Consider the following 72,089-nt stretch of genomic DNA (forward strand, 5'->3'; position numbering starts at 1 on the left):
TACTTGATTGATTGTTTTTCGATTATAGGTTGCATGTTAGGGTTGTTTACTGTGTGTTTGCAACTTGTTTATGGTTTATTGAGCTCATTTACCATAGAAACTGATTTTTGGCATATTATTAGAAGTTTATATTCTTACTAGCTTAAATATCCGACGGGTGATAAGTTGTCGGGTTTGTCTGCGTTGTTAGGGTTTTAGGTTAAATTATCTAATAGGAGGTTTGCCTATTTTTGCCTTAATTTCATTGTTTACCCGTGTCCTTTAAACTGTTGAAAACCACCCATGTACTTAGGTGCATTGAGATAGTGAAACGACGGGTTAGCTGTTTTCTAGGGTAATTAATCATAGTTGGTGAACTGACAAGTGAACCAATAAGCCGGTGTTTTTACATGATCTCTAAGATTTCTTTTTAGGTGACACCTTGAGAGTGATTAAGGATCCATTAAGTTTCCTAGAGATTCATACCTTTATATTCCCGGTTCCCGTAACATTTTCCCGTAACCGATAAAAGCCTGTGTCGTCACAATTCGGATTCATTGCCTAGGTAACTCTTGCTCCCATATTTGAATTTGCTAAAATCTAATTCGGTAATTTAATTTTTTTTGTTTACTTTTATTTAATTAAGTAGTTAGTTTAATTAATTATTAGTTTTTAAAATAAAATAAATAAAAATCCAAAAATAATATTTTCTAAACTATTAATTTAGTTAGCTTTTAGATCTAGTTTCGTTAATCTAATAAGTGTCCCTAGGGTTCGATATACCCGGTCTTCCCATAGCTATTCTACACCCGATAGGTTCACTTGCTTATTGCTAGTGGTTTGGTTTAGAGTATTCTAGGTTTTTATTACTTGTTGTGCTTGATCATTATTTGCTAAAATTTTATATACCACTTTACGCACATCATTGTTGTATTTGTATATATTAACTTGAAATTGACCCAATTGTTTTATTTGAGATGTTTTAGATTAATCAGAAGATGAGCAAGGTGAAATTACCTTATTGCCCATTGTATCTTAAACTCTCTCAGTATGGTAGCCCTGAATTAACAATCTGAATATTATTACTGTTGGTTTACCATATGTATAAGTTGCTAGAGAGAAAAATGGAATTTCGTATCTAAAGATAGACATCTTCTTGAAGAATATGATAAAATGATAAATTTCCATGAACTTGCATTTAACATGATTGAAATTATTATCTGCCTTTTTATTGAAATTTTAGTGTTTTTTTAGCAACTTAATCCAGGCAATGGTTGAAAAAATTGAGTGCATGGACCAAATTATGAATATGTGGTTCAGTCAACTCTCCGGTGTTGAATCTATACCCTACCGGAAACATATGCTCGTCGGGTAAAATCTTGAAATCGAATATGAATACTCGGAACCTGGCGACCCGACCCGACAAATCAGGGTTAGGAATGGGAACTGAGAATTATGGTCATGTGAGGATGATTAAAGGTGGGGTGAAGTCAACGGTGTCAACTATGGAATTTGGGATAATAATTAAGAAAGCAATGATTAGTCATGATGTGGAAAAGGTTACAAATGCTAGGAATGAGTTGTATAAAAGATGGAATTTTGTTGAGGCTTTGTCGTTGCACGATCGGGTGATTTTGATCTCTCCGGAGAATGCGGCTTGCCGGAGTAATAGGGCGGATGCGTTGACCATATTGGGGCGGTTGGGGGAGGATGTTAGGGAGTGAGAGGAGGCAATGAGGTTGAACCCTGGGTTTCTAAGAGCTCACTAGAGATTAGCATCTCTTTATCTCCGGTAAATTTATGAAACCGTGATTTAATCGTTTAAATGTTTTCGATTTCGTGTAAGAATGATGAACTTGATGTTGAAATTATTTAGATCCTGATTTGTGAAAGTGTAAAGATTTGTCGGTTTAGGGGAGCGTATAGACTTGGTTTTATATGTGTGATGCGCTCTGATGTGTATGATCATATATAGCCGATGCATGATGCGCACGCAGCATAAAAAGTAAGAAATTGAAATAAATAAATTCAAAAACAAGCTATGGTACTACCAAAGAAATTTCATGTATAACCAAAATAAGTCTTGTAATTCTATGTGTACAAGTAGTCTATGCAATCAGAACAAGTAATCTATGCAAGAAATCACGAAGTCAGAAATGCGCGCATCAGACTGCGTTGTGCGATTTAGAGCGTCGCATCGTGGAATCTCAGCGCATCACACATTATGCGATCCTGATTCACACATTTTAAAATATCAAGCAAATAGGTACGTGATTGAGGTTAGTGCTTGTTTTCCTATCTTTTTGATATTTTATTTCTGGTTTAAATATCAATGTAGGTTAGCAGTAGTTTACAACTTCTATTATTAGTATATAATTATTAGTATTAGTTACTGGATACAGGAGATAGATCTCTCAAACTACTTAATGAGGTACTTCTTTTGTTAGAACTTAGAACAAAATCGTTTTGTATACATGCAGTTCTCAACATATTTGAACAAAATCGTGTATGAACTTCATTCTGGTTACTCTTGTCAAGCATGCAAAAAAAAAAAAACAAAACTGTAGCTCGAGGTTTGTGAAACTATGACAATTTTGAAGTTTATTAATTATGGTTTTTGAATAACTGATGTGTTAACTTTGATTACAAAAAAAACAATATTATTACGAACATTTTAATTTTTGAATAAAATCTATCCGTTCATATCATAGGTAAACCGATTGAAATCTTAGAGCTGAAATTTAGATTATAGGCTGAACAATTATTAAATCAAGTCGTTTCGTTGTTTATGATTTGGGAAATTGAATCCTATTATGTTTTATTTTTGCAGGCGGGCGTTATTGAAGAGATTATGAATAATGCAATTGACTCGGCACTAGATTCAGATGACATAGAAGATGAGATCGAAGAAGAGGTTGATAAGGTCTTAACTGCAATAGCTGGTGAGACTGCTGCATAGCTTCCAGAAGCGGTTGAAACAACCTGAAGAGGTACTTTTCCTGACACTTTTCTCGGTCTTGTTATATTCTAATGTAATCTTTTATAGAGTATTATTCATTGATGTGAAAATGTAGGATGAGGGTGTCAATGATGAGGAAGATTTAGAAGAAATAAGGGCCCGACTCGCCAAAGTAAGTTCATGATTTCATCGTCTGCGTTGACTTGTGAGTTGATATATATATATATATATATACTGTTTCGGTCAAAATTGGCAAAACAACTTTTGATCAAATTAGTGCGTGAGGTGTAGTGCTTGTTGATAATAAGATCGAACACAACGATATGATTACGAGGGAAAAAACCCTTGATCACAATAATCTTACGTCGTTCAAGAATTAACAACGTAATCTTTGGTCAAATTGCTTCGGTCAAAGATTAAGAACGTAATTTTTGTCGGATACGTATATGATTATGGTAATCTCCGGCACAAAAAACCCCCGGACGGTGAAAACTATCACCGTCGACTTTATTAATATCGAAAATAGGTGATTACAAGTGGTGGAGCTGATAAGTGATCGAATGCTAAGTGTTACAGAGTGTGCTAGTAGCTAAGTAAGTGAATGTGTGTGTTCTAATGATATTATCAGCTCATATATATAACAAAAGATTATAACTGTTATCCCGAAATAACCGGAAACCCTAGACTAAGTCTTCCACTCATCCCTTGCTGCCCACGTTTAATTTGACGAAGTCTAAGCACTAGCCGTTGCAAACCCACGTTCATATTAGCATATTAAACACGTGGTCTTATCTGCAAAACAAATAGAACAATAAAGGACAGCTGGATATCCCGAAGTATAATCCTCAGAATACTTGTATCGGCAGGATAGGCTGAAATCCCTAACTAACTCTCCGAGTATCCCGAAACTGAAAGAGTCTTCCAATATAGCCGTTGGGGAACTCTTTTTTGAGTCTATCCACGTTCTTCAATGTTCATCCCACGTCTTTGACCGATTCTTTTGGGAGTTACTCATCAAATGTGGTCCCACACATGCTAATATTAACTACAAGTGCGAGATTTCAGCATAATAATCAATATTTGACCGTTAATCATTACTTGGCCTTTAATCCCAGCGGTTATAACTCATTACACACGTTTTATGTAACCACCAACCGTGTATTTCGCATGGATTAAATCGACAATTAATATCTGCAATTATAAATCAACACCAAGAGAGAAATATCTATTTATTATCATTAATACTCAGGATACTAAACTTATTCGAAAATCCTGAACATATTCGGGATCCTGTGCATAGATCGGACTGTAAAATTATGGGCCCTAACAATTGTCCCCAAAATTTGACAGCTGCTTTTTACCAATTTCAGCTGTTAAATTTTCTAATGATAAACTGTTTTCCATGTAGCACCAAAATTTTATGATTTAGCACCGACTAAAGTTGACATCATTACGAGAATAGATCAGTCCTTCGAAATCCCTGTTTATTAAATCTTTAAAGAAAAAATTGAGTTTATTAGGAATGGAATTCTTTAATAACAGTTTAAGTTTAATTCAATAAATCAATACCAAGTCATAAACTTTATCTTATAAATAATACGAAAGATAGAATATTCACAAATAGTAAATCATACCAGAACCGTATATCAATTAACCTGGATATTGTCTAGACCATCTTATTCTCGCAATAAGACCATTGTTTAGAATGCTCCTCTAATCCTGGGGATATAGCAATAGAATTGTAATATTAGTATTATCCTGATAATATTTTTAGAAAATCTGGAGACAAGGCCTAAATAAACTGGCGACAAGGCCCTTTAGAAGAGATTAAAAATCTCTTAAACCATTAGAAACGAACTTGCGACAAGACCTTTTAGAAGAGATGAAAATCTCTTAAACCTTAGGAATGAACTGGCGACGAGGCCTTTTAGAAGAGATGAAAATCTCCTAAAACTTAGATTATGGTACGTCTACCATAAACTTGAGATTCAAACCAATAGCCGAGGATAACGAGGTAACAAGTCACTATATTTCATGTGATGGCCCCGCCTCTTGAACTAAGGCCGAACAAACACGCGCTACAGGCGACTTTAAGAAGAGGTGAAAACCCCTTAAACCTCAAGATCCAAACCAATAGTCGAGGATAACCCTCAAGCCTTAGAAGAGGTGAAAACCCCTTATACCTTAAGAATAAGTTGGCGACGAGGCCTTTAGAAACTGGCGACGAAGGCCCAAGTTAACTTCATTTCCTCATATCTACAAAAAGTTAACTCTAAGTGAGGGGTGGGTGTTAGCCTTGCTAACACCCCTCCGATGCTTAAGTCAGTACCTTGTTTGAAGAATAATAATATTGAAAATGAATAAAAGTATAAATTCGAATACATACCTTGACTGTTTAGTATAACAGTTATCCTCGGGATAGAAGTCTTACATGAAATATTTTTTGAGGTGTATAGCATTCCAAGCCCTTGGTAGTAAGTCACCATCCAAAGTAGACAATTTGTACGCCCCCTTTCCTGCTTCTGAATCGATCAAGTAAGGACCTTCCCACTTTGGTGCAAGCTTTCCATCCATAGGACTGGTAGTATTTTGAAAAGCTTTTCGGAGAACCAAATCCCATTCTTGAAACCTTCGAACTCTGATATTCTTGTTGTAAGACTTTGCTATCTTCTGTTGATAAGATGTCATTCTGATCTTTGCCAAATCCCGGAGTTCTTCTACCGCATCTAGATCTTCAAGCAGACTTCGAGTATTATCTTCGGGATTTTGATGATTGACTCTGTCCGTTGGGATTACCATCTCTGTCGGGATAACTGCTTCAGCTCCAAATACTAATGAGAAAGGAGTCTGACCAGTAGCATTCTTTGAAGTGGTTCTATCCTCCCAAAGAACAAAAGGTAGTTCCTCGGCCCACTTTCCTTTCTTAGACCCCAACTTTTTCTTCAGGTTATTGATGATGATTTTGTTGCTTAATTTGGCCTGTCCATTAGCCTGAGGGTGGATAGGTGTTGACGTGATCATCTTGATTCCCCAACTGGCACAGAAGTTAGTTGTTCTCTTGCCGATGAATTGCGAGCCATTGTCGCACACTATCTCTGCCGAGATCCCAAATCTTGTCAGGATATTATGCTTGATGAATGAGATAACTTCTTTCTCTCTGACTTGAACAAAGGCTTCCGCTTCGATCCACTTTGAGAAATAATTTGTCATAGCCAACATAAATACTTTTCCTCCTGGAGCTCTTGGTAGTTTCCCCACGATATCCATTCCCCACTTCATGAAAAGCCAAGGGGATATAATAGGATACAAAGGTTCTGCTGGCTGGTGCAAAATGTTGTTATGTCTCTGGCATGCATCGCATTTCTGAGAATAATTCATAGCTTCCTCTTCATCATTGGCCAGAAGTATCCCATCCTCAGGATCTTGGAGAATAGTGCTCTGCCCCCAGTGTGATTCCCACAATCTTTTTCATGGATATCCTGAAGAACTTTTTGAGCTTCTGCCTTCTCCAAGCACCTAAGATATGGTCCTTTGTGCAAAACGCTCTTGGGTTTTCATCCTTGGGGATAATTCTATCCTGAATATATTTCCTGATCGGGATAATCCAAGAACTTTCATTATCCTCAGGATTCATGACTCCCATATCTCTACCATCTTCTGTTATTTCATTGACACCTTGTTCTTCTATTGATGGGCTCAGGATATGTATGATAGGGATCTTGACACCTTCCCGTATCCTGAAGGATGAAGCTAAATATGCTAGGGCATCTGCTTCAATATACTCTTCTCTAGGTACCTATGAAATATCAATCATTTCGAAACACTTTGCTAGTTTCTTGACTAGCTCTAGATATTTCATTAGTCTTTCTCCTCTAACAGTATATGAACCATTAAAATGATTAGTTAATAATAACGAATCAACATATACTTGAATAAACCTGATTTTCATGTCGATTGCTAATTGTAATCCTGCTATCAAAGCTTCATATTCTGCCTCCTTATTTGTGGCTTGAAATCCGCAGGATATGGATTGGGGTATAATGTGCCCCTGTGGCGATTTCAGCAGAATCCCGAGACCTGTTCTTCTAACATTTGAAGCACCATCAGTGTATAGAGTCCACTTATCTTTGGTTTCTTCAAGTTGTTGGACTTCCAAGTCTGCCTTTTCTTTAAGTTCACTGGTGAAATTAGCCACAAAATCTGCTAATGCCTGGGATTTGTTGGCAGTCCTAGGTTCATATGTTATATCATATGCACTTAGCTTTACTGCCCATTTTGCCATTCTACCTGACATTTCTGGTTTTCTCAAAACAGACTTAATAAGATAATTAGTTTTAACACATATATGGTGACTTTCAAAATAATGTCTAAGCTTAGTAGATTCCATAATAAGTGTTAAAATTAATTTCTCAAGATAAGAATACCTTGTTTTAGCATCCAAAAGACTTTTACTTACATAATATATGGATGTTGTTGACCTTCGAGATCCTTAGCCAAAACTGCACTTACAGCATTGTTTGATACAACTAGATATAGAGATAGGGATTCACCTTCCTCGGGTTTTACCAGTAGAGGAGCAGAAGAAAGATAAGCTTTTAAGGATGCTAAAGCTTCTTCATGCTTACTGGTCCACTTGAACCTCTTTTTTTTCCTAAAGATATCATAAAATTCTTTACACTTTTCTGAGGATTTGGATATGAATCTGTTGAGCGCTGCTATCCTGCCGGTTAGCCTTTGAACGTCCTTGACCGATTCTGGGGATTTCAGATTCAGGATAGCTTGTATCTACTCTGGACTCACCTCTATACCCCTTTTGGTGACCATGTATCCCAAGAATTTGCCAGCCTTCACTCCGAAATGGCACTTTGAAGGATTTAGCTTCATGTTGTATTTGTTGAGGATATCGAATGCGGTCTTGAGATCTTGGAGGTGATCCTCAGCTTTCTTGGACTTCACCACCATATCACCAATATAGACCTCCATCGTGTACCCCAGTTTCTTTTTGAACATCATGTTAACTAACCTCTGATAGGTTGCACCTACATTTCTAAGTTCAAAGGGCATAGCAATATAACAATAAATACCTGTGGGAGTCATGAAGGCAGTATCTTCCTGATCTGAGGGCTCCATCTGGATTTACTGAAATCCTGAGGATGCGTCCATAAATGTCAGCATCTCGTGGCCAGCTGTAGCGTCTACTATCGAATCAATGTGTGGTAGAGGGAATGGATCTTTAGGACAAGCCTTATTCAAGTCTGTGAAATCTACACAAACTCTCCATTTGCCATTCTTTTTCTGCACAACCACCACATTTGCTAACCATCGGTGATATTGAACTTCCCTAATCATATTTTCCTTCAAGAGTCTTTCTACTTCCTCTTGAATGAATATGTTTCTTTCAGGTGCAAACTTTCTTCTCTTTTGTTGGATTGGCATGAAAGAGTTATCAATTTCAATTTTATTTGTTATAATATTTTTGGAAATACCTGTCATATCTTCATGTTTCCATGCGAATGTTGACAGCCTTGTCTTGAGGAAATCGAGCAGATTTGACTCAATATCCTCAGGAATACTCGTTCCTATCAGCACTTTGACTTAAGGATCCTCGGGATAAAGAGGTACTTCTTTAATTTCTTTTTCCATGGCCTCCATTACGTCTCGTGTTGGCTTCTATAATTGCTACGCCTGCTGGGGTTTGGCAGTACATTTCATGGAAGAGGTGTAGCAATTCTTCGCGTCTTGTTGGTCGCTGATTATTTTGATAACTCCCCACGGACTTGGGAGTTTCACGCATTGGTGATAAGTGGAGGGTACCGCTTTCATGTCGTATATCCAGGCCTGCCTAATATAATATTGCAACAAGATAAACAGTCAATAACATAAAATTTTTGCATTTTATTTACCCCTTCGACATATATTGGGAGCTTAATCTCTGCAATAATGTTCTTAGTTTCTCCATTGAATCCAGCCAATACTGAGGAACTGGGGATGATCTCATCCTCAGTAATATTCATCTTTTTCAACATGTCTAATTGAATAATGTTGACAGAGCTTCCGCCATCTATGAGGATCCTGCGAACATAATGGTTAGCCACATATAAAGTTATTACCAAACTATCATGATGAGGATCCTGAACATCGACTCTATCATTTTCATCGAAGGATATAATCCTCTCTTGAGTGAGAACAGATGTCTTTGTTGGCCTGTCATCCACTTCTAACTTTCTTTGGTCAGCATTTCTCTTTGCAGCAGAATAGGAGGTTCCACAGATGTCGGATCCTCCGGATATCTCTTCCCATCTTCTTGCCAAGTAGCTCTTTCAAGTGGCCCTTGCTGAGAAGATAGCTGATCTCCCTTCTGAGTGCAATGCAATCATCAGTCAAGTGCCCAAAATCTTCGTGGAAGGCACACCATTTTGATTTGACTTTCCAGGCTCCTGGCTTCTCCACTTTCCTTGGCCACCTGGCTTTCTCACCTAAATCCTGCATGACACGCATTAATCCACCAATATCAACAGAGAAACAATATTCAGAGATCTTAGGATATTCTTCATCATTTTCCTCGTCTACTGCATTAATCTTGGGGTTATCAGGCTTGTAGTAAGGCTTTGCTCGATATGATTTTCCCGGGGATTCGGATTTCCTGTTCGTCTGATCATACTTCGAAATATCGACCTTAGAGTTTTTCTTGGCGTCTTCTTGCCTGATAAACCTCAGAGCTCTGCTACTTGCTTCGTCTAATGACCTGCATGGAGTCATAACGAGATCATCATATAAAGATGAGCCTTTTTCTAACCCCAACTTGAGAGCATCCACTGCTGAAGCTGGGTTTAGATTCGGAATTTCCAGCGACTCCTTACTAAACCTGGTAATAAAATCTCTCAAGGATTCCCCAGGATTCTAGGTAACCCTATAAAGATCACCTGTCATTTTCTCAAAAGTTCTACTGCAAGAAAACTGGTTATTAAACATGTTAACTAAATGAGAAAAAGAATCGATAGTGTTAGGAGGAATACTCAGTAGCGATTTCATGGCTGCTCCGGTTAAGGTAGACCCAAACCCTTTGCAAAGACATGCCTCTTTGATTTCCATAGGGATTGGATTGATCTCCATACGTTCTCTATATTGTGCGACGTGTTCCTCGGGATCCGTCGAGCCATCATATAGTTTCATACTTGGGGTTTGAAACCGTTTCGGGATCTGTACGTCGCTAATTAATGGCACAAACCGGGATATCCTGTGACTATCAGTGGGAACATCAGCTATAGGACGGATTACGCCGGGGACATTCGATATCATGTCCTTAAGCTTCTGCAATTCTCAGGCTAAACCCGAACTTATGCATGCATCCTGCAAAAATCATTGATTAGCATTAAATGGAATCGTATTTAAAGAGTTACCCTGATTAACATTCTGAGGAGCGGTCTGGGCGTTGTAGCTCGTATTCCTAAACATAGTATTTCCAGGGTTGGTAAACGGAGTAGTTGGAGCATTTGCCTGCATCGGGATAAAGTCTCCCTGATGCATATCAGAGGATCCTGAGGGCTGCTGAGCTTGAGCTAATCCTGAAGATACCGCCTGCTGATAAGGACCAGCCTGATGGAACAATCCTGAGGATCCGGACTATTGAAACAATCCTGAGGATCCAGACTGTTGTGCATCAGGGATCTCGCACAATAGTCCGGATCCTCAGGATTGTTCCATCAGGCTGGTCCTTATCAGCAGGCGGTATCTTCAGGATTAGCTCAAGCTTAGCAGCCCTCAGGATCCTCTGATGTGCATCAGGGAGACTTTATCCCGATGCAGGCCAATGCTCCAACTACTCCGTTTACCAACCCTGGAAATACTATGTTTAGGAATACGAGCTACAACGCCCAGACCGCTCCTCAGAATGTTAATCAGGGTAACTCTTTAAATACGATTCCATTTAATGCTAATCAATGATTTTTGCAGGATGCATGCATAAGTTCGGGTTTAGTCTGAGAATTGCAGAAGCTTATCGAATGTCCCCGGCGTAATCCGTCTTATAGCTGAAGTTCCCACTGATAGTCACAGGATATCCCGGTTTGTGCCATCAATTAGCGTCGTACAGATCCCGAAATGGTTTCAAACCCCAAGTATGAAACTATATGATGGCTCGACGGATCCCGAGGAACACGTCGCACAATATAGAGAACGTATGGAGATCAATCCAATCCCTATGGAAATCAAAGAGGCATGTCTTTGCAAAGGGTTTGGGTCTACCTTAACTGGAGCAGCCATGAAATCGCTACTGAGTATTCCTCCTAACACTATCGATTCTTTTTCTCATTTAGTTAACATGTTTAATAACCAGTTTTCTTGCAGTAGAACTTTTGAGAAAATGACAGTTGATCTTTATAGGGTTACCTAGAATCCTGGGGAATCCTTGAGAGATTTTATTACCAGGTTTAGTAAGGAGTCGCTGGAAATTCCGAATCTAAACCCAGCTTCAGCAGTGGAAGCTCTCAAGTTGGGGTTAGAAAAAGGCTCCTCTTTCTATGATGATTTCGTTATGACTCCATGCAGGTCATTAGACGAAGAAAGAAGCAGAGCTCTAAGGTTTATCATGCTAGAAGACGGCAAGAAAAACTCTAAGGTCAATATCCCAAAGTATGATCAGACGAACAGGAAATCCGAATCCCTGGGAAAATCATATCGAGCAAATCCTTATTGCAAGCCTGATAACCCCAGGATTAATGCAGTAGAAGAGGAAAATAATGAAGAATATCCTAAGATCTCTGAATATTGTTTTTCTGTTGATATTGGTGGATTAATATGTGCCATGCAGGATTTAGGTGAGAAAGCCAGGTGGCCAAGGAAAACAGAGAGACCAGGAGCCTGGAAAGACAAATCAAAATGGTGTGCCTTCCATGAAGACTTTGGGCACTTGACTGATGATTGCATTGCACTTAGAAGGTAGATCAGCTATCTTCTCAGAAAGGGCCACTTGAAAGAGCTACTTGGCAAGAAGAAGGGAAGAGCGCAGAATCCCGAGAAAATTCCTGAAAAACCGACTCCTCCACCAACGAATGCAAGAACAATCATGTTCATATCCGGAGTATCCGACATCTGTGGAACCTCTTATTCTGCTGCAAAGAGAAATGCTGACCAAAGAAAGTTAGAAGTTGCTGATAGGCCAACAATGACATATGTTCTCACTCAGGAGAGGATTATATCCTTTGATGAAAGCGATAGACTCGATGTTCAGGATCCTCATCATGATAGTTTGGTAATAACTTTATATGTGGCTAACCATTATGTGCGCAGGATCCTCATAGATAGCGGAAGCTATGTTAACATTATTCAATTAGACGTGCTGAAAAAGATGAATATTCCTGAGAATGAGATCGTCCCCAGTTCCTCAGTATTGGTTGGATTCAGTGGAGAGACTAAAAACACTATTGGGGAAATCAAGCTCCCAATATATGTCTAAGGGGTAAATAAAATGCAATAATTTTGTGTTATTGACTATTTGTCTTGTTACAACATTATATTAGGCAGGCCCTGGATACGTGACATGAAAGCGGTACCCTCCACTTATCATCAATGTGTGAAACTCCCAAGTTCGTGGGGAGTTATCAAAATCATCAGTGACCAGCAAGATGCAAAGAATTGCTACACCTCTTCTATGAAGTATACTGCCAAACCCCAGCAGGCGTAGCAATTACAGAAACCAGTACGAAGCGTAATAGAGGCAAGGGAAAAAAAATTAAGGAAGTACCTCTTTATCCAGAGGATCCTGAAGTCAAAGTGCTGATAGGAACGAGTATTCCTGAGGATATTGAGTCGAATCTGCTCGATTTCCTCAGGACAAGGCTGTCAACGTTTGCGTGGAAACATGAAGATATGACAGGTATTTCCAAAGATATTATAACACATAAACTTGGAATTGATAACTCTTTCAGGCCAGTCCATCAAAAGAGAAGAAAGTTTGCACCTGAAAGAAATATAATCATTCAAGAGGAAGTAGAAAGACTCTTGAAGGAAAATATGATTAAGGAAGTTCAATATCCCCGATGGTTAGCAAATGTGGTGGTTGTACAGAAAAAGAATGGCAAATGGAGAGTTTGTGTAGATTTCACAGACTTGAATAAGGCTTGTCCTAAAGATCCATTCTCTCTACCACACATCAATTCGATGGTAGACGCCACAGCCGGCCACGAGATGCTGACATTTATGGACGCGTCCTCAGGATTTTAGCAAATCCAAATGGAGCCCTCAGATCAAGAAGATACGGCTTTCATGACTCCCACAGGTATTTATTGTTATATTGATATACCCTTTGTACTTAGAAATGCAGGTGCAACCTATCATAGGTTAATTAACATGATGTTCAAAGAGCAACTGGGGGACACGATGGAGGTCTATATTGATGATATGGTGGTAAAGTCCAAGAAAGCTGAAGATCACCTTCAAGATCTCAAGGCAGCATTTGATATCCTCGACAAATACAACATGAAGCTAAACCCTTCAAAATGTCATTTCGGAGTAAAGGTTGGCAAATTCTTGGGATACATGGTCACCAAGAGAGGAATAGAGGCGAGTCCGGAACAAATACAAGCTACCTTGAACCTGAAATCCCCAGAATCAGTCAAGGATGTTCAAAGGCTAACGGGCAGGATAGCAGCGCTCAACAGGTTCATATCAAAATCCTCAGAAAAGTGAAAAGAGTTTTATGATATCCTGAGGAAAAACAAAAGGTTCGAGTGGACCAGTAAGCATGAGGAAGCTTTAGCATCCTTAAAAGCTTATCTTTCTTCAGCTCCTCTACTGTTTTGGCTAAGGATCTCGAAGGTCAACAACATCCCATCTATTATGTAAATAAAAGTCTATTGGATGCTGAAACTAGGTATTCTTATCTTGAGAAATTAATTTTAGCACTTATTATGGCATCTACTAAACTTAGACACTATTTTGAAACTCACCCTATATGTGTTAAAACTAATTATCCTATTAAGTCTGTTTAGAGAAAACCAGAAATGTCAGGTAGAATGGCAAAATGGGCGGTAAAGCTAAGTGCATGTGATATAACATATGAACCTAGGACTGCCATCAAATCCCATGCATTAGTAGACTTTGTGGCTGATTTCACCATTGAACTTAAAGAAAAGGCAGACTTGGAAGTCCAACAACTTGAAGAAACCAAAGATAAGTGGACTCTATACACTAATGGTGCTTCAAATGTTAGAGGAACAGGTCTGGGGATTCTGCTGAAATCGCCACAGGGGAACATTATACCTCAATCAATATCATGCGGATTTCAAGCCACAAATAATGAGGCAGAATATGAAGCTTTGATAGCAGGATTACAACTAGCAATCGACATGAAAATCAGGTTTATTAAAGTATATGTTGATTCATTGTTATTAACTAATCATTTTAATGGTTCATATACTGTATAGAGGAGAAACACTAATGAAATATCTAGAGCTAGTCAAAAAACTAGCAAAGTGTTTCGAAATGTTTGATATTTCACAGGTACCTAGAGAAGAGAATATTGAAGCAGATGCCCTAGCATATTTAGCTTCATCCTTCAGGATACCGGAAGGTGTCAAGATCCCAATCATACATATCGTGAGCCCAGCAATGGAAGAACAAGGTGTCAATGAAATATCGGAAGATGGTAGAGATATGGGAGTCACGAATCCTGAGGATAATGAAGATTCTTGGATTATCCCGATTAGGAGATATATTCAGGATGGAATTATCCCCAAGGATGAAAACCCAAGAGCTTTTCGCACAAAGGTAATCCCATATACTATAATGAATGATATATTATATAGAAAATCTCTTGCAGGACCATATCATAGGTGCTTGGAGAAGGCAGAAGCTCAAGAAGTTCTTCAGGATATCCATGATGGAGATTGTGGGAATCACACGAGGGCAGAGCACTATTCTCCAAGATCCTGAGGACGGGGTATTTCTGGCCAACGATGAAGAGGGATGCTATGGATTATTCTCATAAATGTGATGCATGCCAGAGACACAGCAACATTTTGCACCAGCCAGCAGAACCATTATATCCTATTATATCCCCTTGGCCTTTCATTAAGTGGGGAATGGATATCGTGGGGAAACAACCAAGAGCCCCAGGAGGAAAAGTCTTTATGTTGGATATGACCGATTATTTCTCGAAGTGGATCGAAGCGGAAGCCTTTGTTCAAGTCAGAGAGAAAGAAGTTATCTCATTCATCAAGCGCAATATCCTGACAAGATTTGGGATTCCGGCAGAGATAGTGTGTGACAATGGCTCGCAATTCATCGGTAAGAGAACAACTAACTTCTGTGCCAGTTGGGGAATCAAGATGATCACATCAACATGTCCACCCTCAGGCTAATGGGCAGGCTGAATCAAGCAACAAAATCATTATCAATAACCTGAAGAAAAAGTTGGGGTCTAAGAAAGGAAAGTGGGCCGAGGAACTACCTTTTGTTCTTTGGGCAGATAGGACCACTTCAAAGAATGCTACTGGTCAGACTCCTTTCTCATTAGTATTTGGAACTGAAGCAGTTATCCCCACAGAGATGGTTATCCCGACGGCCAGAGTCAGTCATCAAAATCCCGAAGATAATACTCGAATTCTACTTGAAGATCTAGATGCGGTAGAAGAACTCCGGGATTTGGCAAAGATCAGAATGGCTTCTTATCAACAGAAGATAGCAAAGTCCTACAACAAGAATATAAGAGTTCGAAGGTTTCAAGAAGGGGATTTGGTTCTCCGAAAAGCTTTTCAAAATACTACCAATCCTATAGAGGTAAGCTCGCACCAAAGTGGGAAGGTCCTTACTTGATCGATTCGGTAGCAGGAAAGGGGGCATACAAATTGTCTACTTTGGATGGTGACTTACTACCAAGGGCTTGGAATACTATACACCTCAAAAAATATTTCATGTAAGACTTCTATCCCGAGGATAACTATTATACTAAACAGTCAAGGTATGTACTCGAACTTATACTTTTATTCATTTTTAATATTATTATTCTTCAAACAAGCAACTGACTTAAGCATCGGAGGGGTGTTAGCAAGGCTAACACCCACCCCTCACTTAGAGTTAACTTTTTGTAGATATGAGGAAATGAAGTTAACTTGGGCCTTCGTCGCCAGTTTCTAAAGGCCTCGTCACCAACTTATTCTTAAGGTATAAGGGGTTTTCACCTCTTCTAAGGCTTGAGGGATTTTCATCTCTTCCTAAGGCGCCTGTAGCGCACGTTTATTCAACCTTAGTTCGACTTGTTACCTCGTTATCCTCGGCTATTGGTTTGAATCTCGAGGTTTAAGGGATTTTCATCTCTTCTTAAAGTCGCCTGTAGCGCATGATTTATTCAGCCTTAGTTCGAGAGGCGGGGCCAGCAAATGAAATATAGTGACTTGTTACCTCGTTATCCTCGGCTATTGGTTTGAATATCAAGTTTATGGTATACGTACCATAATCTAAGGTTTAGGAGATTTTCATCTCTTCTAAAGGGTCTCGTCACCGGTTCATTCCTAAGGTTTAAGAGATTTTCATCTCTTCTAAAAGGCATTGTCGCAAGTTCGTTTCTAATGGTTTAAGAGATTTTTCATCTCTTCTAAAGGGCCTTGTCGCCAGTTTATTTAGGCCTTGTCGCCAGAATTTCTAAAATTATTTTCAGGGATAATCGCTATATCCACAGGATTAGAGGAGCATCCTAAACAATGGTCTTGTTGCAAAAATAAGATGGTCTAGACATTATCCAGGTTAATTGATATGCGGTTCTGGTATGATTTACTATTTGTGAATATTCCATCTTTTGTATTAATTACAAGATAAAGTTTATGACTTGGTATTGGTTTATTGGCTAAAACTTAAGTTATTACTAAGAAATTTTTTAACAAACTTAAAATTTTCTCTAATAACGGAAACAGGGATTTCGTAGGACTAATCTATTCTCGTAATAATGCCAACTTTAGTCAGTGCTAAATCATAAAATTTTGGTGCTACATGGAAAACAGTTTATCATTAGAAAATTTAACAGCTGAAATTGGTAAAAACAGCTGTCAAATTTTGGGGACAATTGTTAGGGCCCAAATTTTATACTCGGATCTGTGGTCAGCTCAGGATCCTAAATATGCTCGGGATCCCGAATATGTTCAGGATTCTCAGATAAGTTTAGTATCCTGAGTATTATTGCTAATAAATAGATATTTCTCTCTTGGTGTTGATTTATAATTGCAGATATTAATTGTTGATTTACTCCATGCGAAATACACGGTTGGTGGTTACATAAAAACGTGTGGAATGAGTTATAACCTCTAGCATTAAGGGCCAATTAATGGTTAATGATTAACCATTGACTATTATCCTGAAATCTCGCACTTATAGTTAATATTAGCACGTGTGGGACCATGTTTAGTGAGTAACTCCCAAAAGAATCAGTCAAAGATGTGAGAGACCAAGTCTAACATATAACTTCGCATTTAAAGCCATTAAGCCACGTAATTAAAGCGTGAAACGTTTTTCATTAATGACAAGGGCGGATTTCCCGGGATAACAATTGTAATCTTTTCTTATAAGTACGAGCTGATAATATCATTAGAGCACACACCTTCACTTACCTAGCTACTAGCATACACTGTAACACATAGTTTACGATCACTTATCAGCTCCACCACTTGTAATCCTCTTTTTGTTATTAATAAAAGGGTCGGTGATAGTTTTCACCGTCCGGGGGTTTTTTGTGCCGGAGATTATGATAATCAAGGGCTTTTTCCCTCGTAATCAAATCATTGTGTTCATCCTATTTTGATCAAGCACTCCACCTCACGCACTAATTTGATCAAAAGTTACGTTGTTAATTTTTGACCGAAACATTTATATTATGTAATGTGGTGTTTTAGTTGTGCTTCGAAGGTGTTTATAATATGTCTCAATGATGGTTGAAAGAAATATAATGTATGATTGTTTTAAAAAGTTATTGGTTTTACAAGTTGGGAGTGCATGAACAAGTTTTTTTTACCAAAACAGGTTCGGGTTAGAACTGGTTTCGGTTTGAATCAATTTTTGTCAAAGTTGTTATTATTATGTAAATATATGGTGTTATTTATTATGAAGTATATTACTTTTTTATTTTTATCATTTTTTTATGCTTGGTGTTATCTATTATGTAAATATATATGAATAAATTAGTGTATTTATATTATAATATGCTTCTTTAGGCTCACAGTTAGAAAAATAAACATAATTGAACATGGACTTCTGGTTGGTTGGGTTTCTAACTTTTCCTAATCCTTGAACAGACAAAAAATCCCAAAGTCTGAATCTTTTGAGTCATCTTTCTAATTTTCACTACTTGAGACTTTGTTTTTTCGTAATTTGTTGGAGAGAAGATTCTAGGAATGTCATTGAGGTATTGGGAAGCTAGAGGCATAATGGAAAGTATCAGGATATTATGAAACTAAAGATGGTCATGGAACTAAGATGGTCAATGGTAATTTGGGATTTTATGGAACTACAGATGGTCATGGCCAAATTGTTTAGTTTAGTATCATTGACTTTCTTGATAAAAGTTGAGTTCCTGACCTGTGTTGACTTGGTCTCTCGGTCAACAGTGGTTTCTACCCGTCATCATCCGTCAAATACTATCCACCTTGGTGGCAACTTTGTTGTCATTGTCGTCGATATGTAGAAATTATGTGCCGCCAACGGTAATTTTGGAATTTAGGATTATATGGAACTACATATTTTTATGGCCAATATTTGATTAGTTTACTCAAATTTAACTTTTGTTGGGGTCAAGTCAAGTTTTACTTTCTTGGTAATGCAGAGTTTAAAAAAAAGTAGAACCGATTACTCATGGACTTCATATTAAATAAAAATAAAAACCCAGTTGGTTTAGTTGACTAACATCAATAAGAGACACTTGATCCAACTTTCTCGTTTTAAAACGTCATGAAGTTATGCCTTGTTCAATTGATCAAACTCTAATTGGAATAGTTTCCTTTATTATTTAACTATATTAATCATTTGTTCATTTAAACAGTCCACGAGTCTAATCAAGCCCGGCCAAATCCTGATTGCGCTCCCGTCGTAACGCGCGGGCTCTTCTACTGGTTACATTATAATACATATAGGCAACCTTTCACCTCGGTTGCAATCAAGGTGGCTTTCCGATTCATATTCAGGCTTCAATGGCAATTAATATGCATCAATTGAATTGAACAACTGCAATACCTAATTAAAGGATCGACATTTGCTCCATTGATCATCTGATTTTTCTTTCATTTTCTGGCTCATTATAATACCCTATTCTCCTTTCAATTCTCCTAAATTTATTAAATTTTCCCATGTATGTTTTTGAATACGATTTGTTTGAGTAATTTTATACTCATCATCTGTTACGGCGTCACAGGTAATTGTGTTCTTTTCTTGTTTAATTTGGAATACATTGTGTAATTCACGAATTAGGATTTATGATTGATATGTGTTTGTGTGATTGATTGTGTTAGGTTGGTTCGTACTTTGTTGAGCAATATTATTCGATACTTTAGCAACAGCCGGAGTTTGCTTACCAGTTTGAGTCGACGCAGGCTGCATCGGCTATATACGTGAGTTGTTGTGAACTTTATGACTTAAGGATGACATGCCTTATTTGTACATGATTGTGATAGGATATTAGGAGGAATGAGTTTTATTATTAATGTATACATTTGCTTTATTTGATGTTTGTAACTATGAGTAGATCCTGTGTTCTACAACTCACACCGATTAGGCGATTAGATATTTATATCAAGTGTCTTTAAACATAGGGGCTTTCGTAATGGTCTGGAAATGCACACCAATTAGATGCTTTATACCACAATTTCATGTTTTATACCTTCATTTCGTATGTAAATACGCCTCCATTTCCTGTAATTATATCTCAGTTTCATGTATTTATATCTTCATTTTTATGTATTTATGCATAAATTTCATGTATATCTAAGCAAAAATTTAGGCGAAGTTTGATATCGACAAAATAACCAAATAAACCGAACTGATTAACCACAAACCGATTGGTTAATTCGATTGGGGTTGACAACCGAACTTGACTGTGCACGCCCCTAGCAAAAAGTGTCGCTATGTAGACGCCCCTAGGAAAGGCTGGTGGTCACACTCATGCTCACTAAGGGATATAATGGTTCACTGTGTGACCATTTTCTTGATTAATAAAATATTGAAAATATTTTAACAAGGCTTCTTTTCATGCTTGTGAGTCCACTCACAATGGTATTATGGGTGGCCTAATAGTATGAATGTTCTTTTACATATTAAAGGGATCTCAGTAGTCATATGTGACATGTCCTTATATATGAGCCATCATCTGTATATTATATTATGCTGATAACTATGTGCCAAATTTTTCAACAATGCTATGACCCAGGACAACTGTTTTTTTCTTTCCATATATGGTTTATTCTTATTGGTTGCATAAGTATCACGTGTTTAGTTTTGCTTATCCTTTATTTTTATGTTTTTTTAATTTTTGACGCACCATAGAGTTGGTGGCAATTTATGACTTATGCTACTGAAAAATTCATTTTTGGTTATGGATTTATCACCAAACAGGAAAAATCTTTAAGCTTAAAGATAACGTGTCAAAAGATGAACATCATCATCATCATCGTACTCAGTATATCCCACCAATAGCAAAGCTATGGTAGGGTCTGAGGAGGGTAAGATGTAGACAGCCTTACCTCTACCCCATAGGGATAGAGAGGCTGCTTCCGGTGAGACCCCCGGCTCGATAGTGGTTTTGCATCAAGCCTTGGACATAAGGCACATAGCACTCAATCATCGGAAAACCGGTTGATCGGTGCATGTACCCTTGTCTTTCGGTTATCAACGCCACCACATGATGCCTGATTAACCTTCCGCCACTTTTAACGTTATTTTCACGAGATTAGTAAAATAACGTCAAAATTAGTGCAATTTCACTTTTGCCCACCCGAGGGTTCACGCATACATACATTATATGTGCGCACCGCAAGCAGGGCGTTGTCAAAAGATGAACATTGTGTAAAATTATAAATTTAATTCATGCTACTTCGTAAAACCAGTATATTTTTAAATTCATGCTATTCTTGTAAAATCATACTTTTTGAAATCTTGGTATTCAGTTAATAGTATTTTAAAAAATACATGTAATTATGAACATAAAAGTGTTTGCAGATGACCCGCACTACTGTTTTACTGCATCTTTTGGCTTTTATTTTTCTGTCACTTTTCTTGTCTTTTGACTATTGAGCTGTCTAAGGAACGAAAACATTTTATTGTACCATTGCAGCGTATTCATACGCTTCTTCAATCGGTACACTTTAGTGGGATTGAAATCGAGACTATACACTCTTCTGAATCATGGAGTGGAGGGATTATTGTGGTGGTGTCGGGTGCTGTCAAATCAAATTGCTTTCTTGGTTCGAGGAAATTTGCTCAAACGTTTTTTCTTGCTCCTTAAAAGAAGGGTTACTTTGTTATAAATGATATTTTTCACTTTGTTAGTGATGAGGTTACCAATCATTTTTCACCACCATTAGTCATTGTACATAAGCATGATTTTCAACCACTGAATTCTTCTCAGAACTTATCGGGTATTGCATCTTTTACTAGAAGTAGTTAGTTATTTATTTTTGCATTTATTAAATAGTGATGTTAGACTGTTTAATAACAGTTGTTGAAAAGTTTAATTCTTTACACTTACAAAGTAATGGTCAAGGTGACTCCTTTACTTCACAAGAACATCAAAATCAGCGGCAAGAAGACTATGATGGTAGAGTAGACTATGAGGAAGCGTCAACGGTCAAACAGCCTTCTTTTGACCATGTTGATCATTTTCAAGAGTCTTTTTATCAAAACACAGTGAAGTATGATCAACAGCCGTTTCATCAAAACACATCGGTTTAAGGTCAAGAACCAACTCAAGCTGTGGAAGCCTGTGAAGTTTACATACGCTTTTATAGTAAGTTATTTCATTATATTTGTTTTTCTTTTCTTGTTGACATTGAAATCCAAATCATCAGTTTCAATTAACCCCCGCCTCCCCTATCCCAGGTACATTTAGTTCTAATGTCTTCTATTTGCTGATTTGTTTTTCCACTCAATGTAATCTAAACAATTTTGTTTTAATTGGTCTCGAAAAATGGATATTTTTCATGTTTGTTTTCTTAATACTCTGTATATGTTACTGAAAACCAGATAAATAAAATAGTATTATGGCAGATAACATATAGTATAAGTTCATATTTTGTATTTATTTCTTTGGCGTTCAACGTCACAAAGTTTTCACTGTTTAAAGTTCTAGATAGCACTTGTGCAGTTTATTGCATGGCATGTCGTTTTAGGTACACTAAATGGCCTAATTTTCTCGGTCGAAACAGAATCCGAGCCAATGGAAACAGGGGCTAGTCAAATCAATTTTCAAAACGAATAATCGGGTTTGGATATGAAAAAGGTTGTTTTAGCGCACGCTAAGGTTAGCCTTCTCATCTTTTCTTCATTTGAGTCTATTTTGCTTGCTTATTGCTGTGTGTTTGGATTTTGAAAATTTGAAACTTTTAAGTTTTATGGAGCTCTTAAAGCCGTTCATTATTTGCTTACATTGTCGATGAGGCTTTTAGCATTTGGATGATGTGACGTGCAAGTGTTAAGTATGATTCTATTTAAAATATCTCATTTCGTACCAGGGATTTTGACTTTTAAATAGTGAAAGTTACATATTGTGGGTTTGTTTCATACCCAGTCGAGTGGTTGACTTAAAAAAAGGGTTACTTTTTGGGCCGGAGCTGGTTGCAGGTAAGAAAGGATTATGTGTTGTAGCGTAATTAGGCTATTATGAAAATGCCACTGCGTTTTTTCCCTTCGCTTCGCGCATTTAGTACATTAACAATGTTTTGTGCAAGATTCTGATGCTATACATATATTTGGATTTGTGTATATGTATATGTATATGTATATGTATATGTATATGTATATGTATATGTATGTGTGTACATGTGTATGTTTTTTTGAACTTATATGTGTGTATGCATACGTATTCTTATGACTCTTGTTTTACAGTTTGTTGAGAAAGCTCCTGAGGACGTTGTTCATGGGGTCCGTGAGAAGGCTGCAAAGCAAAAGAAAAGTTGTATCTTACAAAAACACGTTTGTCGTTCTTTCAATCGACAATTTTGGTATCGGAGTAGATGTAATTCTTATGGTCCGTCGATTAACATTTTATGGTTTTTTGGCACCATTGGATTACCGGTTCTGATCTGTCCTGGTAATGTTGTTAAGGCAGCCAGCTAATGCATTGGCCAATTTTGGACTAGCTGTAACCATTCTTACTAGCATTACTCATAAAGCTTAGCATAAAATTATTTATGTGGATGTAAATTTCATTTTCGAAGTTTTTTTTAGTTTGTTTAATTTAATATAGAAAAATCTTTCAAAAAACAATCTTTCAAGATTTACTTTTAGTTATTTAAACATGTATATCATGTTTTTTTATGATTATGCTTGCTTTGAACTTGCTAACGGCCAGCTAACTGCTTAATAACCGGTTAGGCACTGAACTTTTGTTGAATGATTTGTGTATGCATGTTTTACTATGATCGTGTGATATCTTATGTTTGTTATATATGAACTTGTGACGTTTGTGTTTACATATGATGTATTGATCAATTGAGTTGTTTGTTTGGATTCGATTTAGCTTTCTATGAAGTTATGCAAGTTTGTTTATATTCAGTTAATATTAATCCATAGGTTATCTATCGATTGTTAACTTGGGACCGCAATCCCTGGCGGTTATGATAAACAATTTGGTTGGTTGGTTAGATAAACAATAAAGGTGTCTGAAATTAATTATGATTGTCTTCAAACTGATTTGTATGTGTTGTAAACCACAAGACATTGACCTATAAGAACCCATTTAAGAGGTCTTGAATCACAAGGGATGGGTAATAAAGCTTGCTACGCTGAAGGAACTTGGCTTTTTTATGTTGGTTGGTTACATTGTGGACTACATACCAATTATAACCTCTTTTTATGTATATTTGTATAGAACGCCTTAAAAATGTCTTTAATATTAATTTGTTAGCTTTTTTTTTAACTCTCACGTTTAGTTAGCCTGAACTCTTTCAAGTTGCAAAACCATTTAATCTCTTCCATGTTGCAAAACCATTGATTATATTATCTTGTTATCATTATTTTTTTTATGTGAAAACAAAGCTAAAGCTATTGTTAATTAATTTTACCCAAGTTAAGACTATTATTTTTCTTACCTATCACAAACCCTAAATGAGTTAATAAAATATCAATTTTATTGTGTATTCTCGTAGAATAGATTCATCAAAATGATTCTTAGTAACATTTTTGGAGGTTTTGGTTTGATTACTTTGGTGCTTACTTTTATGAACCAATGAAATACATATTATTTGAAACATAAAAAACTGTCCACATTTTTACAGATAGATGGGGAGGATTCCATAACCAATATTCACGTTTTCGCTAATTCTGTAAAATTAAACGTCAATTGTTTTATTTAAAACAGTAAATTAATTGAGTTTTTTAATAAAGTTACAAATCAAAAATGGTTCCAAACCATCAAAATTTTGGTTGAAGATTGCCTCAAATCTTGCTTATGTAGACAAAATTTTGGCATCGCATTGATTCTCTACCATCCAAATATGTTGGACTAAGCAAAGTGACCAAAAGTAATGCAAAATGCGATTGAGCTCTTATGTGCCTTATGTAAAAGTCTCTCGCAACTAAGAGCCGGATTTCTCACGGCTATTCGATCATTTCAATGTTTGAATTGAAGGTTCATACTGTCAGACTTATTTGATCTTATCAAATGTTATCATTTTTCTCGAATAAATCATGAATTCTATAAGATACTATTAAAGATCTTATCGAAAACTTACAGCTGCTTGCTGTACGGATTAGATCAAATAGGAAAAAGTTTGTAATAGATAGCAATTGATTTATTTTTACTTTGAAGGGCAAGAAAAAAAGGAATGTGCCCTCTTATTTTATTACTAGATGTTCCATTAGTAACATTCCTTTGTAGTTTTGATTTTTTATTTTACTTGTGTTTAGTCTTTCCCGATTATAAATCATATAGAAATTTTTGAAATGGATTTTTTGATTGGTTCATCAATACTGTTCGCCCAGAATCCCCATTTTAACTCTGGACCATTTATTCTACTATTATTAGTGAGCAGTAATGGAATAATTCTATCATAGAGATAAGGGACATAATTCACATGGATATAGTAAGTCTCGCTTGGGCTGCTTTAATGGTAGTCTTTACATTTTCCCTTTCACTCGTAGTATGGGGAAGAAGTGGACTTTAGAAGCACTCCTAATTTAGTTGAGGAATGAAACGGTATCAATTGTTTTATAGATCGTTCTGCAACGCATTTTTGATTTGAATTGAAATCATTTTCAAATCAAAATATCTTCGTTTCCAAATTCCATTGGATTATAGTGGATCAATTTATTCTATAACAGTAAAACAAAACAATTATTTCAGATTCATCGGAATAAATAGATGTATCAAAGAAATAGAATTGGGTCCTACATAAATTCCATATATGGATTAATAACTACATATATTGAAGATAGAAGCTAATATAGTATACCAACTTTATTAGAAACAATTTTATACACTACTATAACACTAATAGAGAGTATGATAAGTAAGAAATCAATTTCTTACTTACCATACTCTCGGATCTCATAGAATACTGCCGATTATAGCCCGTTGATTTCATTTAAGGCGCAAAACAAAAATAGAATACTTTTCATTTGATTTCTTCAACTATTGATAAGAATTCAGAAGTCAAGTTTCATTTAAAGTAATTAATCATTTTGACTGGCTGTTTTTACGTAAATTATAAGTAGAAAAGCAGTAGGAATTAAAATGAACAGTGCAGTAGCAATAAATGCAAGAATATTTACTTCCATAATCTCATCGTTTTTTTTTTCAAAATAACTCGGGATTTAATCCCATAGAGATGATAAATCTTTCACCTGTCAATTCAATGAATGCATTACCTATCGATGATCTTGAATCGGATCAATATCATGAATAACAATATCTGAGCTATTAAATTAATTCGTCGTCGAGAATTGAATAGTATAACATACGAACATCTTTTATCCATACTGAATCCAAAATGGGATTCCCGGACCAATCAAAAACCCCTTTACTTTGTTTATCCTTCTTTTCTTTATTTTCTATAACCTACCTTCCTTAGGTCTTCCTTATAGAACCATCAAACGAACTCTAACCACCCGCCCCAACTACAAAAACCCAACAAACAATACAAGCGAAGTGGAAAAAGAGAGGAATTAGGTTCTAAATTTTAATGATCTAAATTTCTTTGGAAGACAAATAAGTATGAGAAAGATGAGTCGCGGGAGAAAAGATGGAATATTCTATCAACTTCACTATTTTAGTTATTTTTTAGTTTAGGGTTTGTTCTTTCTTCGACAGAATCCTGAAAAAAAGAAGGGAAACCCCTTCGGAATTCAATTATGCTCTCTGTCCCTTCTTTCACAGAAAATCGAGAGGCGAATTGATGTACTTATTGGATACGTCGGGACTGATGGGGCTCGAACCCGCAACGTCCGCCTTGACAGGGCGGTGCTCTTGCCTATTGAACTACAATCCCAGGGAAATAAGAAGAGATCTAGCAGAAATTTTGGATTCTTTTTTATTCTCTCGTATCAGGTATTTTTTCGTATCAGGTATTTTTTAAGAACAAGAGGGTTCTACCATCTGATAGTAGATTGACAAATTGTTGGGCCGAGCTGGATTTGAACCAGCGTAGACATATTGTCAACGAATTTACAGTCCGTCCCCATTAACCACTCGGGCATCGACCCAACGCCTAATTCATTTTAGACGTTCCATAATCAACTTCCTTTCGTCTCCCAGGCAGATTTGACAAATACATATCACTTTATATAAAATACAAAGTCCCACTGAGTAGACTATTAGAAGGACTTGACAAAGATGGATCACTTGATAGAAAATCCCACTCCTATAGTCTTGAGTATTGGTATACCCCTAGAGGGACTTGAACCCTCGTTTTCTCCGTGAAAGAGAGAGGTCGTAACCACTGGACCATATGGGCCTTTGGCCACCTTACCTTAATATAACTCAGACCTTTTGGAGATGTGAATCAAACCGAAAAACTCGTTAACTATTCTGGAGGTTAATGGTAATCAAATCAAACTTTACCATTCAATTACAACCTTGAAACTTGATTTCATTGGTCTTTCTCATCTTTATATCTCTCATTCACAAAGGGTTCTGCGTTGGATCCAAGATCCTTTACTATCCAGTGGATTCAAGGTGCTTTACCAAAATAGTATTTGACCACTTAAATTATATTGCGCCCTAAGTCATACTGTCAATTGACGACAGGACAGGAGGGCAATAAAAGAATAGAGAAGACGGAAATATAGATTAGGTATATCCGCGCGTGTTAATGTTAAGTTAATAAATACAACATTCATATAGTTTTCTGGTATTCAATATTATATTCAAGTAAATTAGAATTTCAATACCGTTATACATTATATTATACATTATAATATAAGAAACTGAATCAGTTTTGATATTTGATATTCTAAAAAAATCCCAAAGCAGAGTAAGCCTAAATGGTAGAATTCTTTTTCTAGGACTGTTTTATAAATTCCGTTCCAGTTGCATCTCTTAAAATAAGTTCAGTATCAATTTTTATTTCACCTATCTCATAGATTCCAGTCAAAGATTCATAGAATCGAAATTCCATCATTGGTAGATCTATAGGATTTTATTTGATATTTGATGGATAATGAGCCAGCCTAAATGGTATTTTTTTTTTTTAGAATTCGATATGGATGAATATAAATAACTTACAATTTCAAAATAATCCGGGATAGACTCAATGTCCACAATACCTGGATTTAATCAGATACAATTTGAAGGATTTTGTAGGTTCATTGATCAGGGTTTGGCAGAGGAGCTTTCTAAGTTTCCAAAAATTGAAGATACAAATCAAGAAATTGACTTTGAATTATTTTTGGAAAGATATCAATTGGTAGAACCCCTGATAAAGGAAAGAGATGCTGTGTATGAATCACTCACATATTCTTCTGAATTATATGTGTCGGCGAGACTCATTTGGAAAAACGATAGGCGTAAGTATATCCAAGAACAAACAATTTTGATAGGAAAGATCCCTCTAATGACTTCTCTGGGAGCTTTTATAGTAAATGGAATCTATAGAATTGTGATCAATCAAATATTGCAAAGTCCCGGTATTTATTACCAGTCAGAATTAAACGATAACGGAATTTCGGTCTATATTGACACATCTGAAGGAACAAAATTTTGGTTGAAGATTGCCTCAAATCTTGCTTATGTAGACAAAATTTTGGCATCGCATTGATTCTCTACCATCCAAATATGTTGGACTAAGCAAAGTGACCAAAAGTAATGCAAAATGCGATTGAGCTCTTATGTGCCTTATGTAAAAGTCTCTCGCAACTAATGTTGGCACCATAATAAACCAAAATGCTTCCAACCAAATCTATATTGCGTCCTGCCGCAACGCGCGAGCTCTCCTACTAGTTATTATTTATGATTATACTTGTGTATTATTATTTAAATAAATATAAGTGAAATTCGGTTTTGGTCCATGTAGTTTCTTAAAGTTATCAATTTTAGTCTAATGTTTATTTTAAAGATGGTACAATACTTTCATTTTACTTCCATTTCTAGTCCACCTCATTAACGCCATCCATCCAACCGTTAATACAATTGTGAGAGGCTATTTTTTATATTACTCACATACATTAGATGATCAAAACCTGAAGAGAAAATATATTTACTTAATTAATTGAACATGGAATTTCAAATCATTCTGACCCTAAACAGCCGATGCTTCAACAGTTCCATCGGTTGAATAAATTCGTCAGTATCAACAGTTCCATCGGTTGAATAAATTCGTCATTAACGGTTTACATCCAACATTAATTCACAACAAATCTTCACCACTTACAACATAACTAAGCAACCACCATAATATCTATTACAAAAGTTAGCACACTCATACTTAAAACTAGCTAGACAGAGACAAAGTGCACAAAAACAACACATCAGATGCCTCTTTTTCCATTATAAACATAAAATTTTGAAGCACATATAAACATCATAAATGCGCCTACAGCGATTCCAGCAAGAAGGTGATAAAAGTGATCGATATGCCCTTGATAACTTTATGCCCTTGATTCAAGTTATCAGATATCCAACCATCTTGTCCGTTTTCGCCTGTCGTTTTCTCAACAATTGAGATTATAAAACTGCTTAGAAAGCTACCAATTCCCAAAACACTGAGATAAAGTGCTAAACCTATACTTTTTAAATCACTCGGCATTTGGTCATAAAAGAATTCTTGCATACCCACAACTGTAAACACAGCTCTTGCCAAAAAATATTGAGGTATTAACCACCATATCTTCATCGGGACCGTCGAACTCCGATCGTCCACTAATCCATACTCACGAGCCATTTTGAGTCTTTTTGACTCAACGACCCCTGCAACAACCATTGTAAAAGTAGATAGGAAGATCCCTGTTCCAATTCTTTGAAGCATTGTTATGCCAGAAGGTATGCTTGTAACAGTTCTGGTTACAGGAACTAAAATGGTGTCATAGATGGGAATGAGGATTAAAGCCGAGAGGCCGATGAAATATTGTAGTGTGGCGGGTGGAATCTTAAAGGTTGACCCGATTGACCGGTCCATGGTGGCTCCTTGTTTGGTGAAGAATGTGGAAGTTTGAGAAATACAATTCCATACCCTAAACAACTAAACCATATTAGAATTAGTCTAAGAACCACCTTCGCTTCTTCCACATCATCAGCACTACAAAACGAGTCCATCTTCGCTAGAGGAAACCAAAGCTTTGTCTAGGAATCTGCCATATCAACACAACATTAGAAACTTATCCAACAAAATATAACGTACTATGATGAGTCGCTAGCTCTATTACCTGAATTGTTGAGATTCTTGACGAGGGATTCTTCCAGAAGCTCCCACTTCTGGAGAGATTTCTAAGAATTAAACTCTCCGACTCCGAGCTGCGGTAACAAACACGTGGCAGATTCATGCAAACGCTTTTTTTTAATGGGTTTTCTCACCAAACCGATAAGTCGTGGTTCCAAACAAGAATATTAAGAGCGCAAAACCCATGATGACACAAGGAATCCCAAATCCAAGACCCCCGGCTAAGTCTATCTTGAATGCAACTAACAACAAAGAACCCAACTATAGGCCCCGCACACAATCCAAAATACCACCAGTTGAAGAATGATCTTTTGGATTTGACTTCTTCTTGATCATCTGCATCAAACTAGTCAGCCCCAAAAGCTTGCACACAGGCTTTGTGCCCATCTTGAGCAAATGCCACAAGATATAAAGATATGAAAAGGATGATCACTTGAATCTTTGTAGAGCATGATGAGCCATCAGTGGCATGTTTACAGTTAGATGTGTTGGGTTTCAACAGTGGTTCGGAACAAAAACGATTAAACAATAAAAACCCGTTTTAACATATTAGATCTGTTTAAGTGAATATTAATCATATTAATAAATAAAACGAACCAAAAACGCAGCGGATAATAACGAGAAAAAAAACGAACCAAAAACGCAGCGGATAATAAAAAGAAAAAAAAACGAACCATCAAACCAAAACTCGAACTCGGATCCGGTTACAACTTTATACGAGTACGATAAAATAAATCTAACAACCATAGATAAAGTTAGTGTTTTATACCTCGGTTATCGAAACCGGGAAGAAACACCGAGAGCTAACGAAAAGAGCAAGATATAAACACAATCAAGAACCCACAACTATTCTGGCGGTGGACGGCGGCAGGCAGCGGTGGACGGCGGTCTGGCAAATAGCAGCGACAGAACGACAGCAGCAGTTGCTGTAGTGATATTCCAGCGGTGGCACGGTTTTCCGGCGGCGGCGGAGTTTTTGGCGGCGGCTTGGGTTTTCCGGCGGCGGAGGGTGACTGAGCAGTGGTTGCCGGCTGGTGTTGATGCAAGGGTGGCTAGGGTTTTTGGTTGGTGATGATTGTTGTGATAATAATATGTTATTATTCTATATATAGGAATGTAATTAGGGATTAAGCAAGATTAAACCCAATGGGCTTCAAGCCCAAAATCATCAAACTAAAAAGCCTAGTGCACCATATGATCTTGCTAATTTATTGTGTCAGCCCAGTTAATGATTAAGTGAGTATATTAATTTGTTACCCTCGGTGTAACTCATACCGGGTCATATTCGGGTCGGTCCGCGTTGACTTGACCTGAACCGTCCATGTATTCCAACAGTCTCCCACTTGAACGGATTTGGGTCAAGTATCAAAACACTAACAGCTAGAGGCGTTCTAGCTACACATATATGTCCTCAACCAATTATGACATTTTTAAATTCATAACCAAAATATCTTGGAATACATTATTGCAAGATAATGATCTTATAGTAATCGTTGTCATCTATCCTTTCTGTATAAAACATTATTTGAACAATGAGACACGGATCAAATCAATCTCATATAGTGTTCAATTATTGTTGTCTTCAATATAGAGTCAAAGTGGTCCAATCAAACACACAGTAAGTTTGGGTGAGGCCTCACACTTTACCAATTTAAATCAACGAGCGCACCAAGATGTCTAACTGTTACATTTTCATGTAAGAGTACATAATCCCATCTTGACTACATACAACTCCCACTGAACTCTAGAACATTCCCAATCAATGCCTTTATGGCTGGCAGTTACGCAATAGCGGTTAACATGATCAAGGAATATTCCTCGGTAAACGAAAGTTCCAATATGTATCTCAGGTCTAAGGATACTAAATGAGCATACTATTATCAAAACATCTTATGATCAAGATCCATGAAGATGATTTGATGCGAGTTACATCCAACGTCATTCATAATGAGGTCTGTGAGTTTGGAAGTCAACTCCTTGAGTCCAAAGTCAGAATAGTCTTAATTCAAAATCGCTCCCACGAATCCAACCGACTACGGATAATTTAGAATGTAATATTCACGTATTAAACATATTAAAAGAACACAGTTGTATTATTCAACGTTTGCATTTAACCATTAAATCAAAAGTGAACAGAGAAGTACAACTGATTAAACGTTCATACATCCAAATACTAAATCAAAATAAATCACTAGAAAGTCTTAGCCCGATAGCATCTCTATGCTGATCATGCTTGTCCTAGGTCATCGGCTTAGTGAGCGGGTAAGCTAGATTTTGATCTGTGTCTACTTTGCTTATCATGATGTCACCTCGTTCCAGTATATCCTGAATAAGATGGAACTTCCTTAGAATATGCTTGGTTCTGTGATGAGACCTTGGCTTGAGCAATAGCACCTGTGTTATCACAGAACACCTCGATTGGTTTGCGAATACTCGGAAGCACATCAAGATCGGTGATGAACTTCTTCATCCAAACAGCATCCTTAGCAGCATCTGATGCAGCTATATATTCGGATTCGGTGGTAGAATCCGCCACTACACTCTGCTTGGAGCTCTTCCAATAAATAGCTCATCCATTGAGAGTGAAGACGAAACTTGACTGTGAGCGAGAATCATCTCGGTCAGTCTGGAAGCTAGCATCAGTGTAACACCTTACAGTGACCTCCTCTTCCACTCCCCCAAACACCAAGAACATATCTTTGGTCCTATTCAAGTACCTTAGAATGTTCTTCACAGCAGTCCAATGGGCAATGCCAGGACTCTGTTGAAAACGACTGGTTATGCTTAAGGCATACGAGATGTCAGGTCTAGTACACAACAGAGCATACATGATGGAGCCAACCGCAGAAGCATATGAAATTGCTTGCATACGCTTAGATTCAATATCCGTTGCCGGAGATTGCGATTTGCTCAACACGGTTCCTTTAGTCATTGGACAGCTCCTTTCTTGGAGTTTTCCATTGAGAAGCGTGCCATTACTTTGTCTATGTAAGTACTTTGACTTAGCCCTATAATCTGCGTAGATCTATCTCTATGGATCTTTATTCCCAGAATATATGCAGCTTCTCCAAGATCTTTCATTGCAAGACAAGATTCCAACCAGTGCTTAACTTCCTTAAGCATAGGAATGTTGTTTCCAATTATCAGTATAACATCCACATACAAGATGAGGAATGATTTAGTGCTCCCACTAGCCTTTCTATAAACACAAGGCTCATCTTCATTTTTGATAAAACCAAACTCTTTGATTTTCTCATCAAAGTGAAGATTCCAGCTTCGAGATGCTTGCTTAAGTCCATAAATGGATTTATTCAATTTGCAAACCCTATTAGGATATTTTGGTTCGACAAAACCTTCAGGCTGAACCATATACACATCTTCAGAAAGATGTCCATTAAGAAAAGCGGTTTTGACATCAATTTGCCATATCTCATAGTCATAGTATGCAGCAATGGCAAGCAATATCCTTATTGACTTAGTCATAGCAATGGGCGAAAAGGTTTCATCATAGTCAACACCTTGAGTTTGAGTAAAACCTTTCGCGACTAGCCGTGCTTTATAGGTTTGCACATTTCCATGCATGTCGGTTTTTCTCTTGAAAATCCATTTGCTCCCTACTGCCCGACTATTGGGGGGTAGCTCAACCAAGTTCCAAACTTGGTTATCATGCATGGATTGCATGGCACCTCGCTATTTCTCGAATTCCGAATCCAAGATAGCAGATTTGTGGTTAGTAGGATCGTCGCCAGACTCGGCTACTAATAAGACTTCGGGACCATCTAGATGCCATAAGTATCTAGAATTGGGTACGGGAGTCCTAGTACTTCTGAAAACGCTCGTGTCCACGCCTGATGTATAAGCAACAACAACTTGTTGATCAGACACTCCAACTTCCTCAGCGGTTGTTTGTGGTTCTCGAATTTCTTCAAGATCGACAATGTTATCTCCAGCTCCTCGATTGAGAAATTCCTTCTCGAGGAAGTGGCCTTTCCTCTTTATAGAAATCGTATTTGTATCGGGATGAAAGAAGTAATAACCGCTTTGGTTATAGTATTCGACGAAAACAACTTTTACGCTGTGGGGATCAAGTTTGTCATCAGACTCACTTGAGACATAAGCATCACATCCCCATACTCTAAGGTAAGACAAATTGGGTTTCTTTCCCCCATGCCATATCTCATATGGGGTTTTGTGTATCTTCTTAGTTGGAACTAGATTGACAATGCGGGCGGCGGTCATAAGGGCGAAACCCCAAAAGGAGTGAGGCACGTTAGTTCTACACATCATCGATCGAACCATGTTTAGCAAAGTTCGATTTCTCCTCTCGCTCACGCCATTATGTTGGGGTGTGCTAGGTGGAGTGAGCTGTGAAACAATTCCACGCTCTTTTAGATGAGTGATGAACTATGAGCTGAGATACTCTCCACCTCGATCTGATCGAAGTATCTTAATGGCTTTACCAAGTTGTTTTTCCACTTCGTTTTGAAACTCTTTGAACTTTTCAAAAGTTTCATGCTTGTGTTTTATAAGATACACATAAGCGTATCGACTATAATCGTCGATAAAAGAAACAAAGTATATTTCATGGTTTCTAGACATGGTTATTAAAGGTCCACACACATCTATGTATGAATCCTAACAGATCTCTTGCTCGTTCATTTTTATGAGTGAAGGAGTCCTTGGCGAGTTTGCCAGATAAGCAAGACTCACAATTGTCAAAAGAGTCTGGTCCCGTGGATTCAAGAATCCATTCGGATTGGAGTCTTTTAACTATTGCCTTGCTTATGTGGCCAAGTCCGCAATGCCATATAAATGTATCATTGATGCCAGTTCTGATACGTTTTGAAAGATGATATACGTTATTATCAGTTTGAACATCAATCTCATAAATACCATTTCGAGGTTTAGCCTCAAAATAAAAGATATCATTCAAGTAAGCAGAAATAGCCATGCCATTAAGAACATACTTAAATCCTTGTTCAAACAACAACGAAACTGAAATGATGTTTCTGGTCAAGCCAGGAGCATACAAACAATTATTCAAAGGAAAAACTAGGTCAGATGGACAAGTAAAATAAAATACTCCAGTTGCCAGAACTGGCACTCTCTTCCCATCTCCAACGATGAGTTCCATGCTGCCTTTATTCAGTTTCCTCCACTTCTCAGGGTCCTGCAAGACATTAACGATGTGGTAACCATATCCGGTATCAAATACCCATGTGTTTCTAGAGACATTGAAAAGTTCAATAACGTATATGGAAATACCTCGAGAAGAGCCTTCACCATTGGCTTTTTTCATCTTAATCTCAACAAGGTAATCGGGACAATTTCGCATCCAGTGCCCCATCTTGTTGCATTTGTAGCACTGGCGCTTCTCAAAGGGCGGCGGTGGTGGTTTTGCAACTTTCTTGTTAGTGTTGGTGGCAAACTTGGCAGCAACAGTAACCTTCTTCTTGCCTTTTCCCTTAAAACCCCGATTATTTGGTTTTGGCTTCTTGACACCAGCAAATCGAATCATCAGAACTTGATTGGTCCTAGAAGGAATGTTCATCTGAGCCTTCTTGAGCATGTTATGAAGCTCCGACACTGTCTTCACCTAGCCATTCATGTTGAAATTCATTATGAATTGGTCGTAAGAGCTGGTGAGAGAGTCGAGGATGAAATCAGCTGCCATCTCATCGGGCAGGGGATAATCAAGTTTCTTGAGCTGATCGATGTACCCCTTCATCTTAAGAACATGCGCACTGGCGGGAGACCCTTCTGCCATCTTGCAACTAATGAGTTGTTTCATGGTGTCGAAACGTTCTTGACGGGCTTGTTTCGGGAACATGCCCTTGAGTTGCTCAAGCATATCATAGGCACCAAAGTCTTCCAAGCCTTTAGCAAGCTCAAAAGTCATGGTGGCTAGCATAATGTAGGAGACATCAGCCGAGTCATCCTTATGCTTCTCAAGAACTTTTCGAGCAGCGGCTGTGTTGTTTTCAGGCTCGGTTGGAACAGGTCCATCGAGAACATACAAGCGCTTTGCCATGGTGAGAACAAGTCTCAAGTTGCAGTGCCATTCGATGAAGTTGGTACCGTTCAATTTATCCTTCTCAAGGATAGTCTGAAGGGCGTAGGGTGAGTTTTCGTTTGATGACATCTGATTTATTAAGCAAAAGTAAATTTAATTAGTATTTTCGACGTTGTAACCCTATTATTAATGACCCAATAACATTAATAAAATAGGAGCATGAGAATCTGGCTTCTAGTTATTAAAGGCAGCTGTAGCACACAACATTAATAAAATAGAGCACAACTCTCAGTTATGAGGCCTATAGAGACAACGATTGTCTGTATAGATACGTTTAGCCTCATCTTTGCCCACTGTAAGTCTCCAGACAGCTGTAGCACGTAACCGGAGAGTAAAGTAATAGTTGTCCTAGTACAGTGACGTGTGAAAGGGTCGGATGTGCCAACAAAACGCTTTCACCTTGATGAGATAGGCTAGAAAACAAGTGCGGTGCTCTAGCTCCAAACACTCGAAATTTCGCAGTATGCCTCAAGTGTGACTTGTAGTAGGCTTGGCATAAACTATTGGTTGTATATTGGGATTAATTTTAGAATAACCAAATAGAGTAAAACTCAAATTTTACTGTATTTATTATCGGGACAAATTGATGAACCCTTTCATCTCTCAAGACACTTAGTTTTAAATAACTTATTATTAATAAGTTTGTCGGGATACGGCTAACCAATTTTAAGTTAATAGAAAAATTATTAAGTTATTAGTGTTGGAAATCAAAAAAGTTTTAAATTTGCAAAACATAATTGGTCAATTTAAATTGTTTATTTTAAATTTATTTGGTATTAGGTCGGTGATATTATAATCCTATTATAAACAATCCAAGCAACCACAATTGCAAATAATAATATGTAAATCCTTATGGCCAAAAAGGTGATCGGTCTCGCTAGAGCCAATTAGGGAGACCGATCGGGTCAAGGGGGTCACAACACAAAACAACCACAAGGATGGACTTCTTCGTGCATCCCGTCAATCATCTTGTCCGAACTCCCACTAACTCCAAGAAATCCTTGAGCTCGTCCTCGGTTATCTTCGCGTCTTGTTTATTACAAATTTATAATACTAACATAATTTGCCCTATTAAAAATTTGAACCATCCAAATGGCCAAAAGAAAACCGAATAATAAAATAATAACCGTTTACAATTTTGAACCATCCACATGGTCAAATAAAAAGCTCAACAACCAAACACAACCAAACAAACATAGGTCGGGGCCGGATTTACATATTCAAAATAAATAATATTCGGGTCGTTTTGACTTGGTCAAATAAAATAAACAAAACTTTGACCGAATCCAAAATTACCCGAAAATAAATCTAGATCAATAAACTTTAAACGATTTAAAGTTATGTAGATCCGGTTTAAACGAACCGGGATCGACTCGTACGTTGTAACCGCGGCTCTGATACCACTGTTGGGTTTCAACGGTGGTTCGGAACAAAAACGGTTAAACAATAAAAACACGTTTTAACGTATTAGATCCGTTTAAGTAAATATTAATCATATTAATATATAAAACGAACCAAAAACGCAGCGGATAATAATGAGAAAAAAAACGAACCATCAAACCAAAACCCGAACTCGGATCCGGTTACAAGTTTATACGAGTACGATAAAATAAATCTAACAACCATAGATAAAGTTAGTGTTTTATACCTCGGTTATCGAAACCGGGAAGAAACACCGAGAGCTAACGAAAAGAGCTAGATATAGACACAATCAAGAACCCACAACTATTCCGGCAGCTGTCGGCGGCAGGCGGCGGCGGACTGGTGTTGATGGAAGGGTGGCTGAGCAGTGGTGGCTGGCTGGTGTTGATGGAAGGGTGGCTAGGGTTTTTGGTTGGTGATGATTGTTGTGATAATAATAAGTTATTATTCTATATATAGAAATGTAATTAGGGTTTAAGCAAGATTAAGCCCAATGGGCTTCAAGCCCAAATTAACTAAACTAAAAAGCCTAGTCCACCATATGATCTTGCTAATTTATTGTGTCGGCCCAGTTAATATTTAAGTGAGCGTATTGATTCGTTACCCTCGGTGTAACTCATACCGGGTCATATTCGGGTCGGTTCGCGTTGACTTGACTCGAACCGACCATATATTCCAACAAGATGGAATCAAAGTTGAAAAAGCCAGACATGCAAGTGCCTGTTTCAATACAAATATTTCTTATATTCTTTTATATCGAAATATGCTAAAAATTATGAAGACTCATTTTTATAATTCAGTACAGCGAACATATATTTGGTAAAATGTTTTAATTATTAGTTATTATGTTTTGTGAAGGTTTGGAAAGTTGGTGTGCAGATGTAAACATTTGAAAAGTATATGTTATCACTGTTAGTTAGCTGTTTATACAGATCTAGTCTTAAGATCAACTTCTATTTCTGATCTTAAGTGTTCTTTGTATGTTCATATGTATTGTTCTCCATCATTTTGATGAGAGAAATGTTGAATATGTATAATCAATTTGGGGTTTAATAAAATTGATTTGGGTATTTCGTTTGTAAATCCTTGGTTGCTGACAAAATAAAAGGCAAACGGGCAACAGACCAGAATATAGAGCAGAATTTGTTGGTGTCGTCGTTGTGATCCATGCCAATGTTACGATCGCTGTCTAAAAAAAAAAAACTTTAACTTGATCACCCAGAATATTATCTTTCAGCTAATGCATGCTCATACTCCACTTGCTCACTTAACACCATTAGTGTCACTATCATTTTAAACGTGTCAAACTGCATTTAATCTACAAATGGGATTGCGGGCCTCTTCTCTTAACTAAATTTAAGACATCTTACAAGTGTTCGATGTATAAAAGAGGCTTTAGACGGTGTGGTACTGCAAAGTAGGTAAATTATATATCATAGGTTCGGTTTTGTGTATATATATTACTAGACGGGTGCCCGCGCGATGCTGCGGGAAACCAAAATCCTAGTAATCATGTAACAATTACGGATGTTCAAAGTTCGTTTGAAATCTTGAAATCGTTTAAACCAATCACCACTTTTGATTAGCTGGTTTCTAAATGTTCAAACCATAGAAAACGGTTCGGTTTACGGTTTATACCAAAAACAGGCCATATAAAACCGGACCGGACTGTAAACTTATTATTGGAAAACGGTTCGGTTTACGGTTGATACCAAAAACAAGCCATATAAAACCGGACCGGACTGTAAACTTATTATTGAAACTCAATGCGTGAAACCAAACCATTAGTAACGATTCAGTTTAAATTTTCGACGCTTTAGTTTTCGTTTTCAATGAAAAAAAATCAAACCAACGGTTTAGTTCACTATTTAACTTGGAAACCGTTAAAACTGAATTGTGAACGCCTATATGTAACATGTTAATTTTTTAATTGAAAAAAACTATAGCAATACCATACCCAAATTAAAGACAATAAAATTCTCGTTTTTATGGTGTAATTTTTAAAAAAATGTATTAACGTATGAAAAAGTTACGGCCGTTGGAAAATTGTTGGTGGGAAGTTGGTTACAATTAAAATAAAAAAGAATACATAGTTAATTTTTTAAATTTACAAAAGTTGAGTAAAGATGATGGGGCAATGTTGTAACTTTTTTCATGTATATTTTCTAATGGACAAGTTTGTCCCTATCTTACATGTTATAAAAGGTGTACCTTAATCTTTATAAGGTGTGAATTACTTAAAATATAGGTGTCTTAATTTGCCCATGTTTCATGCATTATATATAGTATAGATTATATAGATATTCCGTTATCCATCTTCATCTCAATTATTAAACTGTAAAGTGTTTATCTATTTCTATTCTTCCTTCCAATCTCCTGAGACTAGGTTCATTATTCACGTATCTAAATTTTATATATGTATTTTGATTTGTACTACGTACGGGCATAAACTTAAAAACTCATTTTGATTTAAAAATTAGAAACTTAACAACTCATTTTGATTTAAAAGTATAAAGGTTGCTGGCGATCTGCATATTTCATCATCGATGACGTTAATTAGAATTAAACTTAACTTAATCTTTCTTTTGTTTTTAACATGTTCGATATATATATATATATATATATATATATATATTATATATATATGCATGCATGCATGCAGGTGTTGAAGTGGCGGAGAGGTTTGCATATTATGGAGTGAGTTCAAATCTGATCACCTACTTGACCGGACCCTTGGGGCAATCCACGGCAACAGCGGCTGAGAACGTCAACGTCTGGTCCGGAACGGCCTCGCTTCTACCACTCGTCGGGGCTTTCATCGCCGACGCTTTTCTCGGTCGATACCTCACTGTCATCATTGCTTCTCTGCTCTATATTCTGGTTCGCATTTTTACAACACTGCTTATAACAGATGGTTAAAAATGCAAAATACCTTATAGTGTTTTTGTTTTTTTAATATTTTACAAAACAAATTATCAACTGCAGGCACTTGCAATGCTGGCCTTTTCAACTTTGATTCCATCCGACTGTGTAAACGCTATCTATGACTCGCCATGCTCTCCAAAGATTCAAGTTATTATCTTTTTCATATCTTTATATCTCATGGCATCTGCTCAAGGTGGACACTAGCCCTGTGTGCAGGCTTTTGGGGCTGACCAGTTTGATTCAGACGATTCTCAAGAACTCAAATCTAAAAGCTCATTCTTCAACTGGTGGTATTTTGGATTGTGTGCAGGGCCTATGGTTGGGATCTTCGTACTGAGTTACATTCAAGATAACCTTAGTTGGGGTCTTGGATTTGGGATTCCTTGTGTTATCATGGGTTTTGCCCTCGTAGTATTCTTGTTTGGTACCACGACTTATCGGTTTCGCGAAAAAACTGAAGAAATGAACGTGTTTGCACGAATCAGCCGAGTGTTTGTTACAGCTGCTCGGAATCGGACATTAGCAATATCTGTAGAAGAGGAAGCATCTGGAAGAATGCATCATCAAGATTCTCAAGATTTCAGGTAATGGGTCAAAAGTGAAAAGTTCTTTTGACCAGTGGAAACAGATTAACTGTGAAAAAGAATAAAAAACATTCGGGTCCAACGGGTGTTCGGGCCAACCGCGAATATGTGTGTTGTTTTCGGACATGTTTGACACAATTTTCGGGTTCTGGTCGTGTTCAGGTTCGTTCCTCTGCAACTTCGACCCGTTTAACATACATACTTTCCTGCAAACTCGGCCTGGTTAACACCCATACTTTCGGCCCGTTCAAGTCCTATGGTCAGTTTCTTGTTACTTGTTCGGTTTACATATTATTAATTTTACTTTTCGACCTGTTAACTATAAAAATATATAACCCAAATCTGCACATTCTTTGGATAATTCTATTATGACATTTAGTTAGTAAATAAATTATTTATATTCATTTATTGTATTGATTTTGGAAATTGCTTTAAATAAATATAAGTACAAAAACTTACGTAATGTTCAACTCGTGTTTAGTGTTTAGGTCGAATTGAGGTGGACAAACAGTGGGTAACGGGTACAAAGTGTACAGCTTTAGTTTTCTTTTACCAAAAAGTTAAAAAAAATTATAAATAATTCGCCATCTGTGTTAACCAAACTTTTATAACACAACCATAATTAGCCATCAGGGCGACTTTCGGCCCATTCAAGTCCTTGACCAGTTTCTTTTACTCTTGTGACCTGTTTATCAACCCAAACTGACCTTTTCATATTATGTAGCATGGAATAAGTTTAAATGTTTTGTTGATAAAGGGTTAATGGCAGATTTCTTAACAAAGCTTTGGTTTCCCCTAGTGAGTCAAATGGGCCCGGTTGTAGCATTGATGAGGTGGTAGAAGCGAAGGCGGTTCTTAGACTAATTCCAATATGGGTTAGTTGTCTAGGGTATGGAATTGTATTTGCTCAAACTTCCACATTCTTCACCAAACAAGGAGCCACCATGGACCGGTCAATCGGGTCAACTTTTGAGATTCCACCAGCCACACTACAATCTTTCATCGGCCTCTCGGTTATTATTCTCATTCCCATATACGACACCATTCTAGTCCCTCTTACTCGTGCAATTACAAATATAACCTCTGGCATAACAATGCTTCAAAGAATTGGAACCGGGATCTTTATATCTACTGTTTCAATGATTGTTGCAGCTATTGTTGAAACAAGAAGACTCAACATCGCTCGTGAGTATGGATTACTGGATGATCCGTCCCGATGAAGATATGGTGGTTATTACCTCAATGTCTGTTGGCGGGAGCTGGTGATGTGTTTACAATTGTGGGTATGCAAGAATTCTATTATGACCAAATGCCGAGTGATTTGAAGAGTATAGGTTTAGCACTTTACCTCAGTGTTTTGGGAATTGGTAGCTTTCTGAGCAGTTTTATAATCTCGATTATTGAGAAAACGACTAGTGGAGACGCTCAAGATGGTTGGATCTCAGATAACTTGAATCAAGGGCATATAGATTATTTTTACTACCTTCTTGCTGGAGTCAGTGCAGGGTCATTTGTGATGTTTCTATATGTTGCAAAATCTTATGTTTATAATGGATTAAGGGGCATGTAGCTGACCAAAAGGTCTTGTATGATAGTTACCGAGTTATGTTATAAGTCATGAATATATGTTGTCGATTGATGTTCAAAGATACTGCAGGATGTCAACGTAGTAATGGTTGCTTAAATTACTAGATGTACCTTGTTTTTACTAGTGGATTTTAATCAAAACACATGTAAGGTTGAAGATTAGCCTTCTGATGTTTGCTAATGATGAAATTATGAAGATATGTTCATGTGTGAAGGGGTATGCACCCGCCTTAACATCGAGCGGGGCGGGTCAACCCATAAGATATAGACAAGAGGCTTGAAATCAGGATGTCACGAAGACACAAAGCCAAAACCTATGCGCGTGGCGCATATCACATATGCTCACGCATCACATATGCTCACGCATCACAAATGCTCACGCATCACATATGCTCACGCATATCACATCTGCGCGTGGCGCATATCACATATGCTCACGCATATCACATGCTCACGCATATCACATCTGCGCATAAAACATCTGCGCGTGAGAATAAAGAGAAGACCTTGCGCATCCCCGGGATAGGCGCATAAAGGACAACACAACAAATGAGACAATAGTCTAATCCAAATAAGGATAAGGACAACCATGATTGTACTCATCAGACAACCTTCCAGAAGGTATCTTTTAAGGAATAAAGAATGTGCTGATGTTGACAGCTGCCAATGAAGGGTGGACAACTCAGCAAAACCCATGTGCCACCACGTGATGGCACATGGGTCAGGTAAAATACCTTGGTCAGAGAATAATCAACGAAAAAGCACCAGGTGTCCTAAGTACACGTGGCGCGAAGCAATAGGAGGAGGCCAAAAAGGCCCTAATTGGGTCTGAGCCCAATCATTGGAAACCCTAATACTATAAATACCACACCACCTCCACAGTTGGGGTCAAGGCAAGAAATATATTCTGAATCCTTTACTCATTTTCACATTCTTATCTTCTCCTGCAATATCTTATTCTCACACCGGAGGGTTACCCCAAAGAGGACCCCTCTGTCCCTTTCTAAGGGGTAAGCTCACGGTGCTGTTCGTTTTGTAGGTGGAAGAACCCGTATCTCGGAAAACCATCGGTGATATAGCATACTCGTACCCGAGGAACGTTGATCGTATACAAGTAAGTTGATACACGTTTCTTCATTGGCGCCATCACCTGTTACAACGGCAACAAAACCACTATTTCATCAATTTTCTCTCTGAAAATCTTCACCATGGTTTCCGGTGTTCAAAACAACGATCAAGTTCTGGAGGATAATGAGCTTGAGGATGTTAATGAGGGACATCAGGTTCTGAGGGCGCCGCGTGACACTGCGCGCACCACCAGTAACCAAACCTTCAACACAACACCTCATGATCAAACTGAAACTCCCCCAGACGATCTCACGTTCCAAAATCTGACTGGTACAAAACAAAAAGGACCAATGGGCCCGGAAGTTGAAACCAATGACCCTAAAGAATAGCTCATAAACGAACAACGGCGTCTAATGGACAAATACAATGAGTTGGTAAAACACAAAAAGTTAGCCGATTTAACACAAAGGCTCGCATTTGATAAACAAACCATTCAGGAAACAGCAAAAAAGACGCGCGCGCTGGAAGACGGTCATTCTGTTCACACCGAACAAGCTGATATTAGTGATGAGGAAGAGGTGCACAGCATGAAGAAGATGCGAGATACTCATACAGGAGGTTCACAGCTTCGCGCACACATGCACATAGCACCTGGAGCCAAAGCTGATATGGATTTATACACACCATACAACCCACAAGCGAAAGCGCAAGTGGACGTAACCACACCATATAGGCCAGCCATCTTGGTAAAACATTCAAAATTCACTGAGCGCATTGCGAAGGCTCCCATTCAACACAAAACCAAGATGCCAAGTGGTTTAGGCAAGTACGATGGTACAACAGATCCAGATGATTTCTTACAAGGTTTTTATAACACTGGAAACTTAGAAAGCTGGACGATGCCAACATGGTGTCACATGTTTGCTCGCTGCCTCACGGGTGCAGCGCGTGTCTGGTTCGAAAGCTTGCCGACAGGACAAATCGATGGGTTCGAAGAGCTATTGGAAAAGTTCCAGGCTCACTTTATACAGCAGCGCAGACACACGCGCGACCCCGATGACATCATGCACTGCGTACGCAGAAATGATGAAACCATTGAAGACTACATAACTCGTTTCAATCAGGAATCTCTTGCAATTGGAGGCATCATTGAACAACTCTTGCACGTGGCCTTTATACAAGGTGCGCGCAGTGATCAACTCCGCTGAGCTCTCGTGAGCAGAGAAGGCATGCCAACCACTTGGGCTAAGCTTATGGAAGCATCGCGAGTCTTCGCGCGAAATGAAAAACAAATTGCCCAAGACAGAGCAAGAGATAAAGGGCATCGAACAGAAGCACCACGCAAAAATGAAAGGAGGGGCAAACAAAACTCCGTATGGTCCAGGTTGGAACAAAACAATTATTCTCCCGAAGAAAAGCAAGCGCAACAAAGTTCACCTCCACCCCAAAAAGACATTCTTAATCGCGGAGAAGGTGACAAGAAGGAAGGTGGCAGAGAGCCTAACAGACCTCTACCAAGAATATGGACTCCCCTCACCAAAACGCCTTCGCAAGTGTTAAGAATAGAGAATGTCAAGTTTAAAAGCCACAGGCCATTACTCCATAAGGGACCACCGAACAGTGGCAAATATTGTGAATTTCACAAATCCACAGGGCACAACACCGATGCATGCCATCATTTGAAGGATGCAATCGAAAAGGATGTGAAATCAGGCAAATTGACTCACCTGGTAAAAAATCCAAGACCAGAGAATGAACAACCAGACTGAGCCTCAGCCAATAAAAAATTCAAAAGAATCTGTGTAGCTAAAGGAAGAAAGCAAGGGCAAAGATCGAGGAAGAGAAGCGCGCAAATCCAAGGGGATTTCTTATATTCTTTTATATCGAAGCGCAAATCCAAGCGCGTTGACTTGACTCGAACCGACCATATATTCCAACAAGATGGAATCAAAGTTGAAAAAGCCAGACATGCAAGTGCCTGTTTCAATACAAATATTTCTTATATTCTTTTATATCGAAATATGCTAAAAATTATGAAGACTCATTTTTATAATTCAGTACAGCGAACATATATTTGGTAAAATGTTTTAATTATTAGTTGTTATGTTTTGTGAAGGTTTGGAAAGTTGGTGTGCAGATGTAAACATTAGAAAAGTATATGTTATCACTGTTAGTTAGCTGTTTATACAGATCTAGTCTTAAGATCAACTTCTATTTCTGATCTTAAGTGTTCTTTGTATGTTCGTATGTATTGTTCTCCATCATTTTGATGAGAGAAATGTTGAATATGTATAATCAATTTGGGGTTTAATAAAATTGATTTGGGTATTTCGTTTGTAAATCCTTGGTTGCTGACAAAATAAAAGGCAAACGGGCAACAGACCAGAATATAGAGCAGAATTTGTTGGTGTCGTCGTCGTGATCCATGCCAATGTTACGATCGCTGTCTAAAAAAAAAACTTTAACTTGATCACCCAGAATATTATCTTTCAGCTACTGCATGCTCATACTCCACTTGCTCACTTAACACCATTAGTGTCACTATCATTTTAAACGTGTCAAACTGCATTTAATCTACAAATGGGATTGCGGGCCTCTTCTCTTAACTAAATTTAAGACATCTTACAAGTGTTCGATGTATAAAAGAGGCTTTAGACGGTGTGGTACTGCAAAGTAGGTAAATTATATATCATACGTTCGGTTTTGTGTATATATATTACTAGACGGGTGCCCGCGCGATGCTGCGGGAAACCAAAATCCTAGTAATCATGTAACAATTACGGATGTTCAAAGTTCGTTTGAAATCTTGAAATCGTTTAAACCAATCACCACTTTTGATTAGCTGGTTTCTGAATGTTCAAACCATAGAAAACGGTTCGGTTTACGGTTTATACCAAAAACATGCCATATAAAACCGGACCGGACTGTAAACTTATTATTGGAAAACGGTTCGGTTTACGGTTGATACCAAAAACAGGCCATATAAAACCGGACCGGACTGTAAACTTATTATTGAAACTCAATGCGTGAAACCAAACCATTAGTAACGATTCAGTTTAACTTTCGACGCTTTAGTTTTCGTTTTCAATGAAAAAAATCAAACCAACGGTTTAGTTCACTATTTAACTTAGAAACCGTTAAAACTGAATTGTGAACGCCTATATGTAACATGTTAATTTTTTAATTGAAAAAAACTATAGCAATACCATACCCAAATTAAAGACATTAAAATGCTCGTTTTTATGGTGTAATTTTTAAAAAAATGTATTAACGTATGAAAAAGTTACGGCCGTTGGAAAATTGTTGGTGGGAAGTTAGTTACAATTAAAATAAAAAAGAATACATAGTTAAGATGAAGGTTCAAAGTTGTATTACTTTTTTAAATTTACAAAAGTTGAGTAAAGATGATGGGGCAATGTTGTAACTTTTTTCATGTATATTTTCTAATGGACAAGTTTGTCCCTATCTTACATGTTATAAAAGATGTACCTTAATCGTTATAAGGTGTGAATTACTTAAAATATAGGTGTCTTAATTTGCCCATGTTTCATGCATTATATATAGTATAGATTATATAGATTTTCCGTTATCCATCTTCATCTCAATTATTAAACCTTAAAGTGTTTATCTATTTCTATTCTTCCTTCCAATCTCCTGAGACTAGGTTCATTATTCACGTATCTAAATTTTATATATGTATTTTGATTTGTACTACGTACGGGCATAAACTTAAAAACTCATTTTGATTTAAAAATTAGAAACTTAACAACTCATTTTGATTTAAAAGTATAAAGGCTGCTGGCGATCTGCATATTTCATCATCGGTGACGTTAATTAGAATTAAACTTACCTTAATCTTTCTTTTGTTTTTAACATGTTCGATATACGTTAATTAGAATTAAACTTACCAATCATTGGAAACCCTAATACTATAAATACCACACCACCTCCACAGTTGGGGTTAAGGCAAGAAATATATTCTGAATCCTTTACTCATTTTCACATTCTTATCTTCTCCTGCAATATCTTATTCTCACACCGGAGGGTTACCCCAAAGAGGACCCATCTGTCCCTTTCTGAGGGGTAAGCTCACGGTGCTGTTCGTTTGTAGGTGGAAGAACCCGTATCTCGGAAAACCATCGGTGATATAGCATACTCGTACCCGAGGAACGTTGATCGTATACAAGTAAGTCGATACACGTTTCTTCATTGGCGCCATCACCTGTTACAACGGCAACAAAACCACTATTTCATCAATTTTCTCTCTGAAAATCTTCACCATGGTTTCCGGTGTTCAAAACAACGATCAAGTTCTGGAGGATAATGAGCTTGAGGATGTTAATGAGGGACATCAGGTTCTGAGGGCGCCGCGTGACACTGCGCACACCACCAGTAACCATCCCTTCAACACAACACCTCATGATCAAACTGAAACTCCCCTAGACGATCTCACGTTCCAAAATCTGACTGGTACAAAACAAAAAGGACCAATGGGCTCGGAAGTTGAAACCAATGACCCTAAAGAATGGCTCATAAACGAACAACGGCGTCTAATGGAAAAATACAATGAGTTGGTAAAACACAAAAAGTTAGCCGATTTAACACAAAGGCTCGCATTTGATAAACAAACCATTCAGGGAACAGCAAAAAAGACGCGCGCGCTGGAAGACGGTCATTCTGTTCACACCGAACAAGCTGATATTAGTGATGAGGAAGAGGTGCACAGCATGAAGAAGATGCGAGATACTCATACAGGAGGTTCACAGCTTCGCGCACACATGCACATAGCACCTGGAGCCAAAGCTGATATGGATTTATACACACCATACAACCCACAAGCGAAAGCGCAAGTGGACGTAACCACACCATATAGGCCAGCCATCTTGGTAAAACATTCAAAATTCACTGAGCGCATTGCGAAGGCTCCCATTCAACACAAAACCAAGATGCCAAGTGGTTTAGGCAAGTACGATGGTACAACAGATCCAGATGATTTCTTACAAGGTTTTTATAACACTGGAAACTTAGAAAGCTGGACGATGCCAACATGGTGTCACATGTTTGCTCGCTGCCTCACGGGTGCAGCGCGTGTCTGGTTCGAAAGCTTGCCGACAGGACAAATCGATGGGTTCGAAGAGCTATTGGAAAAGTTCCAGGCTCACTTTATACAGCAGCGCAGACACACGCGCGACCCCGATGACATCATGCACTGCGTACGCAGAAATGATGAAACCATTGAAGACTACATAACTCGTTTCAATCAGGAATCTCTTATACAAGGTGCGCGCAGTGATCAACTTCGCTGAGCTCTCGTGAGCAGAGAAGGCATGCCAACCACTTGGGCTAAGCTTATGGAAGCATCGCGAGTCTTCGCGCGAAATGAAAAACAAATTGCCCAAGACAGAGCAAGAGATAAAGGGCATCGAACAGAAGCACCACGCAAAAATGAAAGGAGGGGCAAACAAAACTCCGTATGGTCCAGGTTGGAACAAACCAATTATTCTCCCGAAGAAAAGCAAGCGCAACAAAGTTCACCTCCACCCCAAAAAGACATTCTTAATCGCGGAGAAGGTGACAAGAAGGAAGGTGGCAGAGAGCCTAACAGACCTCTACCAAGAATATAGACTCCCCTCACCAAAACGCCTTCGCAAGTGTTAAGCACAGAGAATGTCCAGTTTAAAAGCCCCAGGCCATTACTCCATAAGGGACCACCGAACAGTGGCAAATATTGTGAATTTCACAAATCCACATGGCACAACACCGATGCATGCCATCATTTGAAGGATGCAATCGAAAAGGATGTGAAATCAGGCAAATTGGCTCACCTGGTAAAAAATCCAAGACCAGAGAATGAACAACCAGACGGAGCCTCAGCCAGTAAAAAATTCAAAAGAATCTGTGTAGCTGAAGGAAGAAAACAAGGGCAAAGATCGAGGAAGAGAAGCGCGCAAATCCAAGGGGATTGGGGCGAGCAACAAGTAATCTTTCCAAGAATCAGAGGAGGCCCGTCTATCAGCAGTCCTCTAGTCATCACTGCACACATCGCTCATTATGAGGTGTCAAGAGTCCTGGTGGACACCGGTAGTGAGTCAGACATCATGTATGAGCAATGTTTCAGGAAGTTGGATCCAGAAGACCAAGCAAGGCTCGAAGTTGTGAGTGCACCAATCTCGGGTGTCTCAAACGAAATTATTCACCCCCTAGGTCAGATACAATTCGAACTAACTATGGGGGATGAGAAGCACAAGCGAGCTAAAATTGTCAACTTCCTGGTCTTGCCCACCACTTCATGCCATAGTATGATCTTGGGTAGAGGAACGATTGCCCAATTCAACGCCATACCATCACCAGCGCATGGCGCGTTGGGGTTCCCAACACCAACAGGAGTAACATTTGTGTATCGAGATCATTTATGCGCAGTAACAAGTATACCTCGAGAAGGGAGAATGAAGCTTCCAGTGGTAAGCAACGCGCCAGAGGAATGGATTCTCAACCCAAAATTCCCAGAACAGACAATCACAATCGGAGCTACGATATCAGATGACACAAGAATGAGATGACACAAGAATGAGAATGAAAAGATTGCTCACAACGTATATGTCAGTCTTCGCGTGGCAACATTCTGATATGACTGGGGTTCCGCGAGACCTGGCGCAGCACTCTCTCAACACATTCAAGTCTGTAGAGCCAATTGCTCAAAAGAAAGGAGTCATGGGAGACGAGAAGGCAAAGGCCATGAATGAGCAAGTAGAAGATCTACTGCGCGCGAATATCATTCGCCCAATACGATACCAAACATGGGTAGCCAATCCTGTGATGGTAAGGAAGAGCAATGGGTCATGGAGAATGTGTATTGATTTCAAGGACCTCAACAAGGCGTGTCCAAAAGATTGTTACCCCCTCCCAAACATTGACATGAAAGTGGACTCTGTGGTGCCATTTAAGCTCAAATGTTTCCTGGATGCCTATAAGGGCTATCACCAAATTCAAATGGCACCACAGGATGAAGACAAGACTGCTTTCAGAACTGACAAGGGTGTTTTCTGTTACACAAAAATGCCCTTTGGTTTGAAGAATGCAGGAGCCACTTACCAAAGACTCATGGACGCAATTTTCAACGAGCAGATTGGAAAAAACTTAGAAGTCTACGTGGATGATTTGGTGATTAAAAGCAGGGAGGAAAAACAAATGCTCAAAGACATCGAAGAAACCCTTCGGCGCCTAAAGGAAGTAAACATGAAGCTCAACCCGAGCAAATGCACATTCGGCGTGGAAGAAGGGAAATTTCTGGTCACCAAGGATGGTTTCAAGGTGAACCCAGAAAAGGTGGAGGCTATCCTCGGCATGCCCTCACCATCCACCATGAAGGAAGTTCAAAAGTTGAATGGTATATTGGTATCAATTAACAGGTTTCTAGCAAACCATGCAAGCAAATCTACCCCATTCATTAACACATTGAGAAATTGCTTAAAGAAAAGCCAATTCAAGTGGACGCCTGAGGCCGAGCAAGCTTTCACTGAAACTCAAGTATGCTGCAAGATATGCTGGTAAATTGTATAGCCTTACAACCGATGTACATATAAGCAACTACCTTCTGTTCGTTGTATATACGAATGCCTCTGGAAACTTTATGGTTTTTTCAAAGATCCATTTCGTCTTCGTACATTTTATTAACGTGCTTACCATAATTTTGACAAATTGTGTTCTTGAAAAAACTTTCTGGTATGATCTTCCCAAGTCTCTCTCAGCACATATAAATTTTGTTACCAAGTCTATTTATAAATTGTTCTCAACTAAAACTTTTGAGTGTTCATCGGTTCGAAGAATTTGGTTTATTCGGTTTAAAGGTTTTTCCAAATAGTTTCAAACCGGATTCGAATTCGGTTCGGTTTTCAGTTTCGACAAAAGATTAACCATTATTTGTTATTGTATTGGGTTGGCACTTGGCACTTAGCTTATGGTAACACAGCAATACTTCTCTCCTTACTCTCTCACTATAAGACATAATGTTGAAAATGAGTTTTCAATCATAACGTGGTTTTGGTGGGCCTTTTGGAATCATAAGGATAATGGCCAATTTATCTAAGAATGTTCTAATTATCTATATATGGGGACAGTCAATTATGCATGCAACACTTTCATGAAGTAGTTTAGACTGCAACAGGGACATTGACATGGATGGCAACCACATTACCGGCTGCGAGTCTCCACTGCTCAACAACTTTGTCCACGGCGTTGTTGACTACAAAGGTCACCCAGTCCTCAGATCCAAATCCGGTTGTTGGTGATCTGCATGTTTCGTCATTGGTAACGTTAGGCATCTAAAACATCCACTCACATTAGTATAAGCTTTTCATTTTCGACGTTTTATATAGGTGTGGAAGTGGCAGAGAGAATTGCAAGTCAGTTAAAATTTGATCACAGGCAGCAGCGGCTGAGAACGTTAATGCATGGGCCGGAACAGCGTCGCTTCTTCCCCTAGTCAGAGCTTTCATCGCCGACGCGTTTCTCGGTCGATACCTAACCATCATAATTGCTTCTTTGCTTTATATTCTGGTTTGCATCCTTCCTTCTTCATTTTGAAATTTGAAAGATCACCTGATTAAACAAATAGGATTAAGGCATGTTAGCGATTAATATATTAGTTATAATGTATTAGTTAGGGTTTAATATAATTAATAACTAGGAAGAAATCCTTTTACTAGGATTTCTTTCTAACTATCCTTATTGCAACAGAATATGTTATGTTAAGTCAAACAAAGTAAACTGTGAAGTCAAAGAGAGAAGTTAAACTGGTTTAGGAAAGTTTAAGTTGTTTCTGTCAGCTTTTGAACTTGAAGGGTCATTTGTGTAAATGCGATTAGTTAGTTTGTTAGCCATTTGAAGGTTAGTTATAAGTTGTAGTTAGGGCTATTAACTGTTAGTTCTTTTCTTCTTCTTTCTCGTGAATAACATTATTTAAAGTAATTTGGTTGTTGAATTCATTCGTTGTTGCCAATTTGATTTATTGCTCTTAGGTATTAACGATTCATTTTTGCTTATTCTTAAAAATATCTTATAGTGTTTTTATTATTTCACAAAATAAATTATGAACAGGCACTTGCATTGTTGGCTTTTTCAACACTGATTCAATCCGACTGTGTTAACGCCATTGATGACTCATCATGCTCTCCAAATATTCAAGTTATTATGTTTTTCATATTTTTATATCTTGTGACATTTGCTCAAAGCCCTGTGTGAAAGGCTTTTGGGGCTGACCAGTTTGATTTAGACGATCAGGAAGAACTCAAATCTAAAAGCTCGTTCTTCAACCGGTGGTATTTTGGATTGTGTGCAGGGCCTACGGTTGGGATCTTCATACTAAGTTACACTCAAGATAACCTTAGTTGGGGTCTTGGATTTGGGATTCCTTGTGTTATCGTGGGTTTTGCCCTCTTAGTATTCTTGTTTGGAACCATGACTTACCGGTTTTGTGAGAACACCCAAGAAAAAAACGTGTTTGCAAGAATCGACCGCATAGCAGCTCAGAATCGCAAGGTTACATCTTTAACAATATCTGAAAAAGAGGAAGCTAATGGAATAATCCCTCATCAAGTCAGGTAATATATATATTCTTAATTTCTAATTATGTAGTATGCTATAACTTTTTAATACTCTGTTTGTATTGGGTTTATGACATATTTGTTAATAAAGCTTTGGTTTCCTCTAATGGGTGGGGTCAAATGTAATGGACCTGTTTATAGTGTTGATGAGGTGGAAGAAGCAAAGAAGGTGCTTAGACTAATTCCAATATGGCTCAGCTGTTCAGGGTATGGAATAGTTCTTGCTCAAACTTCCACATTATTAACCAAACAAGGAGTCACCATGGACCGGTCAATCGGGTCAACCTTTGAAATTCCACCCGCCACACTACAATCTTTCATCGGCCTCTCGATTATCATCCCCGTCCCCATCTATTAAACCATTTTAGTCCCTCTTACACGAGACGTTGCAAACATACCCTCTGCCATAACAATGCTTCAAATAATTGGAACCGGGATCTTTATATCTATTGTTTCAATGGTGGTTGCAGCCATTGTTGAAACAAAAAGACTCAAAATTGCTCGTGAGTACGAATTATTAGATGATCCAAATGCAATGATCCCGATGAAGATTTGGTGGTTATTACCCCAGTGTTTGTTAATAGAAGTTGACACCATGTTTACATTGGTGGGCATGCAAGAACTCTTTTATGACCAAATTAATTCCAAGTGATATGAAGAGTATAGGTTTAGCACTTTACCTCAGTATTGTTGGAATTGGTAACTTTTTGAGTAGTTTTATAATCTCAATCGTTGTTAAAACGACTAGTGGTAATGGTCAAGATGGTTGGACCTCAGATAACTTGAATCAAGGGCATATTGATTACTTTTATTACCTTCTTGCTGGAATTAGTGCAAGGGCATTTGTGATGTTTGTATACGCCACGAAATCTTAAGTTTATAACAGAGAAAGAAGCATGTGATATGATGATGTTGTTTGTTTTCCTCTGGTCTAAGTATGGGTGTGCTAACATTTGTGACACTTCATATGATAGTTGACTACTAATGTTGTAAGTAGTGTGAATTTGTTGTTAATTCATAGAGGCAGTATTCGTCATTGGATGTAACTGTTGTTATGGTTGCTTAAATTAGTGACTGTATTTGGCATTAATAATCTATTCCTAAATCCACCTAAGTTATCTACTATGGGTTTTGGCATTAATAATCTATTCCTAAGTCCCCTGGCACTGATTAATCAAACTCTTTGGGATTTATGGTAACACTGAAACCTTTACGGCTAACTAATTTCTCTAGATTTAGTGACATGTTACTAAGTTTCTAAGCTAATGTTATATTTTTATTCTCTTAATATTAACACTAATAGTCGGGTTAGATAACAAAATAAAAAAGATGCTTGTGATTTTGCCCGTTTGCCTGCCACTTTATTGTAATCGTTTTATAGTAAATTATATAAAACTTCGATTTGATTTAAAACAGAAAAATATATTTAATTATAGCTGATAAACTGATTTCACAAAATGATAGCAATCAACGTCTACAAATTAAGATAACCATATGTGACCGGTCTATCCAAATCCAGCAAATTGACAGTCTCATAAAATCCCTAGTTTGCTCATATTGTTAATTTTAAAGTTTCATGTGATATAATGGAGCACTGGCCAAGGAGGAAGAAGAAGCACTTGGTATAACGGCCGGAAGACCTAGTCTACCTATTTACTCGCTACTGGACTCATTCAGCACGTGGTCAAAGAGTTGGAAGCGGTTAGTGGGAGAGTGGCGCAAAAATAGGATTAGTTGTTATTTTTCTTTTTTGTTATTAATTGAGATTATGGTCAGCTAGTTGATCACTTCACACACATTAGTCATATCCAAAACTCTCTCTAGCAGTACACACACACACATAGAAATCATTGTATTACTGATCATAATTTCCACCATTGTAACCTGACTTTTTATTAATAAAACTGGTGATAAACGATTTGTCATCGCCCGGGGTTTTTGTGTCGGTGATCCGACCAAGATCAAGGGCTTTTCCTCGCAACAAATTTTTGTGTTCTCGTTTACATTCGTTTCATATTCGTTATTGTCATATAAGCACTAAACATCACCTTACAAATTTGGTTGCATTATCCATAAACGATTTTTGACCAAAACAATACACACTTAGAAGCAATTGTAATCGCTGATTAAGACTTTCAATCCTTGTAACCTTATTTTCTTGAATAATATAGTGGTGATCGACAATTGTCATCACCCAGGGGTTTTGTGCCGACGATCCTTAATAGATCAAGGGTTTTTCTTCGTAACAAATCTATGTTTTCATATCTATTTTTGATACATATTCATTGTTACTATACAAGCACTCTACCTCACAAAACTGATTTGGTTACATAATCATTAAAATCGTTTTTTGACCAAAACAATATATCCAATTTTGTTAAAGATCCTACGAGTATGTTATAAGGTAACTTGTCAAATATTTAAATATTAAATGTAATAATGATTTTGAAATTTCTTCTAAAAGTAACAGCATTTTGACTTTTAAATCTCTATGACTTATTCATATAGTTATTCTTCTAATTATTATGAAATTGAAACTCTTTCTACTTTTACAAAATTAAAGAACTACTTATTTACTGTATAAGATACATGCAAAGATGCATTATTCACGTCATTTTCATCATCTACATCTGAAGTTACTCTCTGCAATGAATGTAAGTTCTTCATATTTAATGTATAATTATCATTTAATTTGTATATAAAAATGATGCCGTGTAATTATTTTATTTGTTTCACAGTTCAATGGAGGTTCAAAATTTTACTATGCATATTGAAATTAATGTTTTAAAAATTAATAATTCTCGATAAAGAATCAAAGCTTACAAATAAAACTACAAATATTGTATACAATGATATTTTAAAAACTTATTATGAAAATGATTATTTCGGTATGTATTTGTAAACTTATTTTACATTAATGCTATACATCTTTTTTACTAATAGAGTGTGGTTATTGTACGCTAATCTCTTATCGTACGACAGGTACGCGAGAGCTTCAAGCGTCCGATCAAAATTTTCAAAACACACGCCTGATTTCTTCTAAAAGGGTAGGATCGTCAAATACTCTTCCTAAACATCTATCAAATCACTCCAAAACATAACCCACTGAATCCGGCGACGATTAAGCGTACGAAACAACTACCATAAAAATCAACGGAACAACACTAGACGAATAACGAATATGGAGAAATCCAATAACCCTAAATCATCTACAATTGGAAAAGATAAAAGATCAAAAGAAAACCAAGATAGACCTCAGATTACTATCAAAGCTGATGGTTTTTATGATTACTGTAATCGTTTTAGGGTTTCATCAGTGTAAAGTTGATTTTTGTAAGCGTTTGACAATCGTTTGTATTACTTTGTATCATTCTATATTTTTTCAAATGAAATTATGTTTTAATTTTGAGCTTAAGCACAGTACAAGCGTTTAATAATTGTGTTAATATGTATATATTCGTAAGCTTATACGAAGGGTTTTATTAGAATTGTATCATCTGCTTGTATGGAGTTAATTCTGGATATGTCTGTAAGCATTTTAGAAGCGTTTAGATGATTATAGCATATTGATTTATAGTGTTAATTCTGGATATGGTTTTAAGCGTTTAATAAGCGTTTGTGATGATTATATCATCTTGATATATTCACTTAATCTAAATGTAATCTTAGGCGTTTATTAAGCGTTCTATGTGTGATTCAGTTAAAGCTAAGAATGCAGGGGATAAAAAGAATGATGTTAAACGAAAGAGTGTTGATAAGAATACTAAACAAGTTGATGCCGGAGTGAAAAAGGTTAAAACAAAACATGTTGAAGAAAACTCGGATTCAAACTTTGAAGCTCCAATCAACAAGTTCTTAACAAAGAAGCGAAAAGATGTAGAAGACAATTTCTCTGACTCGGACTTTCAACAACCAAAGAAGAAACTTGTTAAAGAAAAGAATGAAGCTGAGAGGATACAAAGGAAACCTTTTGTTGAATTTATAAAACAAAAAGTTGTGAGTCAGATGTGCACCATTTAACATTGTTGATGTAGTGAGTGCAATGAACTCTGACCAAAAAGCTTGTTTGGAAGAAATGGGATTTGGGTCAATGTTAAGACTACAAGTAAACCAAAATCCATCAATGCTGGGGCATTGGTTGCTGATGAACTATGATCAACATTTTAATGAATTGAACATCGGCAGCCGTGTTATTAAGATAACACCAACAAAAGTTCATGAAGTGTTGGGGATACCAATGGGTAAAATACCAATTTTAGACAGGAGTATACCAAGATCAGGGGATGATGCAACTACAGATCTGTTCAAAAATCAATTCCCGACAACAAGAATAAGTATAAAACATGTGAGAGAGAAGTTGACGTAAGATCAAGGAGTTGGTGAATTATTTAAGATTAATTTCCTTGTGTTGTTCAACACATGTATAGGATTTATAACAAAATCAATGATTCATCACCCAAATTGATAAACTCTTAGATATTCCAAATATGGACTGGTGCAGCTATGTGATTGAAAACCTAAAAATGACAAAGGAAGACTGGAAGGATGTCAATGAACAATACAACGGTACAATCACCTTACTTGTGATGCTTTACACACATGAGTACTAGAAAAGATATGGTCCATTTGGGGCTCCGGTCACAACACCTGCAGTCAACTATATAACAACAACTCTTGCAAAGATGGAGAGATACTTATATAATAATGGACCTCCTTTAGAAGATGATTCTGATAATGATGAAAATGAGGAATACGCTCCTGCGTATAAGAATGTTGAAACGGTTGGTGTGGCCGCTAATGTTGGAACTGCGACCAAAGGATTGATTGAGCCTACAACTGATACTTCTGATGTTGGAACCGCTGCTGTTAAAGTTGATGTTGCAGCTGCTGGTGTGATTGCATGTACTGGTGACCAGATGAGTCCTGAGGCTGCTGCGGATAATACAGTTGTTGTTGCCTCTGCAGATAAACATGCAGATAAAGAAAAAACTGCTGATAAACCTGCAGATACAGTTGGTGAGGCCGTTGCTGGTGACAAAGCGATGCATCAGGCTGATGCAGATGGTGGCAACCAAAAACATGGTAACAAAACTTGTTATTTTAATCTAAAAACTCTATAATGTGTATTTCTTCTAATGATAAATTTATAAGAAAACATTAATATATAATCAAAAATAGATGGGGAAAGTGAAATAGAAATAGATAATGCCAATCACACTGCTGAAGGAGAATTTGATGATGATGATGATGATGATACGGATTCATATTTGAGTTTGCAAATGCCATTGGGAACACACACACAAGAGCTAGTCGACTTTTATATAACCCCACTTCAACAGTCTAGGATATCTGCTTATTTACCACCAAAAGAAACAAAGGAAGAGAAGGTGAGACATTTGATTTATTAAATACCTTAAATTAATTAATAACTATATTTTCATTTTACAGTATTGAAATAAGGCAATGGATAGAAAGTTGAAGAAATTTAAAAAACTTTGCTCAGAAATTAACAAATTGATCTGTGAAGGAAAGGACAAATATCTATCAAATTACAAAAAAAAATTTATAGGTGTTGTCAATGAGAAGACATATTCAATAATAATGTGGTTCTCAAAACACAAGAAAATAAGACCGTGAAAACAACTCACTCCTTAATTTATGTGAGAAAACAATCTAATTCTCTTTCAATTTCACCCATATATACTTCTTTAAATATATATATATATATATATATATATGTATATCTTTGAAAGAAGTTCCCACTTCTTATACAGTTTCCGCAATTGATTCAGCTCATTCAGATGTTGTAGTCGGTGATGCAGTGGTTGGTTCAGATACTGTGGTTGGTGAAGAAGGTATTGGTACTTATACTTATACTAAAAACGCTTAACAAACTCTTATATCTAAATTTTGGATACTAGAGGTTCCTGAAGTTTATAATCTATCTGAAGAAAATAAAAAATATGTGGCAACTGTTGGTGATGCAGTGGTTAGTGATGCGGTGGTTACTGATGTAGAGGTTGGTGATACAGGGGTTAAGGGGGCTCAAGAAGGTACATAATTATAAAAACATCTTTTACACACCTTAAAAGCTCAACAAATTTAAAAATTTATGTGACAGATGTGGATGTCGTTGGTAATGCAGCCAAAGTAAACAATGATGAAGAAATTATAATAACAGAACTAAAAGGGAATAATAAACTTGATGCAGTTGTTACTACAGTACTTGAGTGGGCTAAGGAAGGTATTAAATAGTTAAATTTATCTTCATATAAATTGAACGCTCATCAAACGCTCACGTTATTATGTTTATATTTTATATGAAAGATACACAAGTTGGATCAAAAGAGGACAAGATGGAACACACTATTCCAAATAGTCCAGTGTGTATTGAAATTTCTAAAGAACCTGAAGGTACAAAATTTTTGTTAACATATTCATGCATAAAACGCTTGTTAAACGCTCATACTTATTGCTTTACAGCTACCTCACTTGAAGATGATATGGTGCATGTTCATACAAATGCTCAGGAGTCTAGTGAACAAAACGGAGGTGAAATCAAAGATGATGTTGATCATATAAATACTGATGGAACTTTAGAATATATTATAGGTAAAACACAAAAAAAAACCAGCTTATAAAAAGAAAATTAGTATACAGATACAATGACTTGTCCTTATTGTTTTTCAGTTAGTAAAGTTGAAGAGAAAAACCAAGAATCAAAAGTTGACACTAGATTGTCTCCAAGTGAAAATTTCGTAACACCGACATCAACTTCAAAGATGATACCCAAAATTACATCTCCTGTATAATTATTACCTGAACATAAAGACAAAGATTTGGTGGAAGGAGAAATAAAGAGAAAATTACCTCCTGCGTTGAAAACAGCATATCTTTTAAGAGAGGTTAACATATTCACAAGTGTGACAGATGATGAAAAAATAATTTCAGAGTATATATTTTTTTGTCTTGAAGACATATGGGAAGAGGTTTTCAAGTCTACTTACACATATTCATTACAACTAATGCAATGGATGCATTCTATGAACTGATGAATTATGAAGAAACGAAAAAATCTGCAGAATCACCATTCAGGTTCTTCGCTACAAGCACTGTGCTTGTATGATTTAATCTACCTATTGAATTTAAACTCTTATAAACGTTTATTAAACGCTTGAGCATCTACATATTTCTTATGCAGACAAGTGACCATTATGATAAGGCAGTTGGTCACACAAACGAACAAAAACTCGAAGTGTTTACGGACAACATTGAAAAACAGATGATGAAGAGTGATGTCAAATCAATGAAGCAAGTCGCTATATTTCTCGTGCCAATTCTACAAAAGGATCACTTCTATGTGGTTTCTTTCAATCTTAAAACAGGAGTGATAGAGTTGCTTGACAACAGTGCAACTCAGGAAATACCAGCCGATAAAAAACTTAAAAGGCCAAAGAACAAAGAAAAAGCGACCAAAAGACTTTTTGAAGAAAGATACAATAAGAATCCTCAAATCCTGGTAAACGCTCTAAAACCCTCAATAAAAAAATACAACTCCAAAATCTATTACAAATTTGTGATATACTTAAATGCTTTTAAATTTTTTTAGAGAAACGTCTTTTACATGTATCTTAGAAAATCAATCACCTCATTGTTGATCGAATCAAAAAGGCTGCAATCACTAGATTAAGGATGAAATGGAGAGCAACAGAATATGGAGTAGATTGTGGGGTTTTTGCTATGAGACACATGAAAACATATGATGGGAAGAAACCGTGGGGGTGCAACTTTCACAAGGAATGTCCTAAACAAGAAAATCAGCTAAAAAAGTTGAGGGCAAAGTATTTGAGCTAAATCCTCCTATCGGATCTAAACCAGAAAAGAGATATTGTTATCGAGAAGGCGCTGGCATTTTCTGAAAATAACAAAACAACTTTATCCGGGGCGGAGTTGATTAAAGAACTCCAAAGAAGGCAACAATTAATTTGACTTCTTTCAAAACTTTGTTTTGTATTTTAATACTTGGTCAAAGCCAAGTTGGATCTTGAGAAGCCAAATGATGAGAAGTTGATGTGCGAAAATGTATCTATGAAAACTACTACTCACAACTAAGCTTTAAATTAAAACGGATTATCCTAACTTAAGTTCACACAATCGGCAAGTGCACCGATCGTATGTAGTAAAAACTAAGGAAGTCCGAGTATCGAACACAAAGACACGTGAGGTGGCTCAGATTACTAACCCAACTTAAGTCCTGCCTAAATAATATATTTGTTTAACTTATATATCTAAACTAACTTAACTAACGGTGAAACTTAACGAAATTAACTAGAAACTTAACAGGATTTAACGATAATAAGAAAACGAACCACCTAGGTAAGATAACTTAACGGATATAGGATGGATCAGGTGCTAACAAGTGTTTGAAACCGGCTTCTAAAGATGAACTAAGATAGATGCAATCAAAGCAACTGGGTCCCCATGGTCAGTTTTACCAGAAAACCCTAACAACGTCTACTTAGCTTTTAATTCACGGTTGTTTATTTACGTACCCTAATGATTTATTACTTGGTCCGTATCAAAATCACAATCCTCACTAAGGCTTGATCTAATTACAAACCTAGGAAGATAGGGGTAATTCAATAATAAGGATAATAAAACTCAACTTACAAACTAACCTAGTCGATAGCTAGCAAATCGCACGTGGTCTCGCAACGGGTAACTAAATCAACTAAAGCAGAGAGATAAACTAACCCCTAAGGTCTTGGTCAACTCAAAGGGGATGATCTTACTGACCTAAATGATTCAAGAAACACAAGCCCTAATGGCACGCGTCTACCACAATCAATCAACACACTCAGTATTAACCGAACTAGCAATTAACGACTACACGAAACAAATTCATGCAATAATCAACTACTCGGGGCTCATGCAACCTAAAATAAATCTAATGGAAGCAAGGTTCATGGAATAGTATCACAAATTATGAACTTTACAATAACTAAACAATCAAACACGAAATCGGCACCCGAAAAGTGATAAATCAACCATTAAACATCAAACCTAGGTGATTCAAACAAGTTTAGCCAAGAATAATGAATGAACAGCAGATAGCATAGATAAATATGATAACATGTTCATTAGAATCTTATTACAACTTGTATGAATGTCTAACACTCAAAAACAAACTCACAATCGTTAAAATACTCAAAACCGACAACCGGGTGATGAAATAACGAACCGGCTGCTCCTCCTCCTTGGTATTTCGACTTAAACTGATCTTGGAAGTCTGGAATGATGATTATTTTCGTTCATAGGGTTTAGGGTTTTTAAATATATCATTAAACACCCCTTCCTAATATAAAACAGGTTAAAACAAGCCCACAAGGCCCACTAAAAGACTAAATAGACGTTTTTATGATTTCTGAACACTCTTGGCAGCCTTGGGACATGTTGGAATCCATTACATGTTGCTTGAATGGTATGACCTGGTCGCGTAGCGCGGCCATGCCATTTTCTGATGTTTTTCGACTTCCAGCTCGTTTATCTTCGTACGCGCGTATCGGCTTCATCCGAGCTCCGTTTTAGCTGATTCTTTCTCTATTTAACTCGTTTTATCGCTCTCCTCAACATTGGAATCTAAAATAATCACAAACATGTATCATGCAAGAATAATAAATAATCGTTAACGGTTTACGCACAAAACAACACAAAAACGGGATAAAAACGCTATGTGTTTTGCAACACATCAGAAGTTTCTCACCGTCATTCAAGTAGAACAAAAATATGTGCTTCAAGAGAAATCCAAAACTCTTTATGCATATAACGAACTCCTGCTGCAACCAGACAGTGAGTTCGAGGCAAAATTTAAACTTTATGTCTATATATATCACATCTGTTTTTCTATTAAGATCACTCAAAAAACTTAAAAAAACATCCAAAAAAATGTATTTATGTGATAGAACCGTGAAGATCGTGGTTAAAGCCAAGTTGGATCTTGAGAAGCCAAATGATGAGAAGTTTCTCACCGTCATTCAAGCAGAAAAAACTATGTGCTTCAAGAGAAATCTAAAACTCTTGATGCATATAATGAACTCCAGCTGCAACCAGATAGTAAGTTCAAGGCAAAAGCTGTTGAGTACCTAAAACAACAGACTTCATGCTACGACTCATTGTATGACACTATGGTTGACACGGCTTCAACAGTGTCAACCAACATGGAGTTCAAGGAAGGTGGGTGTAAGATTATCAAGAACAAGGAGTGATGAGGTCTGATGGGGTCTGATGATGTTAGTTTTTTGTCTTCGTTTTTTAATATTGTATTGTAATCGTACTTGCCATGGTCTGCCGCGGTGTAAACCGCGTGTTTTATAAATAAAATGTTTTTATCTAAAAACGCTTGTGATACAATTGTGAAACGCTTGTGTAAAAAAAGTGACTATAAAACCCAGAATCTTTAAACAAAAATACAGTAAAAAACCAGAAAGCCTAAACTTAGTTAAGCAAGGTATTTTGCCCTTCGAGCAAATGTTACAATAATCTTTAGTTGCACCTACTTTTTTCAAAACCACCATACTGTGTTCTCATAAGGTTAAACGCTTTAACAGGTCTCATGTTCAAATTAGACAGCTCATAAATAGCTTACTCTTGGGCATGTATTAACTTCCTCGCTGATGGAAAAAACTGCATATCACAATATATTACCATACTATGATTATGGACTTCAACAAAATCATGTACTTCAAAATTTACACCATCAACAAATTTTAACTATAGATGTGCTATACAACCACACCTAATTGCGGGCCTTTTCCTCCTTTTATAATGTCTTATTTGATTCATTACAATCACCTTTTGAATCATAACTTTTTCCTGGCTTGTGACCTTCTTCACAACATGTAAAATACTTGGTCCTTAGTACACCATCATGCATGTACGATCCACCTGTGCTAACCCCAAATCTAGCTTTCTTAGCATATTCACTATAAAAATCAAATGCTTGAATAGTTGACGAAAACATCATTCCTTTAACAGGTTTGTAAGAAGAAACTTCAGGAATAATATCAACCCCTTGATCTTCAGCCAAAATGCTTGAATCATCTGCACACAAAAAATAAATAAATAAATAAAATACGTATACTACACACTCATGAAACGCTCATGCAGAAAGCATGAATAAAAATGAATATCAATCTCAACACTAGCATGTTACGCTCGTAGCACACTCATATTCTACAACATCAAATCAATCATGTTAACACGCTCATGTTAAACTCATACTATAAACACCAATAATCAACCATGTTAAACACTCCTAATATGCACACGCTCATATTCTAAAACATCAAAATCAATCATATTAACACACTCATGATACGCTCATACTATAAACACCAAAAATCAACCATGTTAAACACTCCTAATATGAACACGCTCACAAACTAAACTAATCAATTATCATGTGATTCTCATAGAAACTAACATACAGGTTACTGTCCGATTAGAAACATAGTATACATCTACTTTCGATTAGTTCAAACAGAGCAAAAAACTTACATTGATGATCGTCTTCCATTTCAAAACCATAAATCGAAAATCGGTTGAAAACAGATTCGTATACTCAATTGATTGATTTCGGTACTAAAATTGGTTCGTAAATAAGAAATTGATTTTGATTAAGCTAAATATCAGGATTATAACCGTTTATACGCAAATTACCAAATTTAGATTACGAACCAAAAAGACAATCGTACCCTTCTCGCTTAAAATATACGGAATCTTCTCAACTGATCGCAACTGAATCGAAGGTGTAGATTGGCGCTCCCGGATGTCGCGTACGTTTTGTACGATAAGGCATTAGCGTATCGCATCTTTTCTCTTTACTAATATGCTTTACAAATTACCAGATCTCAGATTCTATGCATGTTCAAGCATTACTTAGAGAATGTAAGTTTTTCTTTTAAGTACTTTTTATGTTACCACAAATGATTATTTTTTTCCTAACGTATTTGTGTTTTGAATGTTGATTTCAGTTACTGTGTATGAGACAAGACACTTTGGATGTTGATTTCATTAGATTATTAAGTTTTAAAATTAAAATATATGTCTTTTGTACACATGGTATAAGTTATAAAGACATTTTAACTTTTCATTTATCTCTGTTAGTTATTGAATGTTTTTGTATTTTAATTAAAATAACAATGGAATGTCTTATAATTTATCTAAAATTATATTTTCTGTATAAATATAACATTTGCATTTAATTAAGTTTATAATATATACATATATGACGCTTAAATTATTTTACACTCGTGTATAACACGGGCACTATCCTAGTTCAAACTAAAACTAAACAACTAAACAACATTCAAAGTTTCAAACTACTCTCGGTTTACCAAATTCCGGACAACTCCCAAATAGCTAATTTACTAAAAGGCATTCCATTTTCCTTTGCATAAAGCGTCAATGCTTCTTCAACAACACAAGGTCGGTGTTAGTTCAGGCTTTTATCAAATCCCAATTTGGCCCCCCATGCGTAATATAACTCTTGAAACCTTTCAAGAATTCTTATTATACGATTCCACTTGGTAAGTACTTGATTCCTCGTACGCCCGATTACAAAACACATCTCCTCATCAAATTTATCCTTAACGCGATACTAAGAATCACAACCCGGTTCTTGTGCTTGAGCCTTTGCATTATCATTCCTAAAGTGTAGAAGACACTGTATTATAAAAGACACTGTACCAAGAGCTACTCCTTGTCGTCGGCCCAGAATCTTACCAAGTGAGAACTAATTCTAATTTTTTAGGTGATATAAAATTGGATGGAACCAGATCCTTATATAGTATACATAATTGTTGGAATCGGTTCCTTACAACAATAATTCACATTTAAAAGTTCAAATTGTTGGAACCGGTTCCTACCCTCCAAATTTCAATTTTTAAATTTACACATTACACATAGTTACAAACTATTAACCAATAGTTATAAGCGACTTATTAACCAACTGTTGGAACCGGTTCCTACCCTTCAAATTTCAATTTTTAAATTTCCACATTACAAACAATAACATAATAAACAACCACTTTATTTCATTATCATAACGACAAATATTTTGTTATACAACGATAAGCATTATTAAATGTAAAAAGGTAAAATAACAATCCCCGTTCGTCGTCTTCATGCTACGCCCATTAATCCATTAGGCTTGGTTTCAGGGAGTTACCGAGGTGGACCCCGCTTTGAGTGCGTCTAAATGTTTTTTTCCTCACAATACTTATTGGTATGTTTTCTTAAAGTAGAGTCGACATCACTTTGAAAAATTCCCCAGTGTATTTGCATGGAGCCATCTTCGTTGCATCCGTCATATCACACACGTCATAGTGTGTCCATACACCTCCGAGCATCTTCGGGTTTCGATTACCATAAAAACTTTACTTCATCATTGTTTGTCATTGCTAACGTGTTTACAGTTTAGAGTACGTTTGAGAGTTAGACAGGTGGTGTAATGAAACATAAAGCTAACCTATATATTTATTGTATGTGTGTGTATTTTAGCCCAAAACCGATTCCAAACGTTCAAATATTGCCGATGGAACCAGTTCCAACAACCAAAACATATTTTAAATTGTTAATTATAAAATAAAACACCCGGTTGTACCCGGTTTTCGGGTTGGAACCCTATGCCCGGTTCTGGTAGGTATTCGCATGGGTTTGTCGGGTGGGTCCGGTTGCTACCCAGTTCCCATTTAAAAAAAATACCCGAATGTGCACCTCTGACTGGAGGTGCACAAAAAACCCTAACCCGGAATCGGACCCGAAATAAAAACCCGAAACCGTTTTTTAAATACCCGGGTTTTTAATACCCGACCCTACCCGTAGGGTATGGATAGGATATGCATTTCGGTACTAAAACCCTGAACAAATACAAGAAGTCAAGAACGAGGAAGATACTGCATATATGAACGCTTATTGGGCTACTGGAACTTCGTTCCCACATACCCCTCAAATCAACACTAGCTTGTTATATGTAATTAATCCTCTCAAATCGTCACTGATTACATCAGTTGTCTTTGCAGCAACAATGGCGCTAATTCTGGTCATGCCACATCTTCGGAATGGGTTTGGAATCAATGGTGGACGAGAGTCACCATTTTTCAGAAATCGTGAATGAGCAAAAATGAGCAGAACCGAGCCGCTCGATCGTAAACCAAGCGAGTTCGAGCAAGGCTTTTCTGCTCGTTTCCCTATATTCGAACCGAACCGAACCGAGCCGCTCGATTTCAATACGAGCCGAGTTCGAGCAGACGCTCGCTCGGTTCGGCTCGGTTCGTGAACAGCCCTATCAGCCCGAATACCTTTGTTCTTTTAGGGGGTTCGCTCGCCATGGGCTACAATAATTCAGTCAAATTAAATAAATACCAAATTAATATAGCCCAGATACTTTTGTCAAGTTTCAGGCTTTCAGCCTATTTCCAAACCCAAATATAATTGAGCCTATTTAGTGTTGTGTTTTAGATATAGGTGGGCCGGGGCTTGGGTCGGTTTGCAGTTTAGACTGGACCATGTCTAATTTCACATTGAATCTCTATTGTTTTTTTAATTAAAATTATATAATCTTTACACTTCCCTTTCCACAATCTCAAGAACACTCGTGACATATTAAAATTATGAAAGTTGGTGATTTAATTGAAACATTTTTAGAATTTGGTTAATATTATACAAAGTTACCTTACGACTTTTTAGATATATATTTTTTTGAAAGACGGATTTATTTATTTAAATTCCAAATTTAGTACTCAAATCTGACATCATTAACGTTCAGAAATTTAGATAACTACATAGTCAAACCAAAATTTTAATATATCAGGAGTGAAGTATAAAGATGATTTAATTTTAAATTTTAATTAAAAAATAGGATGGACGCGTCTTTAATTGTTCGCTTATATCATTATGAGATAATAGTTGGTAAAGTGGTATTGTTAGAGACACTTCAAAAACGTATGGTAGTCGTTGAAAATATGATCAATTTTGGTCATGTTAATGGGGTCACACACCCTAAGTGGATCCTTTCACAATCCATGAAACATTGTCAAACCAGAAGTTGACCCTAAATCTACCCTTTATCAACCACACCCGTACCACCAACTACAAAACGTCCTTTCATTTTTCCCGGCCGGGGGGGGGGATACAAGTTGAAATGAAAATGTTTCAACGTTATTTATGTTCCCAAGTTTCATTTAAGAAAAGAAATGTAGGAGAGGGAAAGAACAGGAGGCTTGTGCTCCCGAGATTTATTAAATGAGGGCAAGGGAATGAACGAATAGAATAGAAAGTATGCTCCTGAGTTTCATTTAATTAAAAAATTAAAGGAACGGAAAGTGTGTAGGGTCTGTGTGTGGGGGGGGATGTTTGTGGAGCAAATTCTATCTTTTCATTTTGTAAGAAATTGGATAGAAGGAAAACAAATGAAATGAATGAAAGTGTTTCCTTTCCTTTTCTTTCTTACGTTAAGTGAACTCAAGAACACAAAGAACGATAGATGGTATATAGAAAATAGGGTTGTTCACAAACCGAGCCGAACACATCCTTGCCTATACTTGGTTTGGTTTGAAATCGATCCGAACCGAGCGGATTGATTTTTAAAAAACGAGCAATATTTTAATGCTTAAACTTGGTTTGGTTTGAAAGCGAGCGGCTTGGTTTCGTACAAAGTTTTTAATTTTAAATTTCTAAAATTAAAAATATCAATAATTCGAGAATTTCAACTCCAAAATGTCTAGACTTTCAATCTTAAAATGTCTAAAACACAAAGTTAACAAGAAAACGTATATAAAATGAGCAGCTAGAGTTTTAAATTAAACTTAAAAGTCAACACAAAATAGAGAAATTTCAAGAACTTTAAAAAATACATTATATATACACACACATAATATATATAATAAATAAATAATAATTCAAGCAAAAACAAACCAAACCGAGCGAACCAAACCAAATCGGACCGAGCCGAACGGCTCATTTCCAAACCGAGCCGAAATTGAACGAGCAATTTTCGAGCGAGCGACGAGCAGTTTAGACGATCCTAATAAAAACTATGCTAGACTTGCTGGACATATTGAACTTGTCATATTAAGATTGTGATCGGCAAAAGTTTCTGGACAATCGATTATGGGAAGGTACGTTTTCAATGCCTTGTTACATTTCAAAAGTAGGACTATAGAGACAATAAATTATATAGTTTCTACTTAATTATGTTAAAATGTTTGAGTTTATAGACTTGACGGATCGAGAAATTTATTCTACTAGAGTCATTTTTTATAGATTATTTAGGTTTATATAGCCAAACTTAATATTTCCATACCTATTCGGTCGTCCGGTTGAAGAAATCGCCGAAATTTTTCCGGTTTTTAGACCAAAGAATTTAAATTTCACCTTAAGTCCTAAATCCTAAATAGATAGTCAAATACTCAACCAATAATCTTAAGCCCTAAACTAATAAACCATAAACAAATCACAAATAAATAATCATCAATGAATAATAAACAATACTTAACTGTTAATCCTAATTCCTAGAATAATAAATCACAAATAAGTAATAAATAGTCAAACAATAGTACCATATAATTATCGTTTCAACTAAGAAACAATCAAACCTACCAGTTATTTTGAAGATATCGTCATCAATAAGCCAATTATAATTTATGTTTGGCCTTGCCCCTTTTGTTATGTTGGATCGGAACCCTACATTCGTGGTGTTCGTCCCAATTGTGTTTAATCAATCGACAATCAATGGTACGACTTCTGAATTATAAGTTTTACACTCCTCTAATCCATAATTTTTTCAACTTTATGGGTTGTTTAAAAATCTAATGAAAGTGGCCTAATGAAAGTGGCCATGGTAGGCCGCATATTCCCCTTCCTAACTATCAGCTATGGATTATCCCCAACCCCAAACTCACATTTACGCGAATCACAGGTCCCATAGCTTCATTATACATGAATTTGTTAAGATAAACACGTCTATACAACTCAATATACACGATCAAGACCAAGTAAAGCTGCTAAATTAACACGTCTTGGGGTTGGTGGTTGGCCTAGTGACAAAGACAAAGTCTCTTAAACACCTAAAGATTATGGGTTTAAGTCCTATAAACTACAAAGATTTTTTCTTTATGAGCTACAAAGATTTTTTTTTCTTAAGAAAAAGGCTATTACATTAGCACACATTCACAAAATCATGTAAACCCACTAACACATAATCTAATCATATAACCCCACCTTGTTCCACAAATAATTTACCCCTAATGGATAACAAGTTGCTTGTATCCATGTGACACATCACACATCCTTTGACACATCACACGTCCTTTCACAAATATATGGATGCAGATGATGTTACGATAAGAATTTACTTGTACATTATATTTATTATTAACTTAAATAATTTTAACTGCAGTAATTGTTAAGAAAACAAAAATATGTAATATTTTATCTTAATTTTAAGTTTAGTAATTGCTAACAATGTATACTATAATAACTTAATTAAATTTGTATATATAATTACATTAGATCAAGTTATTCTGTAAAGAAGGACAAAATGTAAAGGATGAGAAGAATTTATAATCATATAAAAAACTTTTAAGAAAATAAAAAAAGATTAATAAAAAAATCATAGTTCAAAATTAATAATAAAAAATGAAAAAAGTAAAAAAAAAAACAAAAATGTTTTCACTGTCTTTCTTGTTTCAAAAAAAAAAAACAATGGTAAGTAAAAAAGATTATTGTGTTTTTTTATTTATTTTTGTCATTGGTTATGTCTTTTTTCCTTAACATTGTGTCTTTGTTTTTCTTTATATTGTGTAATATTACTCAACATTATGCTATATTTTGTTCGTCATTGTGTTATATGTTGCGATCTATTGTGTCTTTTTTAGTTATAATTATGTCTTTTGTTCATTTCGTCGTTGTGCCTTTGATCTCGGCATTGTGTCTTTTCGTAATTTTTTTATTTCATTATATTTTTTTTGAACGGGAATAATGGCAAAAACATTTTAGTGTTTATTTTTTTTCGTTTTTTATTTATATTTTTAGTTATGATTTATTTTTTATTTTTTATTTTTTATTTTTTTTAACTTATTTTTAATGAGGTTTTTTATAGTCACAAATTCTTTTAACACTTTTCACTTTTGCCTTTCTCGGTATTTTAAATTTAGCCAATTACATTGGCATAAAAAGAATTTGATTTTGAAAAATAAATTAGAGGTTGAGATGATGTGAAAATATGAGGATTTGTAAGGATGTTCATAGAGTTAAAGAGAAAAATGGGTGCTATAAATAATTAACCCTTAGGCCTTAAGGATGGACATATTTTCCCAAATGTAAACGATTATAATAAGTCATTTTTAAAGCTAAATGATTCTCTATTTAAAGAAAAGTATTTTTAAAGAAAAGAATAATCTTTAGCCAAGAATGTCATGACGATCAATACAGAACTCTAGACGATGAGATGGCAAAGACTCTTTAAAAAGTCAAACACCATATTACAATAAGAAGTTTTGTAACTATAACTATATGTATAGGTGTCATTAGTTAAAATAAAGTAGAAACAACATTATTATGTTTGAATACGTTTTTAGTATTATTATTAATCTTTGAGTTCGTGACATTGATATGTCTTCTCGACAGTGAGGTGTATACTAGGGCAAACAAGAGGGTCCGTTGTGGGTACAACTTTAAACGCCCCTCTAAACACACACAACACGGCTACGGTATTCGCATTTCCAAGGGCTTTAAGAGACATCGTTGGAGGGAGAACGGCTTTGGGTGCAT

At 36.8% G+C, this 72,089-nt stretch overlaps 1 protein-coding gene, 1 non-coding gene and 2 pseudogenes across 3 annotated transcripts; 1 reads left to right on the forward strand and 3 right to left on the reverse strand.

Annotated features, from left to right (window-relative positions):
• Positions 1-26,743: 26,743 nt before the first annotated feature.
• TRNAY-GUA (transfer RNA tyrosine (anticodon GUA)) lies at positions 26,744-26,827 on the reverse strand. The gene has a single exon. It is a non-coding gene; the product is annotated as a tRNA-Tyr (tRNA).
• A 2,122-nt stretch (positions 26,828-28,949) lies between these two features.
• LOC143579775 (protein NRT1/ PTR FAMILY 5.10 pseudogene) lies at positions 28,950-30,384 on the reverse strand (annotated as a pseudogene).
• Positions 30,385-40,144: 9,760 nt separating this feature from the next.
• Positions 40,145-54,160, forward strand: LOC143579776 (uncharacterized; annotated as a pseudogene). The gene is made up of 7 exons (XR_013143519.1): positions 40,145-40,372; positions 40,478-41,001; positions 41,771-42,552; positions 51,881-51,963; positions 52,032-52,212; positions 52,753-53,255; positions 53,336-54,160. The product of XR_013143519.1 is annotated as an uncharacterized LOC143579776 (transcript).
• Positions 54,161-63,899: 9,739 nt separating this feature from the next.
• LOC143579777 (uncharacterized) lies at positions 63,900-64,833 on the reverse strand. Its single transcript, XM_077062984.1, has 3 exons — positions 64,815-64,833; positions 64,110-64,358; positions 63,900-63,997 (listed from the first exon to the last, which is right to left on the reverse strand). The coding sequence occupies exons 1-3, from the start codon at positions 64,831-64,833 to the stop codon at positions 63,900-63,902; spliced, it is 366 nt and encodes a 121-aa protein (XP_076919099.1).
• Between the last annotated feature and the right edge of the window lie 7,256 nt (positions 64,834-72,089).

This window comes from Bidens hawaiensis, unplaced genomic scaffold (assembly GCF_021521415.1).
Source record: "Bidens hawaiensis isolate Kalapana, Puna unplaced genomic scaffold, B.hawaiensis_p1.1 tig00029948_1, whole genome shotgun sequence".
In the NCBI taxonomy this organism is placed as follows: Eukaryota; Viridiplantae; Streptophyta; class Magnoliopsida; order Asterales; family Asteraceae; genus Bidens; species Bidens hawaiensis.

Bases quoted from the DNA above. Each gene is read 5' to 3' on its own strand.
- LOC143579777 (XM_077062984.1), bottom strand. The intron at 63,998-64,109 runs GTGATTGTAATG...TAAATTTTGAAG, and splicing joins AAAAAGTTATGATTCAAAAG to TACATGATTTTGTTGAAGTC.